The following is a 67,078-nucleotide window of genomic DNA, read 5'->3' as shown; positions in this document are numbered from 1 at the left end:
GTGTGTGTTTCAGTGTGTTTCAGTGTGTTTCAGTGTGTGTTTCAGTGTGTGTTTCAGTGTGTTTCAGTGTGTTTCAGTGTGTGTTTCAGTGTGTTTCAGTGTGTTTCAGTGTGTGTTTCAGTGTGTTTCAGTGTGTTTCAGTGTGTTTCAGTGTGTTTCAGTGTGTGTTTCAGTGTGTTTCAGTGTGTGTTTCAGTGTGTGTTTCAGTGTGTTTCAGTGTGTGTTTCAGTGTGTTTCAGTGTGTTTCAGTGTGTTTCAGTGTGTTTCAGTGTGTTTCAGTGTGTTTCAGTGTGTTTCAGTGTGTGTTTCAGTGTGTTTCAGTGTGTGTTTCAGTGTGTTTCAGTGTGTGTTTCAGTGTGTTTCAGTGTGTTTCAGTGTGTGTTTCAGTGTGTTTCAGTGTGTTTCAGTGTGTGTTTCAGTGTGTTTCAGTGTGTTTCAGTGTGTGTTTCAGTGTGTTTCAGTGTGTGTTTCAGTGTGTTTCAGTGTGTTTCAGTGTGTTTCAGTGTGTGTTTCAGTGTGTTTCAGTGTGTGTTTCAGTGTCTTTCAGTGTGTTTCAGTGTGTGTTTCAGTGTGTTTCAGTGTGTTTCAGTGTGTGTTTCAGTGTGTTTCAGTGTGTTTCAGTGTGTTTCAGTGTGTGTTTCAGTGTGTGTTTCAGTGTGTTTCAGTGTGTGTTTCAGTGTGTTTCAGTGTGTTTCAGTGTGTGTTTCAGTGTGTTTCAGTGTGTTTCAGTGTGTGTTTCAGTGTGTTTCAGTGTGTTTCAGTGTGTGTTTCAGTGTGTTTCAGTGTGTTTCAGTGTGTTTCAGTGTGTGTTTCAGTGTGTTTCAGTGTGTTTCAGTGTGTTTCAGTGTGTTTCAGTGTGTTTCAGTGTGTGTTTCAGTGTGTTTCAGTGTGTTTCAGTGTGTGTTTCAGTGTGTTTCAGTGTGTTTCAGTGTGTTTCAGTGTGTTTCAGTGTGTTTCAGTGTGTTTCAGTGTGTGTTTCAGTGTGTGTTTCAGTGTGTGTTTCAGTGTGTGTTTCAGTGTGTTTCAGTGTGTGTTTCAGTGTGTTTCAGTGTGTGTTTCAGTGTGTTTCAGTGTGTTTCAGTGTGTTTCAGTGTGTTTCAGTGTGTGTGTTTGCGTGTGTGTGTGTGTGTGTGTCGGTGTGTGTGTTTCAGTGTGTTTCAGTGTGTTTCAGTGTGTTTCTGTGTGTGTTTCAGTGTGTGTTTCAGTGTGTGTTTCAGTGTGTTTCAGTGTGTTTCAGTGTGTGTTTCAGTGTGTGTTTCAGTGTGTGTTTCAGTGTGTTTCAGTGTGTGTTTCAGTGTGTGTTTCAGTGTGTGTTTCAGTGTGTTTCAGTGTGTTTCAGTGTGTTTCTGTGTGTTTCCTCCTCCAGTCTCTCTCAGCCCGTTCACCAGTTGCTCCCATCAGAACCAGAGCTCCGCTGAGCGTTGGAGGGTTTCGTCCGCCAGCACGCCGGACATCACGCAGAGGCAGCGGCGACGCAACTCCACGCCGGTGAGCCAGGGGTCAGAGGTCATTTCTGAAATGTTGAAAGTGCCTGTTGCTGCTGCTTGAATAATTAGAGGCTGCAACTTTCTGAGCGATTAACTCAAAACATGTTGAATCAGCTGTTGCTATGGCAACACACACATTGCCATTAGACCGGCGCATATTTACATCTAACTTGTCCCAATAAGATATTAATCAATTAATCACATGATAGATTGAAATCAATAATTTCTATTCTGATTATTAGTTTTTGAAGTCATTTTTGCTAACAGAGATTTAATAATCTATTTTATTTATGTTTGATTTTTATTTCCGTTTAATTTATTAGTTTTGCTTGTTCTATTTTGGATACATTTCAAATTTTTCAGTGTTAAGAGTTTATTTCAAAGTTAAAGTTTATTATTCATATTTTACTAGAGACGTTGAACCTGCATTATTATATCATTATCAATATATCAATAAAAATGGTCTCAAAAATCCAAATTATTGTTAATCACAATGATTACTGGGTCAATTGATCGGTCCTCTGTGCACGCTGCTGCCCCCTGCAGGTGGACAAGAAGAAGAAGGAGAAGAAGGACAAGGAGAGAGAGAACGAGAAGGAGAAGAACGCGCTCGCCAAGGAAAGAGTGCAGAAGAAGAGACAGATGACATCATCAGCGAGCGCCAGCGTCTCCAGGTACCGACCGGATCCGGAACGTCTTCCTTCATCCTCCTCTCTGCTCCGTAGCGCCCCCCGGGCCAGGAACCGGCCCCCGTCTCCGGCCCCCAGGAGCCGCCCGCTGTCCCCTCTGGTGCCGGCCTCCAAGCCGCCCCCGGGCAAGAAGATGCCCTCGGCCGCCACCAAGCCCCGCCCCAAACGGGCCCAGACGCCTGCCAGAGTGCAGCCACAGGCCGTGACCGCTGTTACCGTGGAAACCAGGGAGGAGACTCAGCTCACCGATGGCTCAGAGGAGAAAAACAGTAGGTTACCACAGCGATATACACTGTAAACACAGATAAGTTAGCAGAACTCAAACTCAGAGTTTATAAACTTAAAATCATAAGTTTATTTAAATTACATTTTTTATAAAACTTTTACGTTTTTATTCCATTTTAAAAATTTTAGATCTGCAAGACTTCATTGTTTTCAACAGAACTCAAAAAACTAATAATGATAAAATGTTTCTATTGTAATTGTTTTAAGTGCAGAAAAATCCAACATTCTGACTTTCATCAAAGCACAAAACGTAACGTAAAGTAAAGATTATAAAGACTGAGAAGCCAATCAGGGAGCTGGATGTTTTTGCAGCTTTCAGACAGACCCAATCAAACGCTCACAGAGGAGGAGTTTTCCTCTGACATCATTTCCTGTGTTTCTCCTCAGGCTGCAGCGTCGTTCCCGCCATCGTAGTTTCCTCTGTCCCGCTCACGCCTCCGTCCCTCAGCCCGCCCGTCGTAGCGTCGCAGCCCGCTGCTGCCACCGCTCCCGTCGGCGCCGTGTCCGCCCCGGCTGCGCCGCCGCCGCCCAGCAAGCCGTCGGCCGGCACCAACGACCCGGAGGAGGCGGCGCGCGTTCTGGCGGAGAAACGGCGTCAGGCCCGGGAGCAGCGGGAGCGGGAGGAGCGGGAACGGCTGGAGCAGGAGCGCCGCAACAGGTGAGGATGACATCATCACAGAGAGGATGACATCAGCAGGTCCGGACTGACCTGGGTGGCGTTTATGTCTGTCTTCAGGAGACTTTGACTAGGACAGGGAAGGAAAACCATGTTAATGTTAAACGTACTGTTTAACATAATATGACACACTTCAACAACACTCTGCGGTTCAAATCCAAATATTTTTTAAAGTTTGCTGTTCCTGTGAGGTTAAAATTATAACAGCTGATATGATGTAAGCTAATTCCAAATGCTGCTAATGCTAGACATGCTATGCTACACATTCAGTAGCTCAGTAACGATGAAGCATCTGGTGTTGACTTGCAGTGATGGGGCCCAGATGAAAATCTGCCCAGGGCCCCGGAGCGATTTGGGCCGGCCCTGTGTTACATGCTCACACTTTGCTTCTTCCTCCTGATTGTTTATTTTTGTTTTATTGTTGGCACCTTTGACGGTCCACCGGTGGGGGCGGGGCTCAGCCAGCCCAGGTGGTTTTAGTGCGGGAAGGATCAGGATGAACAAGAGTACCTTCACCTCGGGACGGATCCACCCAGAGGGCAGCGTCGGACGTTTCGGCCGGGAGGAAGTTTGTCTTCGTTTGTTTTGATTTGATTTTGGAAAACCGGCTGGACGCTAGGAATCTTAGCACTGGGGGGTTACAGGCCTGCCAAGACCAACCACCAACGAAATCACCAGAGGTGGGGGTTTTAAGGAAAAGAGAAAACTATATATATATATTTAAAGACAAAGAAAACATAAAAACTATTAAACGAAGCGCCTGATGCATGAGGGCTCACCATTCTCCATGGATGCCATCTGGTCGAGGAACATGACCTACTGATGGGACGGCTAAGGGAAGCCCCCACCACACTGTGTGCTCCGTCAGGTGCCCGTTTTGTTTCCTTTACTCTGTTTGCTTTTGTTTAAATCATTACGCACTTAATGTTGCGGCCCCTCTCTCCCGTAATCGGTATAAAAGACATAAGAACGAGCCAGGGGGAGGGGAGCGGGACGTAACACCCGTCAGAGCGGAGATCAGGTTTTATCCCAGCGTTGGCCTGAAGCCGCTCTCTGCTCCTCAGGCTCCTGCGGGAGGAAGCGGCGGCCCGTGACGCCGAGGAGAGGAGGCGGCGCGAAGAGGAGGCGCGCTTTATGGAGGAGCAGCAGCGCCTCCGGGACGAAGCTCAGCGCGCCGAGGAAGAGGAGGAGGAGCAGAGGAAGGCCAAGGCCGAGCAGGAGGAGAACGAGAAGCTGCAGAGGCAGGTGGGTTCCTGCCGAGATGCTGCCCCCTGCTGGCTGTGGAAGCTAATGGAGACTTTAGGATGTTTTCCACCAAGAACCTCTGAAGACACTGAGAGCAACTTCCTTCTTCACCAGATGGAATCAAGATGGAGACAAGATTTTAGTGTTGGAGCATTTCTCTTTTGTCTTAAAGACCACAAGACATTTCTGCTGCCAGCGCAGGAGGTGGGCAATCCAGGTCCGCAAGGGCCGGTTTCCTGCAACTCTTGGATGTGTCCCAGGTTGAACCCGCTGGAGTCAAACAGCTGAATCTCCTCCTAAGAGCCGCCAGGTTCTCCAGGTCGTTCTAATGACCTCATTATTTGACTCAGGTGTGTTGAAGCAGGTCACATCGAACGGTTGCAAGATTCGAAACTGGGAGTTGCTCACCCCTAAACAAGCGTTGGGCTAGCATGTTGGTTTAGCTAGCATGTTGGCATTCTGACATATTTACCCAGAATGCCGAGGTTTGGAGGACCAGAGTTTGATTTCTCCATTTTAACCTGACTCCAGTCCGTTTGCCCAGAAAGTCCAGTTCGGTTGGTGAGGTCTGAATGCTAGTCAACCTCTGACCTCTGACCTCTGACCTCTGGTCCTCTAAACCTTGGTCTGGGTTCGGTTTGAATGTGAACACCAAGAGAACCGGAGACCCCTCCAAAAGCAGGAAGTGGACTACAGCGCAGGGCATTCTGGGTAAAAACAACCAAAGCTATGGTGCTAGCCTAGCGCTAGCAGCAGAAATGTCTCCTGGTCTTTAGAAATCCTCCAACATTAAATCTGCCTCCGGTGCATCAGGCGTCGATTGAAGATTTAATCTCAGCAGGTTTTTTTTGGAAACTTTTCAGAGTTTATGTTTCTGACTTTTGTGGCCAGTTGGGAGGTTTGTAAATTATTTTTTGACCACATTTTAGAGCTTCAAACATCAAATTGAGATAAATTTTTGTTTTTGACTAAGTTGCAAGACATTTTTAGTAATTATTTTGTCTCTACTTTTGCAAGAAATAAATCATGTATATTTTTACAAAACGATCAAGTCGACTTTGTTGAAAAGGTTTGTTGGAATAGAAGGCCGAGACGCTGACCTTCAGCTCAGAGCTGCGGCGTCTGCTGCCCCCTGCTGGCTGCAGGTTGAGCTGTTCAGAGCGTCTCCTCTGGTTTGTGTCTCTGTCCGGCAGAGAGACGAGGCCGAGGCCAAGGCCCGCGAGGAGGCGGAGCGTCAGCGCGAGGAGAGGGAGAAGCACTTCCTGAAGGAGGAGCGGGAGCGGCTGGAGAGGAAGAAGGTGAGGGAAAGTTCATGTCGTCACGGCGCGGTGCTGTGAGCGGTGAGCTGATGTGATCTGGTGTTGGCAGCGCCTGGAGGAGATCATGAAGCGGACCCGCAGGAGCGACGCCGGAGAAAAGGTTGGTGTGATCCGCCCCGAGTCACCGCTTGTTGAGGCGTAAAAACACAACGCTGCTGTTGTTCCGTCCTCAGAAGGACGTCAGAGCGCCGCCGCAGGTCAACGGCTCCGAGCCCAACCAAGGTCACGGTAAGGTCACCGCATGACACCACGTTACAGGATGACTCCTCCTCGTTTGGTTTCCGAAACAAAAAAACCAAAACTGAACTCAGAAAATCAAAATTAACCTGGTAAAGATCAGCAGCTGGATGCAACAGAGCTGAAAACAAACAGTATCTTACCTCCAACTGCAACAAAACGACACTGAGGCACAGAAACTGGTAAAAACGTCTCTGGATTCGATTAAATCCACAATAGAAACATTAAAAATGATTATTAAAATGAAACAGTCAACCACAATATGATAGTTTGACTGAAAACTAAAAGTCTTAGATTTCCTGGATTTTAAAAAATTCACTAAAATAAACCAAAAACACAACATGCAGTAAATAGAGAGAAATACTTTATTTAGTAAAAGTAATGGGAGCAAAATAAGATATTACTAACATGATCATAAAGGAGCCAACAGTTACATTATGGCAAGAAAAAATCGATATATCAGTGTGACGTTTGGCAAGACGAGTTTATTTTTATATCGCAGAAAACATCAGAAACACAAAAAGAAAAACATGAGAACAATTTTACAGTTGAAACTTTAAATAAGAAATCTTCAATCTGACATCATAAAACATGTTTATTTAATATTACACCTTATTTTAGGCTTTTCATATCAAATAGGAAATTTATTAAAAATCAGTAAAAATAAAAAGCTGCATTTATTTCTGCCATCTGTGTTTCGGTTTAAAAACACAAACTGCAGCTTTTCTCCACGTTGTTGATAAAAATACATAAAATTCATAGTTTCTATAAATATATTGTTTTTAAACATATGAACTTTATGTGCATCACTGTCATTTGCTTTCTTTTATGTTATAAAATTCAATAAAAATATTTCTTCAAACTTTATGTTACAACTTTTATAAAGTTGACCTTGAACTAAAGAGAATTTATAATATTTTTTTTATTTTAGTATCTCAATTAGAGTTAATAATAATAAATGATAAAAAATAATGTGTAAATAATAGTATGAAATTATTTTATTAATGATAAAAGTATAATTATGAATCATTAATAGTAACAATAATAAATGATGTCTCTGCAGCTGCTGCCCTCCTGCTGGGCCCCGGGCCCCCGGCCCCTGGCGCCCCTCTGACCGGCCCTGTGGCCGTGAACGGCGTCCAGCCCACCTCGCATCAGAACGGCGTCTCAGCCAATGGCGAGCTGGAGCGCCGTGCCTTTGAGGGGGCGGAGCCTTACCTGAGGAAGGCGGGCGCCATGAAGCCGCAGCATGTGGCAGGTAGCCAATCAGAGTGCAGCTTTCACCAGGTATAAGAAAAAGTGAACAAACTCATCATCCTCTCTGATGTCTACCTGCAGAGGTTCTGTGAATCGCCATGGAGACCGCCGGGAGGCCACGCCCCCCTGACGCCTCGCCCCCCCCGAGGCCACAACCCTCAGACCAGCAGAGGGCCAAACACGGAGAAACTGAAACTTTAAAACTTTGTTTCACTTCCTGTTCCAGCACCAGAGAGGTTTTCCTTCCTGCTGCAGCCGTTCGGTCTCGTGTGCAGCTGATTGGCCGAAACCCGACCAAATGACTGCAGCTGATTGGCCGGATTGCCCCTCCTTATCTGACCCTGGGGCAGCAGCAGTGGCTCCTATTATTATTCTGCAGTTGTTCCTGTCTTCTTCAGTTCTACCGTGTGTGTGTGTGTGTGTGTGTGTGTGTGTGTGTGTGTGCGTGCGTGCGTGCGTGCGTGCGTGCGTGCGTGCGTGCGTGCGTGTGCGTGTGTGTGTGTGTGTGTGTGTGTGTGTGCGTGTTTCTGTTGTTATTTAAGCCGCTCATGTAAATGTCAAACCGGCGGCTGCTTCCTGCTTCCTGTTCAGGACTAATAAAGCTTTGAGGAAACGGAGCCAAGCTGCCTGCTTCTGTTCTCACCCTGATGATGTCATCACGGTGACATCATAAGGTTCCAGGTGGTTCTGGACAGAGCCGCCCGTTATTCAGCAGGAACCCCGGCTGGTGGAGTTGCTGCAGATCATGCACGGGGCGACAGTGGAGAGGAGAACAGGAAGGAACCTCCAGCAGAACCAGAACCAGCATCAGAGTTTAGAGCGAACAGAACCAGAACCACAAAACCAGGTGCAGCTTCATCAACTGATGTGTTAAATATAGATATAATAATAAATAGTAACTGATGCTGATGAGCGAAGCAGGAAGAATCAGAAATATCATTTCATATTTTTATCGGGTTCATGAAGTTGGGTGACATCAGCGGTTCTGGTCTTTTTTATTCAGCCAGACGGGAGTTTCAGAATCCCGGACCACAGGGAGAACCTGAAGGCAGCAGCAGATCAGCTGATTGGCTCCTCCGCGATGACGTCACACTCTGAAAAGCTCATTTTACATTCACGCTATTTAACTGTAGTGTGACAAAAACTCCAGCAGGTGGCAGCACCAGCCTGTTGACAAGTTTTTTCTACAGAGAAATCGTCCAGAACTATTTTAGAACGCAGATTGTCTTCAGTCAGAAGCGTCTTCAGAATCGCTGTGATACAGACTGCTACAGGAGAGATCCTTCTGTTGTGCAGCAAAACCTCTTCACATAAAATAATATGAATTACAGCAATATTTAAATTAATCTCTCTTTGGGATCAATTAAATAAAAAAAAAAATAGAAATGTGTTTATTGCCCCACTGTGGGGTATTTCAGGGCAATAAGTGTTCATCAGTGCTTTGACATAAAAAGCAAAGTTTGAGGATCTTTAAGTTTGAAAGTTTTGTAATTCATTTATTATAAATACAGTAAAGATTTTAGTTTTTGTTGCTGAAATCGTAATTTTGTTTGTAGACCAACAGAACCAAAAACATTCAACCCGAAAAGTCCAGAACCTGAAAACGATTCTTTATTGAAGCTAACAACCGAGACTCTTCAGCACCAACGTTAACTTATTTTACCACCATTAATTTACAAAAATTAAACATTGAAACATACGAGTCAATAAATCCTCAGAGACCGTTCAGTCCAGACCAGCTGATAAACCGGCTGGAAGAGAACAATTGACCATAAATAAATTCAGTTTATCATAAATAAATTCAGGTTGTTATGAATAACAAAGCAGTTTTAGTCGCTGTTCTGACGCATCACTGGATGCGGTTTGTGATGTTTTCTCCTTTCAGGTTCTTAGTTGTGTTTCGTGAAGCTGCAGGATTCACTCCTCTTCCTCCTCCAGGTGAGGTCATGGTGACCTCTGACCTCATTCAGAACGCAGCCGCTGATGCTGCAGACAATTTAATGCTTGGAGGCAAACAGCTAAAAGTCCCAGAGCTTCATTCAACTCGTTGCTCAGTGTGCTGAGGCTGTGGCTGCAGACTGCCGCTCAGCTGCCACAGACAAACATTCCTGTCATGTTAGCATTCATTCAGAAATGTTGCCGTTTTGAACTAAAAATTTGGTTGGCATGAAAAATCTTTAAGAATCTTTAATTTAAAGCTGTGTATGCTCTATGATCATCAGTGTCTTTATTTCCACCGGTTGGAGCTGCGCTGCATTAACGCCTCATAAGATCCGCATTGTGCTGGAAGGAGGATCTGCTGCAGTTAATTTTAACCTCGGCATGAACAACTGGCTGCAGAGGACAGCGGGAGGAGTTAAATGTTTCAGCAGAAGGTCAAAGGGGAGCTGGGGGCCGAGGCGGGACGATCCGGCAACAAATGTTCCTCTATAGCTACCACCATGTGGGGAGAGTTAAAGGAACAAGATTATGTGTCTGCCAGGCACACAGAGACATTTTATATTGTAATCCAGTAACTATGTTACCTTCAGTTGTTACAAAATGCTATTTATATTCAATTGGACCTGAAAGAAATTTAACTTCCTGATTTAACTCCTTGAAATTGAAGCTCCGTCTCCAGGAAGTCGTTCTAACATGGCTCAGCTATGAAACTTATTATCAACAGCTTTTTGCTAATTGCTGCAGGCTAGACTGAAGGAGCTGAGGGGGGAGGGGCTATGCCTCGAAGGCGGGGCTAGGTCCATCCAGGTGAATAGTTGCCATGGAAATCAAAGGATTTCTCAAGCATGAAAGAATCAAACCAACGCTCCAGGAAAAACATATGATTAAAAACCAGTTTATTTTACATAATAATGTAAAATAAATTCATTCAACAAAAAAATCATTTGGAGGATTTCATCCATAATCAGCTGAGATTTTCAAAGCAGATCCAGTTTGCCATGAAAAGCTTCATCAAAAATGATTCAAAAGAAAGTTCTTCCTGACATGCAGGAAGAACTTAATAAAGCTGATTTAAAAAATAAAAAAATTAGTTAAATGTGAAATAGAAATCGCGGTGTTTCTGTTTTTTTGTTTCATTAATTTTAAGAGAATAAGAATGAATATTAAACTTTTAAATTAAATTTATGATTATATGAGGATAAGACAGAGTTTAAATGGTAGACCTGCAGGAAAATGATGCAGACTGTTTCAGGTGTTTCCATGGAGATGCAGGTCAATAACCTTTACGGTCTGCTTGAACAGAATCAACAATTACACTTTTATAGTTAATTATTGTACCAAGAGTATCAGTTTCAGAGATAAACTCTAATCAATATTTTAAATGAAATAATCAGAAAGGATTTTGGGACGTAGATAGAAATTAATTTCTAAACGAACCAAACTGACTGACAAACATTCCCAGACTGGTGAATCCTCCGTGTGTCACAGGTTGTAGCTGATGGAGACTTTGCTGGTCGATTTCTCTGGCATCGTCCTGCAGGTCTGTCGTTGGTTTCAGGATCATTTAAGCCGAAACTCTGAGCTCTCTGCAGGTTTCTGTTAAAACAGAAACTTATAGTGAAACAGTAGAAAACAGCTTACCTGCAGTTTTTGAGTTTGTTATAAATGTGAAATAGTTACTCCTGCTGGTTTAAGCTTTTGTCTTTGGATCTGAGCTGTTGAAAATCAAAAAGTTTGTTCCGTTAATTAGGATGGAACTAAATTGATATTAAACGAGTGTCAGTTATTTTGAACTATTCCTTTAATAACAGACTGCTGCATCCCAGGCACACAAAAGAGATTTATAGGAGATCCTTCCTCCCTGCAGCTGTCAGACTAATCATCACAGCATTTTTACGACCCATTATTCTGTTTTTGCTATTTTTTAAAATAACATCTCTGCGCCTACTGAATATCTGTTTTTTTCTAATGATATATTGTACTGTAAATAGCCTGTTGTCTCCTTAATGGTCAATACACACATTAAGTATTTAAAAGTCACCCCATCAGGATATTTTTTCTGTTTCTGTTAACTTAAGGGTATTTTTAAATTTATTATCTTTTATAATATAATTATTATTATTACTGTTAATCTTAATATTTTTACCCTTTAATATTTTTGTCTATATAGTTTGATGCTGCTGTTAAAGCTGAATTTTCACATGTAGAACAATAAAGGTTATGTCTATTCTACTTTAGTTTCTGCTTCTTTTGACCTGGCGTTTTTCAGACTAATTTAGCTATGTGACCGCCTGGTGTTTGGCACTAAAATGTCTCCGGTCTCTTTCTTCCCGCTCTGGTCGTGTTTCAGGCTGCGCTCACACAAAGTCTCGCGTGAATTGGCCAGACCGCCTGTTATCGTCAGCTAGCGTCAGTTCGCTGGTTCGAAGCCGTTGAACTTCGCTGCGAACAGAACCGAGCTTTTTGCTCCAATTTTCCAGCAGAGACAACGTTTGGTTTATGTTTATGGGCCGGAACACAGCAGTGGACCTCCGAGTTTCCTGTTTTTACTTTCTGCTGTTTATCGGGGCTGCCAACGGCTAACCCGACAGCAGCTAGCCCATTAGCATCTTTAGCTTCGGCTGCAGAGGAACCAGGAAGGAGGCGGCGGAGCTGCAGGCGTTTGGGCCCGAACCTTCCGCGGCTCCCCAGAACTCTCATCCGGATCAACAGAACCAGAACATCTGCAGAAGGAGAAAGGTAGAGCGAGTCTATTTTCTAGCCGGGCGAGCAGCTGGTTAAATTCAGAACCTGGTTAACATTGATCGGTTTAACGGTTAAAGGTTCGGCCGCGGAGATGAACAGAACTCTCTGGGGTGGATTTGGTTAATTTAATCTGGATTTGCTGGAATTTCAGTTTTTATTGTGGCACATTTTCCAGACTTTACTTCCTGTTTCAATGTGAAAAACTGAAAGTTGTAACTGATTTCAGGTTCTAAATGATTAGACGTTTTAAAGCAAATTTCTGAGCCAGTTTAGGTTCCTGGATCAGAACCGAAAGTTCTGACCCAAAACGTCTTGCAAATGCTGGCCTGGGTTGATGAATATTATGACATGTTTATAGTTGAGAACAAAGTCAGTTAATCTGATAATCCTGTTGTTCTGCTTAAACTTATACATTAATGCGTTTTGCTTTTAGTGTATGAACCGTTTATATGAAGACTTTCTGCCTTTAGCCTCGCTGGCTTTCAAATATGATCCTCTTTGGTTAAAGCTAGTTGTAAATATTGACTTGCGGACTATCTGGTTCTGCTAAATGAAACAGTTTTGACCAAAAACCTAAGCAATGATCTTCATGTTTGTCAGGAATGAAGGAAATAATGTTGATCAGGATCGCCCAACATGATCACAGTTTTAGGATCCAGAACTGGATCAGAATATAAACAGATTGAAGGTGAGATTATATTTCTAATTCCTGTTCACCATTTGGTTGGATTATCTTAGTTTGATCTGGTTTAAAACTGATCAGACTATAAACATAGACTCTGAATCTGTTTGGAAAAGGAGGCAATTCAAGATGGCTTCCTGCCACAAATCACTGAGAGGCAGTTCTGTTGGGTCATAAAGCCGTTTTAGATCCAACATGGCATTTCTGACGATGAAATGGAAAAAATCTTGCAGTGCTGCCTCTAAAACTGTGCAGCACTAACAAAGTCATTAATTTGTAGTTATTTTGTATTTTTTTTAATCATAGAAGCTAAGTGTTATTAGCAGATGTTTAAATTAGCATCATGTGACCGTTTAAATTTCATGAAAATCATAAAATTTAAACGTCTTCCTTCCTTCTGTGTACTGTATGTAAATATATGGTCTGTACTGATGGACAGAAACCGTTATGGCCGCCTGCTTGGTACATAGCAACTGTTGCTAGGCAGACCTAAGACAGAGGAACAATGCAGGCTGGTTTATGGGTCTTAAGGAAGATGAAGCTGCTGCAGCAGTTTGGTGTCCCTCACAGGAGGAATGCTACTTCCTGCTATTTCCTGCTACTTTCTGCTACTTCCTGCTACTTTCTGCTACTTTCTGCTACTTCCTGCTACTTCCTGCTACTTCCTGCTACTTTCTGCTACTTCCTGCTACTTCCTGCTACTTTCTGCTACTTTCTGCTACTTCCTGCTACTTTCTGATACTTCCTGCTCCAGGTCGGATGTAGAGAAGTTTCCATTTGCTTTTTAAATATCACTAAAAATTGTTGAATGTGAAATGATGATTACATTGACTAGATAATTAATCTCATGAATCAATTATTGAAATAATTGTAAACAAATTAAGTCTTTTATTAATTGTTAACTGGAATACACAGTTATTTCTTTTACTTAGATTTAGTTGCATTTTTTAATCTGCATAATGCCACTTTTTTATCCTAATAGATTTCTAAATGAATCTTTAACTGCAGCCTGAGATGAAAATAATCCTCCTTACTAGGAAATAAAATCATGATTCAGCACGATTGGACCTGAGTCAAACTGCTGATAGGATCAGCGTGCAGCGCAGCGCAGCATGTAGTGCTGGTGCTTCTGATTCTCCATCAGCCTCAGATTTCTTTCCCTTCCAGCTCCATCTGAAGGTTCTGCTGTTGGACCGGGTTCTGGTTAAGGTCTACTCTTGTTCCTGCTCCTCTAGCCGAATTGGATTGGACCTGGCCCCCCCGGTGCTGGTACCGCCAGTGTCACTCTCACCCTAATGGCTGTTTGTGTTCCTCAGGACAGAATTGACCCGGTCTGACTGCAGACATGTCCAAGGTTCTGGATTCTCCGTCCCGACCCAGATCACGGTCCAGATCCAGATCCAGGTCCTACTCCAGGTCCAGGTCTCGAAGCCACTCCCGTTCCAGATCCAGGAAGCGTCACTACAGGTAGAACCTGTTAACCGACCCGGTCTGGATCTCAGGACGGATTCACTGAGGCTACACACTTTTCTGATAAACCGGATGGCTTTATATGTGGAGGAGTTCTGATGGGCTGGTTCTGATCCGGTGGTTCTGTCTGCCTCCACGTTGGCTCTAACGGGTTAAACAGATCTTCACCTCCTGCTGGTCAATGATTGGCCAAACTGCCTAGTTGCCCTTTGCCCTCTTATCTCCCCCGCTGTGGGGGAGGAGGGGTGATTGGGGCCTTCATTGATCTTGTGACCTCATGATTCTGGAGAGTTTAGCAGTTAAACTGTCTTGGTGCTGTCTGAATTGTTTGAAGACCTTTTTACACTGATTTAATGGAAATGACATAATAATTCATGTGATTTCCAACCAAAGATAGATACACTTTATTTTCAAAAGAACATTTAACACTGGAACTGATAAAATAAACATCCAAAAATAAAATGGATTCTCAGTCTCCATTAACAAAAATGAATAAAAACACCAAAGTGTAAATAAATACTGGATTCAACCAAAAGAGTTCAGATTATGAAGTCTGTAAACCATATTGTCCTTCAGTAATCATTAGATTTAAATAGAGAAGATGGAACATCGACTACCTGATGCAATAGTTCACACTACACGTTAGTTCACTCCTACATTTTCCCCTTAAGACAATCTGAGAACGTTGATGTTCTCAGATTGTCTCTTGTGGTTTCATAACCGATCATCCTGTAGTGTGTGGTGTGTTACGGTAGATCGTTGTGGCGCTCCGATCTAAATCAGGGGTTTTCCCCACTGGGAGCTTAACGCAGCCTGTTGAATGTGACAGGTAGCCAATCAGAAAGCCGGATTCTCCTCCTGCTGTCTGAGGGGAAATTACAGAGGGGAATCCCAAACAGCTGACACGGAGCAACCCGAAGTCCAGCGGACATTGGAGATGATATGTGGAAACAACATTAATGTTTATAAAACATTTGGTGTAAAGAATATAGAAATGATGAGGGGAGGAGTTGGAGCCAAATTGGTACCAGTTGATGAACCCGGTAACTTTTCAGCTGTTCTTCGTTAACGTGACATAAAAAGGTTCTAATGATTTTCATTCAGTCAGGACGTTACGCTGACACTAGAGACACATGCACTGCAGGTAGATTGTAGTAAAGCATTGATTAATACCTGGTTTTAAAATGAGTTCACTGGACTTGTAGCCATTATTTTGTGCCCATTGTTGGACAACACACAGCCCGATGGAACCCGGTGGAACCCGATGGAACCCGATGGAACCCGATGGAGCCGTTCTACCTAGGATTTCTGTCGGCTAATGTGTGATCTCTCAGGTTTTGAAAATGGGCCGACAATCGGCCGACAGCTCTAAGATGGTGTAGTGTGAACTGGACATTACACTGAGGAAATGAGGAAGGGAGGGTCAGTGGAGAGCAGCGGAGTTGATACTTTTTTCATTCAGTGTCATCAACAGAAAGAGAAAAAGGCTGGAAGAGACGATAATTAAAATGATGTTGATAGTTTTAATTTATGGTGCATTAATTGATTTATTGTTTATGGCGACAGGCCTATTTAAAATTAATTATTTTATTTTTGTGAGGTGACCTTATGTACCCTGAAAGCACCTTTTAAATAAAATATATAATTATTATTATTATAAATACCTATACTGCTACAAACAAGGCCGTTGCCATGGTTATTTATACTAATTTACTGTAAGATGTACAGGCGAACCAGCAGCTGTTCTGCTTCCTGTAAATTAGGATTTATAAAGGCTTTATACATTTGGATTTTTTTGTGTGCTGCACTTTTCTAAATTTGTCTGTTTTAGTGTGAAAACTGAGCAGTGTTTAATACATGAGGCCCATGATGTTTTACAGTGCACATTGCTGTGGTGGCGCCTCCAGCTGGTCAGAGTGCAGAACGCTCAGAGTGTTTCATGAGTTCTTACTGAGCAGGTTGATGAAGGAACAAAACTCACAGATTTATTTAGGAAGGAATTTAAAAATAAATCAGGTTCGATCTTCTGCTCAGAAAACGGCAGGAAGGTTTATTATCCTGACGGGACAAACGTTCCCGCCTCCGCTGGTTGCTTCCAGTTGTTTCTTTCACACTGAGCATTTTCCATCTTCCCTCCTGCTGGTCTGAGCTTGTGACTTGTAAACCAATATTTTAGTAATGGAGATCCTATGGATAATTCTTACGATTAATCGAATAATCAAGTAAAAAACTTTTGATAAAATAAAACATTAGTAAATCTAACATAGCAGCAGAGTTATTATGGGACATCATCACCAGTCCAGTTTTTCAAATTTGAGCTTCCCTGATGATAACTTTCCTGTAGCTTAGAAAAGTAACTTGTAACAATAAAAGCTCACGTTCTAAGTTAACCTGAGGAAAAGTTATACAAAAATCTGATATTGTAGTCAATTTAATGATAAAGATGCAGGCTTATAAAAAATGTCTGTACTCCAGCTTTTAGTCAATTTAAATTCAATTTAGTAGATGAACTCTGACCTTACCCAAACATTTATAGCCTTTGTTTCCATGGTAGCGACGGGATTTGACTCCTTTGTTCGTCACAGAAACTCATCTACCATCTGTACCGCCGCGAGGGCGCTCCGCCGCGAGGGCGCTCCGCCGCGAGGGCGCTCCGCCGAGGGGGCGGGCGCTCCGCCGCCCATTTTAATTTTCCGGTTCTTCCGTAAAGCCTCACCTGCAGTGTTCAGTCTGTCAACTCACCTGTATAAATACTGCCCTGCGGAGAAAAGCTGCCGTACTTCAGGCATCGCGCCAGTTATTTTAAGGATGATTATTGTTCCCCCAAAAAACAACAAAAACCAGGACATTATCATCAATCAGTAAAATCCTCCCAGGCTGAACTTCAAAATTGGACGTTATGCTGCTAACACTTAGCTTTTGTCAACAAGTCATAGGCGGAAGTGAGAGCGCTGCGCATCGCAAATGACGACGCAGCTGGAACACGTGTGCTAAAGAATAAAACATAATTTAACAAAGCTTCGAGGCAGGTAAATTTTCCTCGAGGTATTTTAACAATAGAGACACTTGAATCACTTGAGGAATCGTTACAGCTCTACATTTGACCTGCTGGAGGACTTTGATTGGTCCGATCAGCTGAAGCGTGTCTGGTTGGTTCTGACTGTCCGTGTCTCATCCCGTTTCCAGCTCCCGGTCCCGTTCCCGCTCCCACTCCCCGGGCTACAGGAACTACCCGTCCCGGGACTACCAGGGCAACAACAGAGGCTTCCGGGGTTACAACCGCGGCTACCGTCGGCCGTACTACTACCGCGGCCGCAACCGTGGCTACTACCCGCGCGGCCACTACCAGAACCGAGGAAGAGGAGGTTACGGCTACAAGTCCAACTGGCAGGGCGGTGGCGGCGGTGGAGGCTGGCATGACCGCCAGGAGCACCATAGCCCCAGGAGGCCCTACTCGCGCTCCCGCACGCCCAAGAAACGCTCAGCAAGCCGCAGCCGCTCCCGCTACTCCGACCGCTCATCCTCTGGCCGGTCCCGCCAGTCCCGCCACTCCAGCTACTCGTCCCGCTCCCGTTCCCGATCTTCATCCCGACGCCACGACAGCAAAAGCCGGAAGAAGTCCAAGGACTCTAAAGACAAGCAGCCGGAGAGTCAGCCAGAGAAATCGGCAACAGCCGCCGACGGCACCGTCATCGCCAAAACGTCTGGCGGGAAGTGGATCGACTATGATGCCAGCCCCAAGCGGCGCAGTCCGGACTCCAAAATGGAGGACACTTTGGACCTGGAGGCCAAAGGCAGCGGCGGTCAGATGTGGAAGACTGTCGGCTCCGTTTCGCCTCCAGGAAAGAGCCCCTCCAAGTCCGGACAGACGGCCTCTTTCAGCGGCTTCGGCTTCTTCTCCAAGGACGACACCAAGGGAGACAGCACTGCGATCTCCGCAGCTTTTAAGAAGTATGTCCATTTCCAACATATTTTCATCCAATCAACTTCCTCCTGACTGTTGACCTCACCTGAGTCTCTGTTCCAGGTTCCTGGCTGAGAAGCAGCTGAAGAAACAAGCAGCTGAGAAGGAGAGCAGCAGGGAGAAGGACGCAGACCCCGAAAAAAGCTCCAAGTCCTCCGACATATTCAGCATCTCTGCGTCTCCGTACGCTGATCCTAAAGACGACAAGACTCTGCCCTTCTTTGACCCGGGGGAGGAGGAGTTCCTGGAGTCGCAGGGCCTGAAGGACCGGATCATCAACGAAGACGCCGATGGCAAACCCGTCATTACAGAGCGCGACATCTTCGGCAAATGGGGCGACGAGCCGAACTACTCATCCTACCAGTCGGCCAAAGAGAAAGGCCGCAGAGATGCAGAAGAAGAGGCTGTGGATGAAGCAGAGGAAGAGCTGTACCGGAGCCGCAAACACTCATCTAAGAAAGAGGAGAAGTCCAAGAAGAAGGAGAAGAAGGAGAAGGAAAAATCCAAGAGGAGCCTGAGTCCTCCGATGACATCCAAGGAGAAGGAGCGGCCGCTGTTCCCCGGCGCGTTCCCCGCTCTGGAGCCGTCTCCTCCGCACCGCCTATCCGCCTCCAGGGAGGAGTTCGAGCTGAAGATGAGCTGCTTAGAGGAGACGGCCAGGTAACCTCTGCTGCCCCTGCAGGAGAACAGCAGCATTACAACACATTGAGACTAGACTCACATCTAGTTTCCTGTACAGTTGACACACTTTAGAGAAGAAACAAGGGAAAAATCACAGAATGCATCAGGTTTATGAAATATTTTATAAAGAGCTTTAAAGGACAATCCGAATTACAAATATGTTTGTTTTTTTTAAAAGAATATTACATAAAAGTACAATATTTCTCACCAGTCATCTCAGAAAGTGACAGGTCATTTTTATAGATTCAACACAGTAAAAGATTTCAATCTTTCATTTCTTGTAGTTTTAATGATTCCAGGTAAATTCATAATTCAGTGTCTCACATTGACTGCAATTAAAATTAAACTTAAATCAAAATCTACTTCCAAAGATGTTTGGTGCAAACCAGCATTTTCTGGTTTCCTTCTGTTGTCATGGTAACTTGGACCACATCTACTCACCTTGGAGCATCAAAATCTACTTTTAATTGCTTTTTCAGTTGGCTGGATACAGGAAGTGTTTTCAGATGAAGACTGAGCCACAACCTGTTTCTATTTCTAAGTTTAATGAGTCGGACCAGAATGATGAAAACTGGAAGCCTTTCATTAACACGGAAAACCTTTGAAAGTTTTGGATCCATGCTTCTGTTCCTACAGAATGAATCTGATGATTTGATTTAAATAGTTCATGCTTAGTTTATTGTTGAGTAGATTAAAATGTTTTTGGTGATTTTAGTTTTTGAACGTATTTTCTTGGTCCTTTCCTTGATTCTCCTGGTTAAAGCTCAGCAGCTGAGGTGAGTTTCTGTTAGAGACTCTGAATGTTGACTTTTATTTTCTGTCAACAACATGAAATAAATCACTGTGATGACTTTCACGCTCTGAGTATGAATATTGTGATGTTTTGTTGTTTCTCCTCAGCTCGTCCGTGTCGAAGGAGCGCCTGGCGCAGCGCGACCTGCTGCTCTCCTCCAAGAAGGATCCAGAGTTTCGCTCCATCTTCCAGCACATCCAGTCGGCCCAGCTGCGCCGCAGCCCGTCTGAGCTTTTCGCCCAGCACATCGTCTCCATCGTTCACTACATCAAAGGTAGCGCTGGCGGCGGCTCGGCGGGGCGCTGGCGGTGGGGCCCTCCGTCACTGTGTGTGTGTGTGTGTGTGTGTGTCACTAACTGCTGTGTGTTTGCAGCTCAACACTTCCCCTCCTCAGACATGACTTTAAGTGAGCGCTTTGCCATGTACCAAAGAAAAGCTGCAGAGGCAGAAATGATGAAGCCAAGGAAGAGCCCAGAAATCCACAGGTGAGGCTCCGCCCCCTCACCTTTGACCCCACCGCCGCCCCCTGCTGACCGCTGCTCTTCTTCCCACAGGAGAATCGATGTTTCCCCCAGTGCCTTTAAGAGGCACCCTCACCTGTTTGAGGAGGTGGACGAGTCGAGCTACAAGGTGACGAGCGTTTAGAAATTTGCCGTTGTTGGAATCTGAGGCAGTCCTGAGCAGCAGTGTTCAGCTTTGTGCTTTTCTTTCAAAGGATGCATATTTCTATATCAAAAGAGCCCAAATGTGTTTAATAAGTGCCAAGAAAGCCCCAGCCTATGAGATATGGTAATTGATTGGGTTTAAACGAACCGAGCAAAGGCTTAAAGGAATTATGAACCAGATCAACATCAGTGCCTTTACCTTGTAAGTATTTTTCCTGTCAGAAAAACCATCCAGCCTCAAACTGACAGTGTCACTTTGTTTCTGAGCTACTGCATGTTTCTGCCTGACAACGTTCAGATTTACTGCATTCATGTGATCATCAGTCCCACTGCGGCCGCCGCTAATGGCTAACGAATAGCCGCTAACCGCTCTCCTCCCTGCAGGACAAACGGTTCAAAGGAGACATCATGGACCTGCGGCTGGATATTGAAAGACGAAAGAGGTTTGCTGGGAAGGAGCGCGACTACAAACGGGACGGAGGCCGGAGCCCCGCAGGCTCCCGGGGGCCCAGCCACGAGCGCTCCTCCGACAAATCTGGGAAGCACCACAAAAAGTCCAAGTAGGTCCCGCTGCTTTGTTCTGCTGCTCCAGAACCAGAACCAGAGCAGGATCTGGGTTCAGCTCAGATGCAGCAACCAGGAACGTTTGATTTCAGATCTGAAGATTTTCCAAAGCTTTGAAGGTTCGGTCCGATCCTGGATCAGAACAATCATGAATATAAATGTCATGTTTGGAGGGGAGGAGGTGTCACTGTGTGTGTGTGTGTGTGTGTGTGTGGGTGTGTGAAAGAATCTGTTTCTGTGTTTTAATTAAGTGTTCATAGTTCAGATTTTATTGTTAGCAGCATAGTTAGCATTGTTATCATAGAACTGTTAGCATTGCAGCAGTTAGCATGAAACCGCAGCTTTTTATTCTTCTTTAAGGGAACCTTAATATATGATCAGAAGTCGACCAATCAGCTCAGAGTCTGTTTTTTTTCAGGACTTTTGTAGAAATGTTTTGCTCTTGGCGCCGACCCTAACCCACCTGGCTGCGAGTTCTCCATCCTCCATTTTCATTTAGTGAAGCGTTCTCTCGGTTTTCAGCCTCTGGATGGCGCCGTTTTCAGATATTTAATAATCTCTGTAGTTATTTAGGGTAAAGATTCCTCACGGCTCAGAAGAGTTCCTGTCTCAGAGCGAATCGCACTATTAGAGGAGAAACATTCTTGGATAGAACTGCAAGCTGACCAATCACACAACGTCAGTGTGAACCGCCATTACTGCTGCCTGTTTGGATCAGAGGAGACGTCACACTGTGTGAGATAGAGCTGGGATTTAATGGATACCATGTTGAACTGGCTTAGATTTTAACGCTAACAGCTAATGTTAGCATCATGAAACAGCAGGATGTTGATCCTTACTTTAACTGTTCCAAAGCGTTGCCAGTGTTCCCCGACAGCTGAAGGGAGACATGGAGGAGTGTAACCATGACGACAGCTGCTGGTTTGTTCTCACAGGAAGAGTAAGAAGAAGCGTGACCGCTCTCCGTCCTCCTCTTCCTCCTCCTCCTCTCCGTCGCCTTACCCCCCCCCCTACAGAGGGAAGGAGTACCTGGCGGAGGGGGCGGAGCATCTGGAGGAGGGCTATGGCCCCCCGCGCTACCCGCCGCGGGACTACGGCGGCCCCGCCGACCGGGGGCCGCGGGACTACGAGGGCCACTTCCCAGACAGAGGAAGAGGCCGAGGATTTGTAAGTTTCTCCGATGATGAAGATGAGAGTCAGGTTGAGCTGGAGGTGATGGTGATGATGATGATGATGATGACGATGATGATGATGATGACGATGATGATGATGTTCTTTCAGTTTCCCAGGATGAGAGGAAGAGGCTGGAACAGAGGGAATTATCCCGGGAACAGCAACGGAAACCCGGCCAACCTGAACGCTCCGGTGCGCCCCCCGGAGGAGGACTGGGACCCTGAGTACACCCCCAAGAGCAGGAAGTACTACCTGGTGCGTTTCCTGTTTTTACAGCATGCTTTCTGTGGTGGCCAGCAGAGGGCAGCAGAGAGCTTTAATCAGGAACCACAGAAACAGAAGAAACGTTTCTGTTTGTTTTTCTTCTTAAGGTTTAATTAAATGAATCAGAAATACAAACATTTATGAACTAAACAGATTTAAAACCAGGCAGCCTCAGAAAATATAACAATCTGCAGCGACACTCTTTACTCTGTTTATATGTGAGACGAAGCCACGCCCTCCACCTCAGAGACACCTGTCAGGGTCCAGGGTCAAAGGTCAGGGCTGCAGGAGGGGCTGAGTCGTTTGGGGGATTTTGCAACACTTTGTGTTATTTATAAGCATCACAGTTTGAAGCTAAAGCTGTTTGTTTATCTGCTTCTGACAGCAACAGTCAGGTTTGAGATCAACACGTAGCTCTGAGCTAGCTGAGTATTTCAGGGCAAACTAAATATTTAGCCTCATAATTAAATGCTTCGTTTGAAGCTAACATTTCTAATGAATGGTCAACATGGTTAAAATTTGACTGACAGGATAAATAACCCAAATTATTGCTGTTAAGTTTTTGTTTAATTTTTTTAATCCGGTGGTCTTCTTCACCTCCTCCTCCTCTTCCTCTTCCAGCACGACGATCGTGACGGAGAGAAGACCTGGGTGGAGAGCCGGGGCCGGGGGCGGGGCTCCTTCCCGGCGCGGCGCGGCCGCTTCGTGTACCGTAAGGGTGGCGGCGGCGGCAGCCCGAAGTGGGCCCACGACATGTTCCAGGGCGGCGAGGAGGGCGAGCTGCCGGACGACGCCATGGAGGCGGAGCACAAGGAGCCCAAGGCGTCCGGCGACGGGACCCCCAAGTAGAGGAGTCATCTTCTAGCTAACGGTTGACCTGTTTCTGTTTTTATGTCTTTTTAAGGGAGAACTTTAAGCTTCATGTTCTGCAGCAAATCAAAGCGTTTTTGTGCCTTAGAGGAGAATAAAAGCTGCTGACGAATGAAAACGCTGTTCATGATTCTGTTAGCACGGCGCCGCTCAGCGGGACCAATCAGCAGTGACCCGGGCGCCGCCGACACCCTCTGTGGTAAAATGACCCAGATCCACATAGGAATTTATCTGCTGTAGAGATTTAGCTTAAAGTTCTGGTGAGATCTTGTTTCAGACTGTTTGGACCCAACCTGCATGTTCTGAACCAACCGTCTGACATCTGCTTTAGCCTGAACCTTTTTTACTTTAAACTCATTTGTTTTATTTTCAATAAAGTCAGTCGGGACGTTTCTGGGTTTCCTGGTCATTTCTAGAACTTCAGCTGCAGGAGGAAAATCTGGATTCACACTGTCGGGTCAAATCACATTAAACCCAGAAAATGTTCCTGGAATAAAAAATCATCTTTATTTCTGTAAACCTGTTGATTCACGTAGAGGTTTGATTTCTGGAAAGTTTTTATTAGAGAAAAGTCAGAAAAACAAAATAAAACCTGGAAAATTCTGTTTCCTGAGCAATAATTGTTTTTTTTCCTGTTATGTGTGTGGTGCTCGTGCACGCTCACGCTCACGCTCCTGCAGCTTCCCATGACGGACAGGAAGCTGCAGGATGGTCTGAATGAGGAGCCGAGAGAACCGAGTTCAGAACCTTCTCGGTCTGGAAAACAAGTTCTGGTTCCAGACCGTCATCTGCTCCGTTCGGGTTCTGTCTTTATCCTGTTTACAAAAGTTAGAGTAAAGTAAAATTTGGAAAAGCTGAAGGAAACCGGAAAGCTGTTCTCTGAGGGGGCGTTTATGAAAACTGAACAGAAATAATCTGGATTATCAGCCTGTCAGAGAAAACTGGGGCTTAAATTCTTACCTAATATTTTCTGCTAGCCAATTAAATATTTAGTTTACAAATTAAGCTACAGAGTAAATATAGAGTTGGAAGCTAATTAATTAGCTTGATAGCAAAATATTATTTCTCCATGCTAAATATTTAGCTTGCTAATTAAATATTTAGTTGAAACTTATAAATGAATGAGAAAAGGTGAAAATATGACTGAAAAAATTATCCTCCATTTCCTGGATATTTGCTGTGAGACCCAGAGGGTCCTGAGAAACATCCGGCCCCGTCTGGGCCCCGGTGGGGGGGGGCCCCGGTGTTCGGCCCAGTCTGGGCCCCGGTGGGGGGGGGCCCCGGTGTTCGGCCCAGTCTGGGCCCCGGTGGGGGGGGGCCCCGGTGTCCGGCCCAGTCTGGGCCCCGGTGGGGGGGGGCCCCGGTGTTCGGCCCAGTCTGGGCCCCGGTGGGGGGGGGCCCCGGTGTTCGGCCCCGTCTGGGCCCCGGTGGGGGGGGGCCCCGGTGTTCGGCCCAGTCTGGGCCCCGGTGGGGGGAGGCCCCGGTGTTCGGCCCAGTCTGGGCCCCGGTGTTCGGAACACAGGAAGTGATGCTGTAAACAAGAAAAACAAACTGCAGTCCGAAAGTTGTTTACTCCAGGAAACAGTTTCAGTCTCACTGCAGCAACAACAGCAGAAGAAGAAAATCGTTCTGGACCCTGGGGGTTCTGGAGAACTTCATCTCCAGAACAGAACAGAATGGACGTGTCCAATTGTCCCGGTTAGCGTTAGCGGATCATTTTTGGCCCGCTTAGCATTAGCGGTAATGGACCCGGCCGATGGTTCCTGTCCCGGTCACCATGACGTCCGGCTGTCCGTTCCTCCAGATTTCGCGGACGATCCGCTCCCGCTCCTCCAAGCGTCGGGCCCTTTCCAGCTCCTCTGCGGATGTGAAGACGTCGAGGCTCCTCAGGGTCCCGTTGGACTGGCTGCTGCGGTCACTCAAGGGCCCCAGCGCCACCTTCCCCTCGGACTCCACCCCGTCTTCCTCAAACATGCTCTCTTCCTCGTCTTCCTCCTCTTCGTCGCTGGACTCTTTGAGGTGCCGCCTGTCGGGGGACGGAGGAGGCCTGCGGTGGCGCTGGGACCTGCAGGCGATGGCGGCCACCAGGAGGCAGAGCGCCATGAAGAGTCCGAACGAGACACCCATCATGAAGTAAAGAGCAAAACTCTCTGGATTGGCTGAAACCCAGAGGAGACGACAGGTAAACATTCGGATCAGAACCATGGTTTGTTCTCAGATACCGTCTCTTTAAGAACTGCTCTCTCTGCTCTGATTGGTCAGACATGTTGATGTCATAATGGTCAGGAAGTAACAATGAGAAGTTTCTACTCCAGAGAAAGTGATTCAGTCTTTTCAGAACCTGCACAACGTTTCTAGACTTTGGAGTTCTGTAGATGTTTCACATCTAGAAGCTGACAGTAATTCTGAACAAAAGAAAATTAAAACAGTAAAAACTTTAAAGGTTCATCTAGTAACAGAAACTTGAACTCCATTCTGGAGCAGAGAGTCCAGCTGCAACGCTGCAGCCAAAAACTGACTTACTGGAATCATTTAGTAGGAAAATGTGACATTTTCAGAGTCCTGGTTTTATGTTAATTATGTAATAATGTCACAGCTTCAAACTAATTATTTTAATAAGCTAAATATTTGGCCGCATGTTAAATACTTAGCTTATGTAGATGCTAACTACTGAGTTGGATTAAATAATGATGTTGCGAAATGAATATTTATTTTAAATATTGAAACTAAATATGTAGCTCAAACTGTTGGAAATGTTAGTTTAATTAAGCTCGTTTAAATGCTATTTAACTTTAGTGCATGTTGAAATGTTAGAAGGATTATGATTGTTTTGAGTTTAGGTTAGATTTACACTCATGGTTTAACCAAAACATAATTTAATCAGTAGAACATTTTTTCTAGATATAATGATCATGATTTGATTAAAATTAGTCTAATCAGAAGGTTGTTTGTTTTTGTTGGGTTTTTTTTTTTTACAGTAAATCACATTCCTAATTGTGTATAAATCACAAATTTATCTGAAATATTTTAGTTCAGGGGGCTGCACAGTGGTGCAGTGGGTAGAGCAGCTGCCTTGCAGCAAGAAGGTCCTGGGTTCGATTCCCGGCCCGGGGTCTTTCTGCATGGAGTTTGCATGTTCTCCCTGTGCATGGTGGGTTCTCTCTGGGTTCTCCGGCTTCCTCCCACAGTCCAAAAACATGACTGTCAGGTTAATTGGTCTCTCTAAATTCTGTGAGTGTGTGTGTGAATGGTTGTGTGTCTCTGTGTTGCCCTGCGACAGACTGGTGACCTGTCCAGGGTGACCCCTTGACCCCACCTCTGGAGAGGAACCAGCAACCCTCCTGACCTCATTAGGGACAAGGGTGGATGGATGGATGGATGGATGGATGGATGGATGGATGGATGGATGGATGGATGGATGGATGGGGTTAGGGTTAGGGTTAGAAATTAAAAAAATACTCAAGTTCACCTTCCCACTGAACCCACTGCATTATATACTGGGTTTGACCCCAGGAGACCATACTGGGAAAAAGGAAGTCCAGTTACTACAGATTCTGCTACTAGTAGCAAGAAAAATGAAAACTTTGTCTTGGCTCAAGCTTTTGCCTCCCACTCTTCAACAATGGCAAGAAAGATGGAAGAATGTGTAAATAATGGAAAAGATAACAGCAAAACTTCATTTAAAAATGGACATTTTTCTGAGTGTTTGGACCCAGTTATTTCCCACTTTGGATGGTCACTCTGATAAAGATGCTAAGTGTTATAAAAAGCTGCTGGTCCCCTTGATATGTCTCTCTCTTTTAATGAAAGACACTGGATTTGTACATCTCTCTTTCATGTGAGCCCATGAAAACCTCTCAAAGAAATGTCAATTTCCAAAATGGACTTAAATGTTTGCTGAGTCCCCCCCCTTTTTTTTGTTTGTTTGTTTGGTTGGTTTTTGTTTTTCTTTATGTAAGAGGATGCATAAATATACATATGTATGTGTGTTGGATTCATAATAATCTTAAATAAAGAATGTTAAAAAAAAAAAGAAAATATTGAGTGTAACAGATGTTTTGGAATTGAAATATGCTCATGCCTGAAGATATTATATGAAACATGCTAATTTTTATAATCAAATCTGTTGTTTGATGCCCTGGATCAGAGGTCAGAGGTCAGGAGAGCTCTTTGGGGTCAGGAACCAGTTTGAGGCGGTTTGAAATGAAAAACACAGATAGCTGATGAACTTTGGTCTCGTTTTCTTGAGTAAAATGTTTCTGTATGAAATGAACATCTGTTGTTGGTGAGAGCAGCTCTGGGTTCATCTCTGCCTCAGAAACACCTGCAGGGTCTCTGGCTGCAAACAGCAACATCACAGCTGGTTGAGCCTAAACTACGTTAGACCATCAGACAGTAGAAACTGTCTGAGGCCATTACTTGATATAAAAGTAATGGAGCTGAAACAGCCAATCAGATCACTGGTGGATCCGTGAACTGACACTCTCTGTCTCTGTATTTTGCTTTTTTTTCACAGGTATTAATGTTGAGCTGTCAGTGTGATTTTATCCACTTGATTGTGTGAATAAATTCTGGTTGATTGTGAAGTTGAACAGTGACTGCAGTCTTTGGGTTCAGGGTTCAGGGTTCAGGTTCAGGGTTAGGGTTCAGGGTTCAGGGTTCAGGGTTCAGGGTTCAGGTTCAGGGTTAGGGTTCAGGGTTCAGGTTAACCCTGGCATTAACACACCTGGGGAGACGAGAGAACGACGAGCAGCAGGTAGAAAATGTCTCGTTTCTCAACACAAACCAAAATTTGCCGGCATGCTAAATGGAGCTAACATTTAAACGTTTAGCTTATTTAGCATGCTAACCATCTGGACTGAGTGAATATTCAGCTTCTCTCTGACCTTTGATGTGAGCGTAGGCGGCCATGCTGTTGCTCAGCAGCTCCATGTCTGCCCTCACCGGATCCATCCGGGTTCCCAGCCGGTCCAGAACCAGAACCTGGAGGAGTGCAGAGATCAGTGCATGTAGGTCCAGAACCTGCTGCTGGTTCTGATGGGTACCATCCAGACCCAGTCCAATTTGGACTTCCAAACCTTTCAGAACCGAATCCAACAGGGTCACAGGAAGCTGGACCCGACCTGGTCATCATTCTGATCCCTTTTCCAGTTTTTCCACAATCCTAGTTTAACTTCCTGGTTTCTGACCAATCAGAGAGCAGAGCTCATCTCACCTCTGATTGTTTCTGGAAAAACTGGACCTTAAGATCCACTGAGATGGTTCTGATGTTCCCTGATTAGCAACATGTTTACTCTGTGACTGCAGCTGAAGTTCTGGATCAGAACCGGATCGAAGCTGAGCTCTTTGTTTGGGCCAACCGGGCCTTCAGGTTCTGATGGTCCCACGGTTAAAGCCGCTCCCTGGAAACATGATGACGTTGTTTCCCACGTTGGTTCTGTTCGGGTTCTGGTTTCAGCAGTGGGGAGCGTGGGAGCTGAATGTTTTCCTTTCTGATGCCGTCTCCCTGGAGACGACCCCCGACCCCCGCTGCCCTTCCCACCCTTATCGCCCTCAGACCCTCAGCGCTTTAAAAACTTTGGTTTGTTTGTTTTTGTCGATAAGGCTGTGGGAGCCGCCATGATGGGAACCAGTCAGCCCAGCGGAACCAGTCTGCACGGCCCATTAACACGGCCCAGACCCAACATCATCAGTGAGTTCAGACGGCTGCTTCAATCTATTAGCGGCTGAAAGCTTCAAGCAAGTTCTGCTGGGAACCAGAACCATCAGAACCAGGTTCTGGACCAGATAAACTTCTGGATCAATGACATCACCTGCAGCCTGGATGTTCTGGGCGGATTCACCTGATACCATCTGGAGACCCGGCTAAAACCTGGCGATCCGAAGGGGCTAAATCTGCTAATGTGTTAATAGTTTAGCGCTTCGGTGTTTTTGCTAACTTTTTATATGTTTAGCGTACTTAGCTTCCCATAAATAAAATGTTCTGGATAAATTCTGAAGCTCTAATTTACTTGCCGCTTTTGTAAACTTTCAGTTGAATAAAATTAAACTTCTGCATTGAAGTTTTGGTCAAGAATCCTTAAAGCTGATGGAGTTTATATTCATGCTTTTATTTTGAAGTATTTGAATACTGTTTCCGCAGCAATTATACTTTTTTTCTTCAAAAATATTTCAAACCCGAAACATAAAGGAACAAAAAAAAGTGGACAGTAGAGAACAAAACATTACTGAACAAATGATATTTATTCTGAAGTTACTGTCCACTATGAAATCATTAGCCTTTTAGCTAGCTGAACTAATTGTCATAATTAGCGCGCTCGGGTTAGCATAGTGAACTACATAGAACCAGCGCTGTTATAATTAAATTTGAAAATGTAACAAAAAAGCCCAATTATTAAATGTTCCTCTAATGATAAATTTAAATAATTATAATTTAATTTAAAGTAAACCTGGCCCAGTCCAGCCGTGAACCAGCGGTCTCAAACGGACCCGATTCAAACAGAACATCAGAAATTAGACTTTAAATTACCATAAAACCAGGTTCTGTTAACGGACCGGACCGACCGGACCGGACCGGCTGGGAAATCAACAGGAGACAGACGGCCGAATGGGAAACATTTCTGCTGATATCTGGGAAGATGTTTAAAATGTCCAGAGGTTAGAAACCGGGCCAGACGGTACCGGGCCGAACGGAAGCCAGTTTTAGAACAAATTACAGAGTAGAAGTAGACAGAACCAGAATCCGAAGCTGGTCAGTTAAAGCTGCAACGCATGCCTCATCTGAACTCTCCACAGGTTCGGTTCATTTTTATCATCTGATCATGTTCTGACCCAGTTAGGTTCTGTTTAAACCAGTTGGTTCCTGTGGGTCTCCAATGAGTTGACTGGAGCTCCAGTAGAACCCAACCGGACCTCTTCTCAGTTCTGGAGAACCAAAGAACCGGAGAGGTCCAGTTGTGTTCTGGTGACTGAGCCGGTTCCTCTAAGGTTCTGGAGAGATCTGGAGTTCTTCAGGTTCGGATTAAAGCGCAGGATGTTCCCAGAACCGCATGAGCCCAGTCAGGGTAGAACCAACCCAAATCGCTCCTTCTCACTCACCTGGTTTTGATGGAGGTCCAGTCCGGTTCTGACCTGTCCACTTAGAGAAAAGAACCGGGTCCAGAGCTGCAGAGAAAAGTTTCTCCTAGTTGTCAAATTGAGCGGACCCTTCAAAATAAAAGCTTCAAACTGCAGTCTGTTCCCAGTCTGTTCCCAGTCTGCTCCCAGTCTGTTCCCAGTCTGTTCCCAGTCTGCTCCCAGTCTGCTCCCAGTGCTGCTGCTCTGCTTGGGTTGATGGGTGGGACAGGAAATAACTGGGCGGCTGCTGGATTTTCTCTCCTGTTTTATTTAGACAGAAGTAAAAGGTTAGCAGTGGCGTCTGACACGGATTTATGATCCTTACACTGAGGATCATAAATCAGTCATTAATGTAACACAGATTAAAATCATTTTAAAAATTACCATATGCACACACATATATATTCATTTATGTGTTTTTTTTATTGTTGTTCCAAATTAAAACACCACAGGCGACGGATGGATGGGAATTCATTTAGAAAACTAAAAAATGTTTTGACAGTAACTGATTATTCCTAAATGTTGGTAAAATAAATATTATGATTTTTTTGTAGCAATAAAAAAGTCCTGAAAAGAGATAATAAAAATACATTTTGGGGAGTTCTTACCAATGAACATTTGTTGTATATAGAAGAGATAAAGTGTCCTAAAGTTTGAAATACAGTAAAAAGTTCTGCATGTTCAGTTTAACTCACTGTGTTGCTTAAAACCTTTAGAAAAATTTGAAATGTTTTCGAGCTTTTAGTTATTGATGGGAGCAGATCACACAAATATGAATCTATTTGTTATTAAACGTACACACAGAAAAAGGAACCGAGATATCAGATATAAGTTTATTCTTCTTTCTAATTATTCATATAAAAGTAAATATTTTGTGTTCTGGTTCTGCAGAACCTTTTCACGTCCAGCAGCTCAGGAACCGTTAGAGGATCAGCTGATGCTCATCAGGAAGCTGCGCCTGCACTTCCTGCTTTTGGAACGTTCTCTGGTCCGCTTGGCGTTCACTTCAACCAAACCCAGACCGAGGTTTGGAGGACCAGAGGTCAGAGGTCGATTAGCATTCACACCTCACCAACCGGACTTTGACTAGACAAATGGACCAGAGTTAGGTTCTTGAAAATCTGGATTTTTGGAGAGTTTTATTATCAATAACAGTAAAAAAAAAAAACAGGCAGTTTTTAATCAGAACCTGGTTGTGAATCCTTCCAGAAGTTCTGGTTTCGGTCCAATGAGAACCAGGGATGAATAGTCTTCAAGTCCGAACAAGGTCACCTGGTAGAACCGGGTCTATAGTGGAACCGGGTTAATTGGTATTCTTGCAGAACTCTCTCCTCCCGCCGCCTTGGCTGCCAAAGTTCCGGACCCTGTGGATCCGGGCCAGCTGGTTCTGGACGGTCTGCAGGATGTCCACGCGGTCGGGTACGTGCACATAGCGCACATTGCGCCCGGTGACAAAGAGCTGCTGCAGACGCAGGGCGCGGCCCCGCCGGTCCCGGAAGACGACGTCCTCCAGCCGGACGTTCATGAAGGCGTCCACGCTGAGGACGCGTCCGCGCGCCGTCGACTCGTCCCGCAGCTCCACCGTGGTCACATGACCCTGCAGGCCCTGCAGCAGAACCACCAGGCTGTTCTCCGCAATGGTCCGCTCCCGGATGGAGCCCGCCGCATCGCCACACGGGCCAGGGTCACCGGGGTCCATGGAAGGACACGGAGGTCAGAGTTCAGGAGGATGACCCGGTTCTGAATGGAAATCCTTCGACCTTTCAGGATCAAAACCAGAAACATCTGAACAAGTTTGGTGCCAGATTTTACTTTGACATTCCAGCTGCAGTGTTTAACTTTGATAAAATGTTTTTACATGTTAATCTAGTCTTATGAGACAAATAATCTGAACAGATCAACCTCCTCCCTGAGCTGCTGTTGCAGGCAGAGCCTCACCTGTCATCATTTATTTATTTTAGTTTATTTTAGTCATTTTGTACCGGAGAGGCTGGTGCATCAAACAGCAGCTGTCATGATCCCAGACATTGAGACTCCACTGCAGAGAAAGAGACGGTAACAGCGAGCTAGCCATCGAGCTAACCATGGAGCTAGCTGTGGAGTTAACCCTGGAGCTAGCCATCGAGCTAACCATGGAGCTAGCCATCGAGCTAACCATGGAGCTAGCCATCGAGCTAACCATGGAGCTAGCCATCGAGCTAACCATGGAGTTAACCATCGAGCTAACCATGGAGTTAACCCTGGAGCTAGCCGTGGAGCTAGTCGTGGACGTCATTCAGAGGTAATACATTAACTTGACATTAACAAAAACAAAGCGGGACGGATCATCCGGGAAATAATGGACAGAGAGAGACTGAGTAAAACTACCTTAATGACGGACAAATTCTGGGATTTATTATGAGTCTCTGATTATTTCCAAGCCCAAATGAGGAACTTCATGTTCAAAAACGAGCCCAAAAAGGCGCAACCCGCCACTCATTAAATTTGCAAGCGACTTTAAAAAAAAAAAGAAGAAGCTCAAAGCCGCTTATAATAATCGGACTTGGCGACAGAAACTCAAAATAGTTCCAGTTTTTCCACCAACAAAATGCGCATCTCCCTCCATTGTTTACATTTCTGTTGCATAGAGACGTCGGTCACTCGACAAGACGAGTAGAGGAAATACAATTAAATAACAAAAGAAGATAGTAACGCACAGTGATTTTGATAAGTAACTGTAATCTGACTACTGGATTTGAAATAGCAACGCGTTATATTACTGGTTACTGAAAAAAGTGGACCAACGTCAGTAACACGTTACTGACATCACTGCCTAAAACCAAACTACTGCACCATCATACTACTGAATGTCCTGCTCTCTGTGTGGGAAATTTTTGAGTAGTGTTGTTGTTGTTGTTGTTTTTTTGTCGCGTTTTCAGTTGCTATGGCAACGAGTCTGCGCTGCGCTGATACACAGGGCGAGAGAGAAGTGGTGTCGAATTGTACTTTAAAAGATTTTCCCTTTTCTGTGGAGCATAGCACGAAATTAATAATATCTACATGTCCACGTTTGAATAAAGTAACGGAGTTATTGTACGGCGGCAGCGCGGCTAAGGATGACATGTTGAAGAATAATCTTTTTGCCCTCCATGTTGTCCGCATGCGCGAATTTTCCTTATGTAAACAATAACATGCAGGGGGTCTATATTTGTAAATCTGATTATGATTAAATCAGAGCCTCACCAGCTATGAACCTCACCGCACGTCACTGATATATATATTATTTTTTGAATTTTTTTGCAAAAACGTGAAAAAGTAAAAGAACTTCGCCGAAACACGTTGTTTGAGCTTTCACGGCGTCCGTAGTTCTCTGGATAAGCGCTGAAAAAGCGCGTGCTTGTTATGCGCTGATAACGAAGGGGAACCGTATCTGATGGGGAAACGGGAACCGACGTAACACCGGAACCTCTCCGGTACCGGAGAGGCTGGTTCTGTACAGCAGCTCTGGGCTCATCCTCAGAACCCGGAACCGGATCGCTGAAGGTTCTAGTTCTTCTGGACCTTGTTCAGAAACTGATTCCTGTTCCAGAACCAGGACCTCAGCGGTTTCGACAAGATTCAGTTCTGACTGCAGTTTTTACATTTGGATCAGAACCAAGCAGAACTTTTAGTGATCCTGGTTTCTGCTGAGACGGGTTTTCTGCATGTCTCGGTTTTGATCCAGATCAGAACTGAAACCAGTTCGAACTCCTACCTGAACTGATGGTTCTTCTTCTGGTTCTACTGGACCTTCTTCTCTTCAGTCACTTTGTATCAGATTTAAATTCCTCACATCGGTCCTGTGCCGCCGCAAATAACAAATGACGCACAGCGTGATGACGTAAGATCCTGTTATTTATCCGGTTCTTGTGGCGTACTACCGCCACCGCGTGGTGTAATAGCAAACTGCAGTCTCTATTTTAGTTTAAAAGGCTGAAATGGTTCGGCCGAACACATCCAACAATAATCTCCAGCTCTCCCCGCGTTTTCTACATCCCATAATAATAATGATGATCCTCCTCTCTGATTCCAGAACCTTCAGGATGGAGTGATTACAGATTATTCAACTGTGGTGGTTTTTTAATTCTATTTTCAGATTAACTCTACCTGATCACGTGATCAACTGGATTTCACTGAATGACTAGAATTAAATATAAATCTATAATTAATCGGATTTAATTTCTCTCACTCTGCTTTTTTCCTCTGCTTCCTTTTTTCCCATCTTTGCCCTGCTCGCTCTGCTATGCCTTCTGTTTTTGTGCTGCTGTTTTGGAGCTTCTCTCTGCACTTCCCCCAAATCTACAAATTATGGCTCTGGTTAACTGATTCCTAAGTCATGCTATTAATCAAATTTTCCCAACAAGATGGCACAGGAGAGTCCACTTGCCCGCTGGGACCCACCCGGTGGGATACACTTTGAAATGCCTTGCTGCTGAAATGTGCTATACAAATAAAGTTTGATTTGATTTGATTTGATACATCCTGGATTTATTTGGATTAGTGAAAACAAGATTTCTGCTGTTTGGAGCTTGCAGATACCTGCCAGACTGACATGGTGTGGGACAGAGGCGTAGGTTGGATGCAAATTTTTGCAGGAAAACTTTGGATGCTAAAACACACTAGCAGGATGGAATCCATCTTGGAGAAGTTGCTAGTTTTGGCCCGGTGGAACCGACCATGCTAATTTGGATGATTGGAATTAACAGAGATGCACCGGTTGAGACTCTAGGGCAGATGGAAAGTTTAAGTCCGCACGATGTAAACAAAATTTGTTAATTCTGAATCTGGCACCTCTGACGGTGTCTATCAAATTTCCTGGAGTTTAGGTAAACAGCCGCTCCCTCCCTGGACTCACCCATGCAACCATATGGCTGAACTCTCCAAGGATTTTCTCTTAGATAAAGCCATCTTCACGAGACAATCATGCATGGTTACTGAGTGGTAAGGTCCTGTCATGGACCTTACTAAGCTCCGCCCACAACCGACCCATGTGACCACGAGTCTCACGTTGTTTCTATGGAAACATGACTCCATTAGTGCTTCATTTCTAGCGGATTTTCACAACATATCAGCTACTAGAATGGACAGAGGAAATAACAAGTTCATGTCATCAACTGGGAGGAGGTTACTGGTTTTTCAGTCACAAACTGGTTGAAAACCTGAGGCCAGCAGGTGTCAGTCGGTTATGGTAGATCTGACCTTTGACCTCAATAGGAGGAACCAAAGAGCTCTGGAAAGGTAAAGGCAAATCTTCTGAAGCTGGGATATAATTCATTTAATTTCACATAATTAGAAGCCATTTGTTTGTTAACCTTTAATGAAATCTATTTGTTCTACTTGATGTTTGTTATGAATGACATATAATCACAAAGGAACGAGGTAATTAGTCCAACGTTTAGAAACTACAGCGGCTGTAATGAGCCACAGCAAAGGTAAACAAAGGTAAAATAACCCGAACAGGTGATCAACGCAGAACCACTCCTACCTTTTTACTTACTCTCTCTCTTTGTAGTTTAAACACACCTGTTACCATGGCAACCGCCTGCGCCCCACAAGACAAGCAAAGATTACGTCAAAAACAAAACATTCAGTCCGTTATGAGATCAAGTTTATTTCTGGATTATTAATCGTTGGTTCCCTGAACACAGTGATGTTGACTGACCAGCTGTACTTGGTGCTAGAGAGGCTAACAGGAGGAACAGTTTAGTCCAAAACCTTTTCTGTTAAAATAAAATCTTCAGTGTGAGTCAGATACACGTTGCATATTGATCTGTTTAGCTAACGTAAGACTGTAGCAGACAGGCTACAAGGTGTAGAAGTTGTATCAGTGCTGCTTTATGCTGTACTTAGCTAACAGGAAGCTGTTTGTGAGACGGCCAATCACGTGACCACGTAGAATGGGCATCAGCCAATGAAAAGCGGCCCTGTGGTAAGGTCCATTAGCTCATGTCTTTGTAATATCTGAAATTTGCTACATGTGTATAATTTATCTTGATATGTCATTTCTGCACTGTCTGCCTCTTAGCCTTATTTAAATTTATAACTTTCAGAAATTGTAGAGTACTCACTATTTGACCAATATTATACCTTTTAGATTATTATGCAGAGAAACTTCTATTAGTTTTTTTTTTATACATCCATCCATTTTCTTCCTCTTATCCTGGTCGGGTCGTGGGGTCAGCAGTTTCAGAAGGGAGGCCCAGTCTTCCCTCTCCAGTCTCTTCTTCCAGCTTCTCCAGGAATCTCAAGGCGTTCCCAGGCCAGCAGAGAGACATCGTCCCTCCAGTGTGTCCTGGGTTTCCCCTCCTCCCGGTGGGACATGAACTCCTCACCAGGGAGGCGTCCAGGAGGCATTCTGACCAGATGCTCCTCAACTGGCCCCTCTCGATGTGAAGGAGCAGCAGCTCTACTCTGAGTCCCTCCTGGATGACTGAGCTTCTCTCTCTAAGGGAGAGCCCAGACACCCTGCGGAAAAAAACAATTTCGGCCGCTTGTATCCGTGATCTCGTTCTTTCGGTCATGACCCAAAGCTCATGACCATAGATGAGGGTGGGAACGTAGATCGACCGGTAAATCGAGAGCTTCGCTTTTTGGCTCAGCTCTCTCTTCACGACGGACCGGTACAGCGCCCGCTTGACGGCAGACGCTGCGCCAATCCTCCTGTCGATCTCCCGCTCCCTTCTTCCTTCATTTGTGAAAAAGATCCCGAGATACTTGAACTCCTCCACTTGGGGCAGGACACCCCCCCTGACCCGGAGAAGGCACTCTACCCTTTTCCAGCTCAAGATCATGGCCTCGGATTTGGAGGCACTGATCACCATCCCAGCCGCTTCACACTCAGCTGCGAACCGCTCCAGCAAGAGCTGCAGATCACGTCCTGATGAAGCCAAAAGAACCACATCATCCGCAAAAAGCAGAGATTCAATCCAAAGGCCACCAAAACGGATCCCCTCAACACCTTGGCTGGTCCAGAGATTCTGTCCATAAAAGTAATGAACAGAATCTGTGACAAAGGGCAGCCCTGCTGGAGTCCAACTCTCACCGGAAACGAGCCCGACTTACTGCCGGCAATGTGGACCAGACTCTGACACCGGTCCTACAGGGACCTGACAGCCCGTATCAAGGAGCCCAGTACCCCATACTCCCGGAGAACCCCCCACAGGGTTCCCCGAGGGACACGGTCGAACGCCTTCTCCAAGTCCACAAAACACATGTAGACTGGTTGGGCGAACTCCCAGAACCCTCCAGGACCTGCTGAGGGTGTAGATCTGGTCCAGTGTTCCACGACCAGAACCAGAACCAGACTGCTGTTCCTGAATCTGAGGTTCAACAATCCGACGGACCCTCCTCTCCAGAACCCCCGAATAGACCTTGCCAGGGAGGTTTAAGAGTGTGACCCCCCTGTAATTGGAGCACACCCTCCGGTCCCCCTTTTTGAACAGGGGGACCACCACCCCGGTCTGCCAATCCAGGGGAACTGCCCCCGATGTCCATGTGATATTGCAGAGTTGAGTTAGCCAACACAACCCTACAACATCCAGAGCCTTGAGGAACTCCAGGCGGATCTCATCCCCCCCCCGGGGCCCTGCCACCGAGGAGCTTTTTAACCACCTCGGCGACCTCGACCCCAGAGATTGGAGAGCCCAACCCAGAGTCCCCAGGCTCAGCTTCCACAATAGAAGGCATGTTGGTGGGATTGAGGAGGTCTTCAAAGTATTCTGCCCACCGGCCCACAATGTACCGAGTTGAGGTCAGCAGGAGACCATCCCCACTGTAAACAGTGTTGGTGCTGTACATCTAGCTTATAAATGCTAAATTATGGAGTACTTATAATTATCTTGCAAGTCATAAAAGGAATTAGAATAAACTTAGAATCCAGAGGAACTCGCCTTACTACCTTGGATCAACATGATCAGAACAAGAATCCAGAGAAACCCCATAGTTTATAAATCATGCATTACTTATTCTTAACCATGAGGAACTAATACTTTAGATTTTTTCTTCTTTGGCTCTTTCCTTTGATTTGTTTTTTTATTTCCTTCTAATTTATGTAGAGTACTTTGAATTGCCTTGTTGCTGAAAATGTGCTTTATAAATAAAATGACCTCAATATGATCTGGTTCTGTTTATTAGTTCCCGTCTGTATTCATATTCCATTTATTCTAGACTGGCTCTAGTTTAAACTAACTTGCATTTTCACTTTATATTTTATTGGTTTTTCGGGTTTTAGAGGAGTTAATATGTTCTGAGGTCAGAGGTCATCCATCATGGCCAGCAGGTCGTCTCCTTTACTGCCGCTGGGATTTTCCAGCTCCGCCTCTTCATCAGTAAACTGTCCGGCGATCCGGGCCAGCGCCGACGCCGCCTCTTCATCCTGGACCAAACAGAACCCGGGCCAGTCGGATCAGAACACCGGGACGTCTGACCCAGACCGGATTCATCCCAGAACTCAGACACAGCGTTAGTTTCTATTTGTGTGAATGGCTCCACAGATTTACACAAATAACTGGTGAAACTTTTCCAGCTGATTTTCTGAAGCCAAACGTTCCTCAGTCTCTGTTTAACGCAGAAACATTAAAAAATCTTTAAATGTTTTCTGTTGTGGTTCTGGTTCCGAAATGATCCAGCCCACTGAACATTTTTAAATACTGTAATATATTAAAATGATATTTAGAGGAAAAGTCCACCAAGCTGAGCGGAGAGCAGCCAGCAGGGGGCGATAAATCCAATCACAGCCAGTAAATGTTCTGGTCCAAACGGGCCTCAGTGGAGCAGAAGCAGCCAATCAGAGCTCAGCTGTTGACCCACCTGCACAGCCTGGATGTTGATCACCTGGAAGATGGCCGCCTGCTCTGCTGGAGCGCCGCTGGGCAACAGACACAACGCCAGTCAGCGGGAACAACTCCGGATTTACCAGGAACTGAAGAGGAAGAACTCACCTCTCCTCATCCTCCTCCGGGTCCGAGGGGAACAAGCTGATCCGGAACCGCGGCGCTGCGGTGGGAACGGACCTGGACTTCATGCAGCCCATGAGCCGGGCCAGCAGGTTCAGCTCCTCCTTGGCCAGCGGGTTGGTTCTGTCCGGCTGCAGGACGGAGAACGGACCGCAGGGTTCAACCAGAACCAAACGGAACCAGAACCGCCTGGTCTGGACCAGCTCAGACCAGTTACCTGGGCTCTAGGTGTTCTGGACTTCTGGGTCTCCTCCGGATGCTCGGCTTGGTACCTGGAACAGGAAGTGGGATCAGGCGGAGCAGGGTGCGGCCGCAGTATGTTACCGGCTCAGGGTTCTTACAGGTTCTGGCCCAGCTTGAGGACTCTGTCTCCGCTCAGCTCAAACGATCCTTCACCAACAGAACCGCTGTAGGTTCCTCCAGGCGGGAACTCGCTCCGACCCACTTCCTTCCCTCTGGGGTCAAAGGTCCTGGAACGACGACAGCTCATCTGATGGATCATATTTTACTCAGGCATTCAAATGTCACAGTTTCATACTTAATATTTAATTTGCCAGCAAAAATATTTACCTTGAAGTTCATTTTCAGTGAACAAACTAATTTAGATCCAATTTAGCTCTGAGCTAGCTAAATATTTAGGTCACAAACTACATATTTAGTTAGCTCAAGCTAAATGTTTAGCTGATGTACAAATCCATTTATCAATAAGCGGAAGTGGACTATCAAAATAAAAGCTTGGTAAACTGTGAATCCGTTTAGGCTTTAAACGTTAATCGTTTGTTTTAAGCTGAAATGTTCAAGAAAAGAAACGAAGATGAAGAGACGAGATGAAATGGAAGAGCCAACTTTTATTTTGATAGTCCACTTCCACTTATAGTTATAGTTATACCTCTGAGCTAATTACTTGACTTCAAACAAATATTTTGCTTGTTAACTAAATATATGACTTTCTAGATTTTTTTATTATCTGTATGATTAATATTTAGTTTAAATGTGTCTTTAGTTAATGTTTATCTTGCTACTTAATATTTAATAAGGTTTAGTTTCTCTTATAACCGACTAAATAACTCAGATTATTGCTGTTGATTTTTGACATTTTTGACAGATTGTTATTCTGACGGGTCAAACAGAACCTGCAGGTCCAGTTTCTCCTGATCCAATCAGATCTACTGGGAGAGAGTGGGCGTGTCTCTCTGCTCTCTGATTGGACAGAAATCAGGAAGTCCTCCAGCAGTGGGAGTTAGAGACAGACCCCACATGCACAGTCAGAAAGTTCTGGGTTCTAACCGGTCCTGCTGCAGAACCAAAGACCAACATTTGAGGAACAAACCAGTCCCAGCAGACCTTCAGAACCGAGACGTGTTGCTCCAAATAGTTCTTTAAGGCCGGTTCACCTGCAGGTCAGGAATAATATTCATAACTTATGAAGACAGAACCAGTACCAGCCTCACCTGATCAGTCCCGGTACATCTACTCCGGTCGGAACCGGACCGGACGTCATCAGGACAAACCGGCCGCTGGGGTTCTGGATCTGGTTCTTCAGGAAAACAGAAACCTGAAAACAAACGTTGGTCAGGAGCCGGGTGGTTCCGACCCGGGTGGTTCTGACCCGGTTCTGACCCGGTACTGACCCGGGTGTGCATGTCCTGCAGGAAGGTGAGCAGCGTCTGTCTGAGCAGCTGGAATTCTCCGTCTGATAATCTGGAGTAAACCTGCAGGAGGAGACAGCAGGAATCACTCAGGGTTCACCGGGTCAGACAGAACCAGAACCAGAATCAGCTGCGCACCTCGATGATCTTCCTGTGCGTCTCGTCCACCTGGTTGAGGACGGCCGGCGTGTCTCTGACGAAGGCCCTGGCGGCGTCCAGGTGGTTGTAGGAGACGAGCAGCAGGTCTCTGGGCCGCGGGCTGAGCAGAACCTGGTACTTGAAGGCCATGATCATCAGCTCATACAGCTGCAGGCCAGCAGGAGAAACAGTTTCTGGGTCAGAACCACGGACCAATGGGCACAGAGAAACCTGCAGACTTTATTAAAAATGAAGCTGATAACAGATCCGGTCTTAACTTGAATATGAAACCAGAACTGTAAAGACAGCAGGAAAATTAAAAAAAAACTTCTCCTCACTGGCCCGTCACTTTGTCTGCTACTGTAGAAACTGTGCTGCCTCCTGGTGGCCAGATTGAGGAAATGTTTTAATCGTCAGGCACCGCTAATTAAAAAGTTAGCTGGACTAGCTCCATAAACATTAGTTCTGCGAAAGCTAAAGAGCTTTACCAAAATGGCATTCAGCATAAGCTAAAGCTAAATGCTATATGCTACAGCCATGTTGACACCCGCCATGTGTCAAGGTGAGGCTCTCAGAACATTTCAGGTAAGTGGATTTTTTAAATGTGTTTGTTTTGTTAACACTCCTGGTTCTTTTTTTTATGTTTTCTTACAGTCATATTAATACTAATTAATAATTTTTTTTTGAAGAAAACAAAGCAGAATGTGAGGAGAGGAAACGGAACTGCTGTGTATACATACTTCAAAATAAGAGCATGAATATAACAACTCACTATTTGAATAAATCTTAACAGTTAATAACCAAAACTGCAACACTAACATCAAACTTTATTTAACTAAAAGTTTACAAAACAGCCAAACTCCAGAATAATTCATTTAGCTAAACGATTTGAAAGTTAAAAAATTAGCTCAGCTGTTAGCGCATTAGCTGAAGTGTGCCTACCACTGTAATACCTTTCTTTTTTAAATTTAATAGAAAAAAGTTTTATTGATTTACTTTTTATTTACAGCTGCTGTTTTTGTCCTACCCTGTCCATGCTGGCCGGGTTGAGCCTCATGATGGAGGAGTGGGCCAACCGGGTCAGAACCGTCTTCATGGTCCGGTGGGAATACAGCTGCTGAGGCTTCAGGAGTTCATCCATGAAGGACTTACTGAACATGGTGCCGACCACGTCATTCAGAACTGAGCCACCCGGAAACACAGGAAGTCCAGTAGCAACATTAGAAGAGCTAAACAGGAAGTTATGTTCTAGGCTGAACTGATGACTTCCTCTAGGAGGCGGGAGCTAAACAGGAAGTTCTGGTACCTCGTTTCCTGTCTCGTTGTGACCAAACTCCTGCGGAGCACCAACGGTTCCCATGAAACAGAGAAAGACAGAGCTGTTATTAAAGAGGCTGTGGCCCCTGCGTGCTGCGGTGGCGTAGAGGTTAGCGCGCCCCACGCTTGGAGGCCTTCAGTCCTCGACGTGGCCGTCGCAGGTTCGATTCCCGGACCCGGCGACATTTGCCACATGTCTTCCCCCCTCTCCTTCCCCCTTTCCTGTCAGCCTGCTATCATATAAGGGACACTAGAGCCCACAAAAGACCCCCTGGAGGGGAAAAATAAATAAATATACCACCATACCTGCCAGGTACGCCCACCTGTCTCTGATTGGTCCTCAGACGTGTTTAGCGCACGCAGGCGTTGGTCCAGGATGTAGAGCATTTCTCCTCCCAGGTTAATGAAGACTAGCGGCAACGTCCTCGCCGACATCCTGCTGGTCCCGACCCACTTCCCGGAGCAGGAGTCAGAGGTCACAGGCAGCTGGGAGCTGCTGGCTGTACCTGCTGGGAATCGCCACCATGTCTGTGTCTGAACTGATCCAGATCCTGCAGCTTCCCTCTAAGAGGCGACAGCTGGTGAGCAAGAGGATCAGAGGAGCAGCTCAATCCGATTGGACGGGTTAAAGACGCCAGAGTGACGCAGCAGGCTGAGCACGGAGATGGAGCCGAACTGGGACTGAACTGGGGTCAAACTGGGACTGAACTGGGGCAAAACTGGAGCCGAACTGGGACTGAACTGGGGTCAAAAACATATAGAAACACACCACCATGACATCAAGAGAAAAAATAAAATTAAAATGTGTTTTATTTAGCATTTATATCATAAGAATGGTCAAAAAAAGCCCCACTTTGGTCAAAGTTTTTGTAAATAATTGTTTTTAATTTTATTAAATTGAGTTTTTTGTGTGTATGGAATCCAAAACATACCAAAATGTTTTTGTTCCCCAAATATCCATCCACATCATATCTGATATTCAGTTGTTCCTCCTATTCCTGTTTCTGCTTATCTTAAAGGAAACTCGAACCGTCCCAAAGGAATCCTTCGTTAGCGTCTCTGCTTGACCTGAAACCAAAACATGACAAATTTTGCTACTGATGCTACAATCTGATCCTATAATTCATCTCAAACAATGTTTTTAAACATTCATCAACTTATAACTTTAGGAACTCAGACTCTGCAGAACACAAGTAGCAGGTTAAAGGTTAAAGGTCGTGACCCTGAATCAGTATGGCTGCTTGGAAGGGTTGAAAGAAAAAGAGTCTTCTCTCCAAAAACAAGATGGCCGTTCATCAACGTTTAGCAGAGCTGCATCTGATGGAGGACGAGACTACTGGGACAATGTCCTCTGGACATGTTGGACCAGGATGGAGGAAATCTAACACAACAGACCAGAAATATCCAATGCCAATGGGTCTGGAAAGCTTTTAGTCACTGAGTGGACCAGGTTGTCCTCTGTAGACCAAGGTATTCTAGAGTCAGATCTGAGTCCAACTGTCTCCTCCCCCTGGCTGCTGAGACATTTTACTATCCAAACGCAGCCGTCCCTTTGGGACCTCCGTCTCTGTCCTCCACGCTTAGAAGACTAGATTAGAGTAAATCATGCAAATGTTCGTTTATCTCCCGGAGCGGCTCCCGGCTCAGCAGACAATTACCTTTGTGATACAGTTCAGTGACTAGTGACTGCTGCCAACACAATGTGAGAACATAGAGAAGACGAACCCGGACAAATCCTGACTAACGGTTTAACCACAGAAACCAGCATGGAGATCCAGCTCTACCTCTGGCTCTTCTCCCTGTAAGTTTTCATCTTCATTTTACCTTCCAGATCCAGCAGGAACTCAGCAGCCACAGGGGAATTTTACTGTCAAAAGTCTAGAGCTTACATTTTGAATTTGAAAGGAGTATTTTATGTTCCTAGCACAGTTGCCTGGTGACAATAGTCCTAGATATGAGAGAAAGTGAAAAGAATTGAAAAGCAACAAAGAGAGGTTTGCAAAGGTTTGTGCAAGAGGAGAAAAAATCTGCAAGAAACAAAAGTTGAGTGTAAAAACTAAGATGTGATGGAAAGCAGAGAGTCTCTGAATGAGAACTCAGCAGCTATAGGGAAATTTTGCTGCCAAAAATTAAGAGTTTATATGTTCAGTTTCAGAGTAGGATTTTATATCTTTGTCCTCAAAACTTGCAATGCTTGAACTCAAAATTTTGCTCTGGCAAATATTTTCTGTTCCCTTTTACATCTTACATTCAGATTTGGGTGCATGCATGACAAGTTTTGAGAGCAATGAGTTGAAATCCCGCTTTTAAATAGAAAATTTAAGCTCTTGACTTGTGGCAGTAAAATTCCCTCAGTCAAGAATTTATGTTTTCAATTTGAGAGCAGGATTTAATATTTGCTGTCAGAACTTCTGCTCTCTTTCAAGTATTCTCTGTTCTATATTCTTTAATTCAGTTTTGAGTTCCCTACTCTCACATAGGAAATGTAAGCACTTGACTTGTGGCAGTAACCATCTTCCGACTGTTGCCTCCTCCAGATTGCCCTCCTGTGTTTACACAGGGGTCGGTTTCAACGACAAGTCGGACCTGGATTCTGGTCTCCTCAACAGGAAGTGGATGGCGTCCATCCCCGATGCGACTCCTGTCTCCGCCATCACGGTTCCTGGAACCCATGAGAGCCTGACGCTGAGAGGCGGGCCGCTCGCGGTGACTCAGGTATGGACTCTGGAAAAACAGCTGGACGTCGGGATCCGCTGTCTGGACATCCACGCTGGAATCTGGTTTCCCACTGACAAGGAGGTCGGCATCCGAGACGCCAACTGGCTCTTCTCCCAGGGCGTCACCTTTACTGCGGTGGTAGAGAAGGTTCTGGCGTTCCTGGACGAGAACGGGGGCGAGGCGGTGCTGATGAAGGTTACGCTACACGGCCTATACCAAGACCGAGCGACGCGGATGGTGGAGCAACAGCTAAAGAGGTTTGAGGGCAAAATCTGGAGGAAGGTGTCAGTACCAGAACTGGGCCAGGTCCGAGGGAAGATTGTCTTTCTGCAGAACAGGAAGTTCCCCCTGGGAACGGAGAACCACCGTTCCTACCTCTTTGAGTCCAACCAGCTGAAAGACGTAGAGGAGAAACTCAGACACGTCCAGTGGCATCTCTGTGGCCATTACATCCTGCTGACCCAAACCGCCGCCACCGCGATGCAGAGGCCCAAGGCGCTGGCCCGATCCGTCAACCGCCAGCTCAGCGACCTGGTCCGCCGCCGCAGGGGCGTCGCCGGCTGCCTGGGCGTCATCAGCATGGACTTCCCCAGCGCCGAGCTGATCCGCAACATCATCCAGCTGGGAACCTGCGGCTGCGGGCCGACTGCGGGCCGACCGGCAGGTCCGGAAGGTCTGGGACCAACAGAACCAGGAGAACCAACAGAACCTGGAGAAACAACAGAAACAGGAGAACCATCAGAACCTGGAGAAACAGAACCAGAACCAGGAGAACCAACAGAACATGGAGAACCAGAAAGAGAAACAGGAGAACCAACAGAACCTGGAGAACCTGGAGAAACAGAACCAAAAACAGGAGAACCAACAGAACCTGGAGAAGCAACAGAACCTGAAGAACCAACAGAACCTGGAGATCCTGGAGAAACAGAACCAAAAACAGGAGAACCAACAGAACCTGGAGAACCAACAGAACCTGGAGAACCAACAGAACCTGGAGAACCAACAGAACCTGGAGAAACAACAGAAACAGGAGAACCATCAGAACCTGGAGAAACAGAACCAGAACCAGGAGAACCAACAGAACATGGAGAACCTGGAGAAACAGAAACAGAACCAGGAGAACCAACAGAACCTGGAGAACCTGGAGAAACAGAAACAGAACCAGGAGAACCAACAGAACCTGGAGAAGCAACAGAACCTGGAGAAGCAACAGAACCTGGAGAACCAGAAACAGAAACAGGAGAACCAACAGAACCTGGAGAACCATCAGAACCTGGAGAACCAGAAAGAGAAACAGGAGAACCAACAGAACCTGGAGAACCTGGAGAAACAGAACCAAAAACAGGAGAACCAACAGAACCTGGAGAAGCAACAGAACCTGAAGAACCAACAGAACCTGGAGATCCTGGAGAAACAGAACCAAAAACAGGAGAACCAACAGAACCTGGAGAACCAACAGAACCTGGAGAACCAACAGAACCTGGAGAAACAACAGAAACAGGAGAACCATCAGAACCTGGAGAAACAGAACCAGAACCAGGAGAACCAACAGAACATGGAGAACCTGGAGAAACAGAAACAGAACCAGGAGAACCAACAGAACCTGGAGAAGCAACAGAACCTGGAGAAGCAACAGAACCTGGAGAACCAGAAACAGAAACAGGAGAACCAACAGAACCTGGAGAACCATCAGAACCTGGAGAACCAACAGAACCTGGAGAAGCAACAGAACCTGGAGAACCAAGAGAACCTGGAGAAGCAACAGAACCTGGAGAAGCAACAGAACCTGGAGAAACAGAAACAGAACCAGGAGAACCAACAGAACCAGGCGAACCAACAGAACCTGGAGAACCAACAGAACCTGGAGAACCAACAGAACCTGGAGAACCAGAAACAGAAACAGGAGAACCAACAGAACCTGGAGAACAATCAGAACCTGGAGAACCAACAGAACCTGGAGAAGCAACAGAACCTGGAGAAACAGAAACAGAACCAGGAGAACCAACAGAACCAGGCGAACCAACAGAACCTGGAGAACCAACAGAACCTGGAGAACCAACAGAACCTGGAGAACCAACAGAACCTGGAGAACCAACAGAAACAGGAGAACCATCAGAACCTGGAGAAACAGAACCAGAACCAGGAGAACCAACAGAACATGGAGAACCTGGAGAAACAGAAACAGAACCAGGAGAAGCAACAGAACCTGGAGAAGCAACAGAACCTGGAGAAACAGAAACAGAACCAGGAGAAGCAACAGAACCTGGAGAAGCAACAGAACCTGGAGAACCAACAGAACCTGGAGAACCAGAAAGAGAAACAGGAGAAGCAACAGAACCTGAAGAACCAACAGAACCTGGAGATCCTGGAGAAACAGAACCAAAAACAGGAGAAGCAACAGAACCTGAAGAACCAACAGAACCTGGAGATCCTGGAGAAACAGAACCAAAAACAGGAGAACCAACAGAACCTGGAGAACCAACAGAACCTGGAGAAACAACAGAAACAGGAGAACCATCAGAACCTGGAGAAACAGAACCAGAACCAGGAGAACCAACAGAACATGGAGAACCTGGAGAAACAGAAACAGAACCAGGAGAACCAAGAGAACCTGGAGAACCAGAAAGAGAAACAGGAGAACCAGAAAGAGAAACAGGAGAACCAACAGAACCTGGAGAACCTGGAGAAACAGAACCAAAAACAGGAGAACCAACAGAACCTGGAGAACCATCAGAACCTGGAGAACCAACAGAACATGGAGAACCTAGAGAAACAGAAACAGAACCAGGAGAACCAACAGAACATGGAGAAGCAACAGAACCTGGAGATCCTAGAGAAACAGAACCAAAAACAGGAGAACCAACAGAACCTGGAGAACCATCAGAACCTGGAGAACCAACAGAACCTGGAGAACCAACAGAACCTGGAGAAACAACAGAAACAGGAGAACCAACAGAACATGGAGAAACAGAACCAGAACCAGGAGAACCAACAGAACATGGAGAAACAGAACCAAAAACAGGAGAACCAACAGAACCTGGAGAACCATCAGAACCTGGAGAACCAACAGAACCTGGAGAAACAACAGAAACAGGAGACCCAACAGAACCAGGAGAACAATCAGAACCTGGAGAAACAGAAACAGGAGAAGCAACAGAACCTGAAGAACCAACAGAACCTGGAGATCCTGGAGAAACAGAACCAAAAACAGGAGAACCAACAGAACCTGGAGAACCTGGAGAAACAGAAACAGAACCAGGAGAACCAACAGAACCAGGAGAACCAACAGAACCTGGAGAAACAACAGAAACAGGAGACCCAACAGAACATGGAGAAACAGAACCAGAACCAGGAGAACCAACAGAACCAGGAGAACCATCAGAACCTGGAGAAACAGAAACAGGAGAAGCAACAGAACCTGAAGAACCAACAGAACCTGGAGATCCTGGAGAAACAGAACCAAAAACAGGAGAACCAACAGAACCTGGGGAACCTGGAGAAACAGAAACAGAACCAGGAGAACCAACAGAACCAGGAGAACCAACAGAACCTGGAGAACCTGGAGAAACAGAACCAAAAACAGGAGAACCAACAGAACCTGGAGAACCATCAGAACCTGGAGAACCAACAGAACCAGGAGAACCAACAGAACCTGGAGAACCAACAGAACCTGGAGAAACAGCAGAAACAGGAGAACCAACAGAACATGGAGAAACAACAGAACCCGGAGAAACAGAACCAAAAACAGGAGAACCAACAGAACCTGGAGAACCATCAGAACCTGGAGAACCAACAGAACCTGGAGAACCAACAGAACATGGAGAACCTGGAGAAACAGAAACAGAACCAGGAGAACCAACAGAACCTGGAGAAGCAACAGAACCTGAAGAACCAACAGAACCTGGAGATCCTGGAGAAACAGAACCAAAAACAGTAGAACCAACAGAACCTGGAGAACCATCAGAACCTGGAGAACCAACAGAACCTGGAGAACCAACAGAACCTGGAGAACCAACAGAACCTGGAGAAACAATAGAAACAGGAGAACCATCAGAACCTGGAGAAACAGAACCAGAACCAGGAGAACCAACAGAACATGGAGATCCTGGAGAAACAGAACCAAAAACAGGAGAACCAACAGAACCTGGAGAACCTGGAGAAACAGGGACAGAACCAGGAGAACCAACAGAACCAGGAGAACCAACAGAACCTGGAGAACCAGAAAGAGAAACAGGAGAACCAGAAAGAGAAACAGGAGAACCAACAGAACCTGGAGAACCTGGAGAAACAGAACCAAAAACAGGAGAACCAACAGAACCTGGAGAACCATCAGAACCTGGAGAACCAACAGAACCTGGAGAACCAACAGAACCTGGAGAACCAACAGAACCTGGAGAAACAACAGAAACAGGAGAACCAACAGAACATGGAGAAACAGAACCAAAAACAGGAGAACCAACAGAACCTGGAGAACCATCAGAACCTGGAGAACCAACAGAACCTGGAGAACCAACAGAACATGGAGAACCTGGAGAAACAGAAACAGAACCAGGAGAACCAACAGAACCTGGAGAAGCAACAGAACCTGAAGAACCAACAGAACCTGGAGATCCTGGAGAAACAGAACCAAAAACAGGAGAACCAACAGAACCTGGAGAACCATCAGAACCTGGAGATCCTGGAGAAACAGAACCAAAAACAGGAGAACCAACAGAACCTGGAGAACCATCAGAACCTGGAGAACCAACAGAACCTGGAGAACCAACAGAACCTGGAGAAACAACAGAAACAGGAGAACCAACAGAACATGGAGAAACAGAACCAAAAACAGGAGAACCAACAGAACCTGGAGAACCATCAGAACCTGGAGAACCAACAGAACCTGGAGAACCAACAGAACATGGAGAACCTGGAGAAACAGAAACAGAACCAGGAGAACCAACAGAACCTGGAGAAGCAACAGAACCTGAAGAACCAACAGAACCTGGAGATCCTGGAGAAACAGAACCAAAAACAGGAGAACCAACAGAACCTGGAGAACCATCAGAACCTGGAGAACCAACAGAACCTGGAGAACCAACAGAACCTGGAGAAACAACAAAAACAGGAGAACCAACAGAACATGGAGAACCTGGAGAAACAGAAACAGAACCAGGAGAACCAACAGAACCAGGAGAACCATCAGAACCTGGAGAACCAACAGAACCTGGAGAACCAACAGTACCTGGAGATCCTGGAGAAACAGAACCAAAAACAGGAGAACCAACAGAACCTGGAGAAGCAACAGAACCTGGAGAAACAACAGAAACAGGAGAACCATCAGAACCAGGAGAACCAACAGAACCAGGAGAACCATCAGAACCTGGAGAACCAACAGAACCTGGCAGATCAGGACCTGGACCTGTCGTTCTGGGCCCCCACCCGATGGTTCTCCCTGGAATCCCTTTCAAAATAAAACACAAGCAGGAACCAGCATGGAGAGTGCGGAACTGCCACCGGGGGCGCTGAAGCCTCCTGTCAGCAGCAGAGCCGCCATCTTTGATCTACAGAATGAGAATTAATAAAAGATTAAAATCTGTGTTGTTTTCATTTAATATGTGATCTGAATCAAATTAGGATTATTTTAATCTCAAATTCCTAATCAGAGATCTGTCATATGATTAACATTTATCTCTAATTCTGTTTTAATCTGGAAATATTTTAATAACTCTTAAAAAGGCACCACTGCCACAGGCTTCTGGGAGACAAAACGGCTCAGATTATTGTTCTCGTTAACTTAACAATTGCCATTTGTGACACATAGAAAGTTATGATTACTTGAAAAAAATCTCTTGTTATATTTCTCACCTGTGAGGGTTGCCATTTTTTCATATGCATGGAGCCCTCTGGACAGAGTAGGCTTCCTTTGCCACAGTTATTATTTTATTATATGGTGTCTGACTGATGTCCATTTAGACAAAGTTACTCTGCGTCACTGTTGGCTGTAATTTAGAAGCAACAGCAAAACAGTCTGTATCGCATCCCACAGGAAAAAAAGAGTGCAATGGGGGAGAGCTGTTGGAAGAGCACAGCTTCTGAAGGACCCACGTCTGTGTTCACAACATTTCTCTCCAGAAGACTTTGAGTCATTTGTAGGAGCAGATTGATGAAGGCGCTAACTGGTGGTTGTTACCATCGCAAGCTAAAACTAAATGCCTGCCAAAAATGTATCTAAAAAAGCCTAAACCTGGCACCAGACCGGACACAGAGCCACAGAACTACTTACCGGATCACACAGTCCACACAGAGGTAGGTGTCATTCATTGTTCCATTTATGAAGCTAGCAGCCGCACAAGTAGCTTCGGCTAACTCTGTCCTCTTCCTCAGTTTGCTCCTCATCTTCATTGTGATTTCTACATTCCCATTGATTATTCTTGGGTTTTTTTATGGCGGTAGGCAAACAACTTTTAGGTGCATTACCGCCACCTTCTAGACTGGAGTATGGATCAGATGTTAATCCACTATAACCTTCCCATAATACCTGTTCTCCTTAGAAAACTAAAAATACTATTAAAAACTACATCCCCAGATGATCTTTGAAGCAAAATCCTAATATCTAATTAATTTTTATTCCTACTTAAATCTCTAATTAACACCTCCCTTTCCTAAACTTACTACATTCTAAAAAAATATGTTGTGTTGTTTCTAATTTCCCACAATAACTACAAAAACCTTTTCTATGTTTATTAATTACTTTAAGAGTTCTGTTTAAACCTGTAAGTCCAAACCTTAATCTAGATATAATATCCTCTTCTTTTTTATTCCTGCTACGTTTCCTAAATTCTCCAATATTTTTTTGGATGCTATAATAAAATCTTACACTGCTTCCTTTATCCCACTGTTCCTGCCATTTTTCCTTAATATACATTTTACTAATATTTTTAGCCTCATTTTTGCTTATTTTAATATTTAAATCAACAATGCACTTTTTTGCTGCATTCTTAGCAAAACTATCTGCCAGCTCATTTCCTGTTACTCCAATGTGGGCAGGAATCCAAACTAATCTAACCTAAGACCCATAATTCTAATCCTAAAAATTGAATGATTAATATCAAATATAATATCTTGCCTTGATTCTGAATTTTGTTCTAAAATACTTATTAATGCACTACTTGAATCTGAACAAATTATAACCTCCCTCTCTCTTGTTTCCTCAGTCCATTCATTCGCATTGATTTCAACGAGCTCCGGTTTAAATGGCAACGGCTTAATGACGTCACTCATCTACTTTACCGTATTTGGCTGCGATGAATGACGTGATCAGACAGGCATATGTCATTTACCCAGAATGCATTGCATCGTAAACAACACTGTGACAATATTTTGTTTAAATTTATAAAAACTACTCAGCCGCCACTATTTTTACTGTATTGTTATTTTTAATCTAATAAATATTTATGAGTTAAAGTTTGCTGCCTCTAATCACGGATCCTTTCTGAAGGATTAAAACCAGAAATGATGGAGTATCCAGCCAGTGGTAATAATAATAATAATAATAATAATAATAATAATAATAATAATAATAATAATAATAATAATAATAATAATAATAATAATAATAATAATAATAACAGTTTATTCATGAAGCCCTTTATGTCTCCATTTAAAGGGCTTTATAAATAAAGGTTGGTTACAAAGAGATTGATCAGTGTTTATAACAGAGGTGGAACTCGAGTCATTAAAATAAAAACTTGACTTGAATAAATGCTCAAAGACTCGGACTTGACTTTGACTTTCACACCATTGACTTGGGACTTGACTCGAAGCTCTTTACTTGAAAGGACTTGATATTTTACTCAAAGTTGGAACATTTAAAACACATTATTTATAAAGTGGCCTCATTAATTCATTTCACTCATTCCGTATCAACAGTATAACCGTCCCTGTTTTCCACACTCCGTAAGTTTGTGTGCGTAGCTGCAGCACAACCAATCAAATGAACAGGATTTAAAAATAACAGCGGGGGAAAAACCGAGAGACGAAAAACGCTCGAAGCAGAGCAGATGTGCTCCTGTGAGTAATTTCTTTTGGGGACACCAGTCATGAAATATCCAACTAAACACGGAGTGAAACATGAAAAACCTGCAAGACCAGGATCTCAGATGGAGATACAACAACTTCCAACTGTTGAGCGTTTGAGGTTGCATAAAGAGGTGAGCGGAACTTTTCTTTTACTATGAGAGACTGACTAGCTAACATCGTGTTAGCACCTCTGGGTTCCGTTGGTGACGCCGCTTGTCTTTCTCTTGTCTGCCATGTTTAGTCCTGCTGTATAAACCCGGTACTTGAATCCACATCAATGTGAACCGTGTTACATCAGGAAGCCGGTTCTGGACCTGAACTCAGGGAAGAGAGTTTCTCTCTGTCCCGTCATAATGATGAACCAGGTCCAGCTGTGATGGATGTGTGTTCATAAGGGAAACTGCGGTTTCTCACGTCGCATTTCCCTCCCGGCTCCCGTATTAGTATTTTCCCATGAATCTCCTTCCTCCACCTCCTCTGACAGTATCGGACAGACATTTATCTCATATTCTCAAATCCAAAATTTGACAGGTGTGGGTGTATTTGCAGACATCTATGTTGGTAAATTATATTGACAATACATAGATCGTTTACTGCAGTCAGTGCATTACGTTTGCTGTTCTTTCAGTTAAACTCTTCAAATGGCGCCATGATGGCCGTCACACTGAACCCTTCTCCAATGCCACAATTTACAAGTGGTGTAATTTTGCTGGAAAAACAAATCAAAATCCAGTAATTTAGCTATTCTTCAGAAATTGCTGTAAAAGTAAAAAATTGTACAACTGTAAGGATCCTGAACGTAACCCTGTGGGTGTTTCTGGATGATAATGCAGCACATTATTTTGTCTGGGTTTCTGGCAAGTTTGATTCACGCAACATGTTTTTATCAATACTGATATGTGAAATTGCCTGTAGATTTAACCCCACTTGGACTGACAGATATTTATTTTACCATCACATCCAAATTCAAAACCACTGGGCTTTATTTACAATGAGTTAATTGTGTGTTTGATTTTAAAAAGAACACATAGTCCATTATTTACATTTAGCATAATTGGAACATTGTTGTTTTCTTAAAAAACAAACAAACAAACAAACAAACAAAAAAAAAACGACTCAAAAGGACTTGAAATTCCAAACTCCTGACTTGAGATTGACTCGGACTTGAGGACAAAGACTTGAGAAAACAGTGACTCGGTCCGATCTCTGGTTTCTAAATGTTGATGTGAGAGAATACTGCAGAGTTCAGGTTGGACCCGTCTGAAGACTTTAGAAAGAAGTGTTCAAGATTTCTCAGAGACTAAAGCAATATCAATCAATCAATCAATCAATCAATCAATCAATCAATCAATCAATCAATCAGTCAAATAAAATTGTGTTTGTGTGGCACATTTCAGCAAGAAAGCAGTTCAAAGTGCTTTACATCATAGAAATATAAAGTCATAAAACACACAGCTACATTAAATGTTTCATTTATTATCTTTCAAAAGCAGCTCTAACCAGCTGGATTTAAACTAACTCAGTGTTTCAGCTGTTTTTCAATTTTCTGGAGGTTTATTCTTTTCTGCATCAGAACCAGCAGGTTGATCCAGCTGCAGCAGCAGCAGATCTTTAATCCTTTCAGTAATTTATAAACTACCAGCAGTTTAAAGTCTCTCAGCAAAGAACCGGGTGGTGTCTCCATCCTCCTGGTTCTAGTCAGAACTCCAGCAGCAGCGTTCTGGACCGTTGGGTTGTCAATCAGACCTGTGAAGACGCTGCTGCAGGACCCAAACGCCTGGATGAGTTTCTCTGGTCGGAGACTTTAGTCTCTGGTTCTGGAAAAGTTCTGCAGCTGCTAGAAGGCCCACTGTGGAACCGGCTTTATGTGGCTCTGGAAGCTCAGGTCAGAGGTCATCACAATAGTTGCATCTTGAGTCAGAGAGGAACTTTCAGTCACCTGCAGTAGAAAACCTGCTGAGAATCATCAGGGCCGTCAGATTATTTCACGTAGAAACTCTTGGCCAGTTCCTCCATCCTCCTGTTGCTGTGAAACGGCTCGTTGGAATCAGGCTCAAGGTATTTAAAATATTCACTGAAACCGGGCAACAGATAGAAGAGATAGAAGATGATTTTCATAGAGAAGATGGGTTGTTTCTGTTTCTTCACACGCGTCCACTTATCTGACTGGACGTGTGTGAAGAAACACATCTTCTCCTTCTCCTTCTTGTTTTCTTCCAGCTTCTTTTCCTCCACATCTGGATGGAGACCATAAAAATAAATCCCCTTCCAAAACAACCCAATGACATAAAAAGCGGGCACACTTCCAGCAAAGACTGCAATGTGCAAAGATGAGATCTCTAAGTGAAGTGGATTCGAGCTAATTCCACAGTACCACAGCCCACAGAGGACCCAGATGTCCACCAGCATGTAGAGGTGGTAGAACAGCATCAGTTTGCTGGTCCTCGTCTTCACCACACCACTGAACCAGCTGAAGTACCAGATGAGAGCCACAGTGCCTCGGAACAGCCACTTCTCACCGGTAGACTTCCTGAAGACTGAGTCTTCTTGTTTTGTCTCGATGTAAGAGGCAACAAAGAACAGGAGCAGCCAGGAGCAGACGAAGTGGGTGAAGATGTAGCAGGGCTCCACGGAGGCGAAGAGGGCGAGGGCAACAAGGCGACTCAACACCAAGAGCAGCTTCCAGAGGAAGAAGAGCACCAACCGCATCACTGTCGTACAAGAGCAGTACCAGCATTGGTCGGTCTCACTGAGGCAGGAGATGATTGACTTGTAGTACTTGGCCTCAGAGAAGATGATGCTCACAAATGAGACCAGGATCTTACGCACTGAGGAGAAACACAGACGACAACATTCAGAAAGGAGATGAAGCTCATGGTAAAAACCCAACAGTCAAGAATCTGTTGGCATCAGAACACGAAGGTCTGATAGCCACTGAAAAAATTTAAGACTGACAAAAGTAATAACATTTACTGAAAATTATTCAATAAAAGTCAGATATTGCTTTTGAACCATGAGGAGGATCTGTACCTGTGAGGACAGTCGGTGTCCAGCCATCGTCACTCAGGGCGATGCTGAGCATGAGGACGACCTGAGGAGCGCTCTCCGAGTACGCCTCAAACATCCCCAGAAGTCTCTGATCATGTTTACGGTACTTTATTATTTTCTTCAGCTCCTCGGACTGAAAGCGGACGTTTTCCATTGAAGCCGTTGCGACGGCTGCATGCCTGAAACAGAAACAGCGACACTGAGGTAAGAACATGGCGATGTTTAGGTCAGAACAGGAAGAGACCTGGTTTAATGTCCTCAGACCAGGAAACTTTAAACGTTTCTGTCTAAAAGATTTACAGTTAGAATGAATGAAGGCGACTTAAACCCAGTCCTGCTCGCATTGGACCCACCTGGTGTAGATTCCTAAATGGAAGATGTGCAGAAATCCAAGGTTGGGATACAGGATCCTCTCCAGGTTGGTCATCATGGCAAAGTTATCATCCTTGTACCAGAGCCAGCTGAAAGTGTGTGTGAGCACGGCCGATCCTACGAGCAGAACCAGCAGAACAGCAAGGTACCCATACTCCCTATTCATGCCAAACATCACCAGAGTCTTGAAGTCCAAAACAATGTCGAGAACAAACAATGCAAGACCCAGCACATCGAGGAAAAATGAGCAAATGCTCTTGGGCTTTCCCGTGCAACTCTTAATAAAACTGCATCCAATAGCAGAGGAAGACTTTTCGTCTTCATCTGGACTCTCCTCACTATGGGAAGGAGGCTTGTCGTCTGAAAGCTCCTCAATCGACAAAGAAGGCCTGGCCTCCGCCATTGCAGCAGCTGAAATGCCAGAACAACTGACAGTAAAAGGTGAGGTTTCTGGAGAAACTCCACCCACTCCTGGTCCAACCTGTCAGACTGGAGGCCGGCTCCTTTCAGGCCTGCGGGAGGTTTAACACGAGTTGAACACATGAGTATCTGAACCATCTGCAGCAAATGTTCTGCTTCTGGTCTCTTCCTGTCTCTACCGACCTGCTTAACCAACCAATCCCATAAATGGGGATGAAACCTGAGAAGGAGATCCGTTTTTTCTAAAGGAGCGGTGGAATCCAGCTCGATTCGTCGTGTCTGAACTTGAGTAAACCATGACAAAAACTAAGCCAACTTCCTTCAGCGTTGTGTAAATGCTGTGGGCAGGAAGAGTCTCCTGTAGAGGTCAGTGTTACAGTGAGTATTAGGAAGCCTCTGTCTGAACAATGAAGAGCATTCTCACAGTTGTCTGTATTATTCTTCAATATCTGAAGAATCCTTCTTTGATCAGCTTTTGCATCAGTGGTTCTGATGCTGCAGAAGAGATTCGTCTCCACAACAGACTGATAGAAGATCTGGAACTTCACATCCAGCTGCTTTCATAAAACTCCGGTTTGGTTCTGGCAACGCTTGAAGCTCAACTATTTAGCTTGCTAGAGATCTCAGGTTATGATCGATGGAGAAGGTTTAACTTCCTTCTCTCTGCTCTGCATGAACGTCTCAACTCTTCTGGTATTATCATAGCCGATGATACCGGGAGTAAAAACACCTCGTTTCTATGTTTGCACATCATAACTGTCTAAAAGTAGAAAACAAAAATCCTCTCAGCTGCATGGCATCCAGTACCAGGTGAGGTGATCACCTGAAAAACGATCTTTAAAGGAGACGGTTTTATGTATTTTAGTTCCATTTTATAGCACAATGTTACTGCTAACTGTTTTAACTTTGATTTGTATTTTAACGACTGTATTGCGTTTTATATATTGTTCAGTTCCTAGTGCTCCCTGTAAAAGCTGCTGCTGGGTGATGTCATCAGGAGACGGCATAGGACGCCCTCTGGTGGTTGTTTTGAGTCAATGTTTGGTTGAGCTGAAAGAACTAAACTAGAAAATGATTAAAATATTTAATCTCCAGCTGGATGGACAAATCCTTCAGAGTCTCTGGGTCAGCAGGGTTCAGAACCGGGAATTCTGTGTTCTGGAGCGCAGGCGTCCGACCCATCAGAACCATCAGCTGGACTCAGTAGAACCTCAAGGAACCGTTCTGATTCAGGCCGATTGGTTTTGATGAAAAATATTCAGTTTGAGGAAAGTTTGCTGCGTTCAGGAACTGTGGGAATTGTTACATTTTCTTGACTTTTCATTGATTCTCCAGGAACTTCCTAGATTAACTCAGACTTCAGTTCTCTGCATGTTGGCTCCAGATTTTTCCTCCATTATTGTTTTTTTCTAGAGCTTCAGCGTTTTGCTCCAGAATGAACCAATAGAACAATCTGGACGGTTTTTTATTGACATCAGTCGTGAACCTGGACATGAACTGAATGTGTAAGAAATCAGAAACTTGAGCCAGAAAAGGTTTAAAATGTATTTACAGTCCCGGAGCGGTCCGAGTTTCCAGAACCACATTCCGGTTCTGCTCGGCTCCAAAGTGAGATGAACAGAAAAAAAAACGCTGAGGAGAAAACGGACCAGCGGGTCCATCAGAACTGATGCACAACTCAAACCGAGCTGGATCAGAACCAGGACGGGCCTGAGGTCCGACTGGTTTCCATGGATTTCAGGTGGTTTCCTGTCAACCTGCAGGTTCTGACCAAAATGTCTCAAAGTTCTCCAGAACCAGAGGTTCTGTCGCGATTTCCTGCTGAGTCGAGCCGCAGTTTTCCAGCAGTAACCTGACCTGTGATTGTCGCAGCAACTGAGCGACGCTCCTGGAGCGTCTGGTGAGATGAACAGAAACACGGAGAGACTTTATCCAAGCCGTGTTCGGGTCGGCGCCGGACGGAGAGGCTCCGGGTCTCAGTGCAGGCAGAACAGGAAATGAAGAAGCGTCTGAATGGAAAAATAACACTTTGATACGAAGAAGCTGCAGATACACGAGCGACGCTTAAAGGCACAGGATATAAATACGCTGAGTCACCAAACACATTCCTCACAGTCCAATCAGAACATCTGCTCCGCTTCCTGTTCGTCTCTGAAGGACAAATCTGTCTGGTTCGGTCCGCTCTGCAGCAGCTGGAGCTCAGTTACCGGTTCTGGTTGCCATGGTGAAGTTCTGATAAAGTTCTGCTGCGCTGAGGGAAAGCGGACGTTTGAATCTGGACCAGGGATTTTAGGAGTCGTTCTGGTTCTTTGGGATTAAAGACGACCTGAGTGTTCATCGTCTCGGTTCGGATCGGGTCAAGTTGGAGCATGCAGGACCGGTTCGCAGAGCACAGCGATCCAGAACCAGAACTTTCTGGGTCCAGACTTAAACACAGTGAACCAAACGGACGTCTCCAGGCCTGGAAGTCCAGATGGAGACGGGGAAGTGAAGCGTGAGTCAGTCTGAGCGGCGGTGAGTTTAGCTGCCATAGAGGGGGGGGGGACTCAGACTCCGCCCCCAAACATGGCCGCCAGGCGCAGGGCATCTACAGGAAGTCCAGCTCCAACGCCTGGTGGAGGGAGACGAGGTCGCCGTGGGTGGAGATCCTCCAGAAAGGCATGTTGTGCTGCAGGAGGAGACGCCATGTTAGCTCAGAGACTAGCTTGCCCTGCCTGCCCCTTTTGCCTGTTTTCCCTGTCAAAGCTGAATAATCCATTTGAATTATGGCTGTTTTGTTTGTTTATTCGGGATATTTAAAATGTAACATTTTATAATCTCATATATACAGTACAGTATATACATAAACTTCCATTATTATTATTATTATTATATTGGCTATTATTGTTTACTGCAGTAATATCGGGGACTACGGCGCCCCCTAGGGGACATGGGGAATTTTTTTTATTTTGCGTTCCCTCGCAAAACTGTACTGATCAGTTATGCGGCATAATTGAATACTGTAGACTTTGTTACGGTGGCCGCCGTACTTTCTGATTTAATATAAGGTTATGTAAGGTTTTTCCATGAATGTTAATATCTCGTTGTGAAATATCTGAAGTTTTATATCTTTCTTTAGGATACAAAGGCACCACAAACCTGTTATATAAACAGAAACCTTATAGGAAAGAAATATAAATACTGTACATCCAAACTATATTTCTGAGTTATTATCACGGCGTAATAAGTCATCTGACAGTTTTTATTGTGTCTCTGTTGTGTTGGTTGCCTGAATGGTTTAAAGAGCTGCTTTTATGTTCAGTTCCATCTCAACCTTAACAGACATAAATATGCAGTAAATGAATTGATTTTCAGTTTTTTGCACCAAAGACTTCATTATAATAAACACGTTTTATTATTAAAAACACAACAAACTAATTATGGTAAAGGGCCGTATTAGGTTAACTCGGGGAATCTCATCTGTCCGTATCAATTAGCTCCAAACCACTTCTTTGTTCTGTCACATTTATCGATTTATTCCATTTTGATTATTATGCTCCAAACTTTGGAAGGACTGACCAACCCGCTCACCGTTTCCTCATACACACAAACCAGCAGGCCAGTAAGCTTCCCATTCATACTTGATGACGTCACTCCCACGCCCACCACCTAAGTGTCAAAGTCGCGTGCTCCTATCATATCAATAATTACTTATTTCATTCATATGGCTCTTACAGAGCCTAAGTGAAAACATGTTTATTATTATGAAGTCTTTGGTGCAAAAAACTGATTGAAAATCGATTAATTTACTGCATGTTTATGTCTGTTAAGGTTGAGATGGAACTGAACATAAAAGCAGCTCTTTAAACATTCAGGCAACCAACACAACAGAGACACAATCAAAACTGTCAGATTATTACGCCGCGATAATAACTCAGAAATATAGTTTGGATGTACAGTATTTATATTTCTTTCCTACTTACGGAAGGTTTCTGTTTATATAACAGGTTTGTGGAGCCTTTGTATTCTAAAGAAAGATATAAAACTTAATATATTTCACAACGAGATATTAACATTCATGGAAAAACCTTACATAACCTTATATTAAATCAGAAAGTACGGCGGCCACCGTAAGAAAGTCTACAGTATTCAGTTATGCCGCACAACTGATCAGTACAGTTTTGCAGTACAGCTCTGTTGGGGACAATTGATCCTCCAGCAAAGTTTATTATGACAGGATTCCAGTTTAAGCTGTGAAACTGCGCCGCCTGCTGACAAAACCAGTAACTGCACTGTAACCTGGAGCCATTAAAAGGAACATTTCATACAAAATCCACTTTTTTAGTCCATAAATATTTTTTTTGTACTTTGAGTGTCTAAGTGTGAACATTGTCTTTATATTCTTTTAGATTTTTCAGTCTGTGAATTTTTCTCCGTTGCCTGTAACCTTTTCATTCGGCGACGTCCTTGGTTTAATGCTTTCATACTGTGGTAGCATTAACATGTGAAGAGTTATCTGACATGCATGGGCTGTTAAACTACGCTCCCTATTGTAGGTAGTTGGTGTGGCTGCAGAGGGAGTCAATCCAGAAACACCATCACTGCCATGCGTTCATGTGAATGCTCGGTTCTGCTGCTGTTTTTTATGGATTTACTGGAGGTCAAAGGTTAAATAAAGCAGCTGGAGGGAGACGAACAGTTAATGAAACGTAGAGAAAAACAATCGGTTCCTTTTCCATCACTATCTGGACCTGGAAACTCTCCAGAACATCTACAGAACCTCGTACCTGCTTTGCTGCGAACTCCTCATCTCGGCCGTCTCCGATCACCACGTAGGTCACCTTCTTCCCAAAGCGAGAGACGATCCTCTCAAAGCAGCTCTCCTTCCCTGGGAGGACAGGAGACCGTGAGGCTGGGCGGGTCTGGACCGGGTCTGGACCAGGTCTGGACCGGGTCATACCCACCGATCTTTGTGGCGCTGTAGATGTTCTCGATGGGGAAGACGTCTCCCAGGCCGTACAGCAGAACCTTGGCCAGCGCTGGGACCAGCTGGGTCGTGGTCACCAACACGTTCATGCACTTCCCTCTGCAGAACAGAGAAACAACGTGAGCGGGGACAGGAAGACCCGACCGGGTCTGGGTCGAGCGGATCCGGGTCGGACCTGGACTGGATGAGCAGCAGGGACTTGAGAGCGGTGGTGAGCCACGAGTCCGTGACGTTCTCGATCTCAGACTGCAGCCGCAGCAGCAGCTCCCTCTTTATGGGGTTCAGGAGGCCTGCAGCGAGACGACAGCACAGGGTCCAGATTCTGGCTCCAGATTCTGGCTCCAGGTCCGGGTTCACAAACCAGCCTGAAGCAGCTCTTACTGACGCCAATTCATGAAAAATCTCTGAATATTTCCCTCGATAAGATTAAAGTTATTCACTCAGCAGCTCAGGCCTGCAGAGAGCCGCTAACACGGCTAAACGTTCAGATCCTGAACAGTCAAGCTAGCAACGGGGTCAACCACACCTAGCAACGGGGTCAACCACACCTAGCAACGGGGTCAACCACACCTAGCAACGGGGTCAACAACAGTTTGTCGTCTCCTCTCTGAAGCTGAGTAACTTCCTGTCAGGACGTTTTGTCTCCAGCGTTCCCGTGAACTCTGGAACGGCTCTGCGGTCCAAACTCACCCCCCACGTTCCCCTTGTAGCTGCTGTAGATCTCTTTTAGGCGCCGGTACCGGAAGGCCAGCTTCCGCATCCACTCCACCCCTCCCTGCACCCCCGTGGTGGCCCCCGCCGCTCCACCGCCGCCACCTGAACCGTTGAAGCCGTCGGCCATGAAGTTGTAGTTACTGAGGAGGAAAAACGCGGAGAGACTTCAGACGAGAAAAACCGGGCCGACGGTTCTGGGTGAGTGACTGAACCGACCTCAGGTCCTGGCCGTTATCATCAGACGCCACGTCCTCGATATGGACCTGATCACATTCCTAGAAGAAACCAGGAGAAACATCCTTTACAAAAACAACTAATCTGGTGGGCTATCTGAGGTTCTGATTGGTCCGGACCTCCAGGTCGTTGAAGAACAGGTGAGTGTCGGCCAGCTCGAAGATCAGCTCCTCCATCTGCAGGCCGAGGTTCAGCATGGTCGCCGGGTCCTAAGCAACCAGAACCGTTTCAAAATATTGGTTCTGGTAGGAAACCGGAGCTTCGGGTCAGAACCTCACCTTGCCGAACTTCTGTGCGTATGTTCCGGTGAGCAGAGAGTGGAAGATGATGATGGTCTCATCCAGATCCCACAGGAAGACGCGCTGGAAGCAGCAGAGGTGAACAATGAGGCTCCGCCCCTTCCTGCAGGCTCGGCGGGCGAGCGAGGTGGGCGGGCGAGCGAGGTGGGCGGGCTTACCTCCAGGTCGCTGCTGGCCGGCGGCGAGCTGTCGGACTTCTTGGCCTTGGCTTTGGACTTTCCTACCGAGTTCCTGCGGCTGACCTCGTCCTGATCTCTGGCGCCCCCCGCTGGCGGGTTCTCAGGCGGCAACGCATCTGCAGCAAAACACGTAAACAGATCGATGATACTGACCGGGCCCGGTCCAGACAGCCAGGGTTCTGAGTGCAACATCTGGGTCAGGAAGTTCTGCAGAACCTCCAGATGAACAGAACCAGCACCTGTGGGCGGTCCGGCTGGGGCGGCCTCTTCGGACTTCACCGCTGAATACCCGACTGCTCCGGCTCCGGCACCAGTACCGGTACCGGTACCGGTGCCGTGCTCGTCAGCGCTGGGTGGCGCGGCGGGCGTGTAATTGGGAGGAAGGTGGTAGTACTGGGAGAACTGGTTCTGTCCCAGTGAGCTGTAGCTGCTGAACTCCTGGAGGAAGGAAGGAGGAAGAGATTGACTGGAGAGATTGGACCGGGTCAGACACCAGAACCTGGTACCAGGTTACTAAATACATGAAAAAGAAACCACCATAATACTGATCACATGATCAATAAGCTGTTCCCTAAGTGGTGGATGAAACCTGGAATGAACTGATGATTGACCTTTGACCCAGAGGCAAGTTTAATTTAACTCTCATGATGAAATGTAATCTGGACAACAGGAACATTTTCTCTGGCATTCAGGATCAATAATTAATTCTTTATTTTATTCTTGACTCACTTTGTGACAGATATGCTAACTGGAAGTAGCATTTTCTAATGGGAAGTCTGGTTCTAGTCCCACAGCGACCCAGAACCTGCAGGGATTCTGGTTCTGGACAGACATGACAGGTGCAGATCCTTGTTTTGGCCTCACCTGCGGTCCGGCGGCGGCGGCGGCGCTGCTGACGGCGGTTGATGAGGGGATGTTGGAGTAAACGCTGGACGTGGTGAAGCTGGAGGCTGAAGGCAGAAACAGCATCATTACAGCTTAGAGAGAGAGAGGGAGGGTGTGTGTGTGTGGGTGTGTGTGTGTGTGTGGGGGTGTGTGTGTGTGGGTGTGTGTGGGGGTGTGTGTGTGGGTGTGTGCGCGCGCGCAGCTCGCCTTGGCTGGGGTAGGAGTAGTGCAGCTGGCCCGGCTGGGTGGAGGTGTAGGCTGTGCTGAAGCTGAGGAACCCCGTCTGGCCACCGGGGGGCGCCTCAGGCAGCCCTGTCTCAGTCTTCACACCTGGCCACAGTGCACCTGCAGGGGGCGCAGCGGGGCAGGGTCAGAGCACAGCGGAGGTATACAGAGGCATGATGCTGCGGGAGGAAGGGGCGGGGCTAACCGAAGGGCGGGAGGCCGTAGGTCTGACCGCTCTGAGGGAAGGAGGAGTAGACGGCGGACTGGAACGCCACCTGGCTGCTGAAGGACGTCACTGCAGGGCTGGAGCAGCATCGCCATGGCAACACAGAGGACAGAACAGTGAGATCAGTCTGAGGGAGACAAACTGGACCCCAGAGAGGTCTCCATGGCAACCAGCCGCAGGCACCGCCCCCTGCTGGACAGGAGCTCTGAAACCAAACTACATATTTCTCCCTAAGGGGGCGACCTCGAGTGACGCTCTGGCCCAGCTGCGACCAGAACCCGACCAGAACCACCTGAGCAGAGATAAACTGTGAATGATTAAAATTATTTAGTTAAAAATCTAAATTCTCCCATCAAGCATAAAACAGGAGCTTCACTTTTACTTTATTGCTGTATTTATTTCAGTCCTCTGCAGCCATATCAAGATGAACTGATCAATATGATTGATAACCCATAAATTGACCTCTACTGTTTCGGTTAAACATCCCACAATCCTTTGCTGCATTACTGTCACATGGCCACACAAACAGCAGCAGCTTCATTCATCCTGATGAAGGTGTGAGTGCTAAACATTAGCATGAACTCCCAGGACCGTCGTGAGCCTCCAGAACCGGGCCGGTTCTGTCAGAAACTCACCTGGCCTCCTGGTAGACCTGCTGGCTGTAGTCGGACTGGGCCGAATCACCATCTGGAAGACAGAACAGGTTCTGAGTGAGTCCAGTCCAGACACACAAGCTCCCTCAGCGCCGGCGCCGGACCTGGATGGGAGTACGAGTCGACGGCGTCGCCGATCGGCCGGTCCGATTCTCCTCTAGCGCCGCTCGCCTGATCCTGCTCACCTGCAGGGAAAACAAAAACATGCAGGCGTCTTTACACGCTGCAGCAACATGCTAACTACAGGAGGCGCAGAAAAAACATCTGGAGAACAGGAAGGAAAGAGGTTCTGGTTCTCCTCACCTGGGTCCAGCCGGGCCGCAGACAGAGAGGAGAAGGAGCCGTCCTCCTCTGATGAAGCCAGAGCAACAGCTGGAGTCCCGTCTGAGCTTAGACTCCTGAGAGTAGAGAAACTTCATCTGAGTTACAGATTAATGCTAATCTGCTAATCTGAGGAGAAATGATGATAATCCAACCTGAGCTCCGACTCCTGCTCCCCGTCGGCCTCCAGCTTCGCCTTCTTCACCTGAACAAACCGAACAAGCCGAGTCTCAGCGTTGGAAACAAAATGTTTATTTTTATGATCGTTCAGATTAACTGGAGATTACAGATTATTTACTGTTTTCCAACTACTTTAAACCAGTTCTACATGTTCAGATGGAAAATCGTCTCATCACATCTCCAGAATAAAAGCATGAATGAATCTTTGTGTCACCGGCTGCATTTCAAGCTGAACACCAAACGGTCAAACCAGATTTAGTCAGATTACAGCTACGTGTGAAGGCTAACGCTGCCACTCACCGGCAGCTCCTGCGGGTCGTCCATCTTTGCGGCGCGGCGCCACGTCTCCAGGCTCAGCTACGCTCTGCAGTCGGACCGCCGCTCTGGACCCTGCTTCACACAAACACCGGCGCTGTGAGGTGGCTCCGCTCCTCCCGCCCCATAAATACCCATCAGCGCCCCCGCCCCGCCCGGCGCCACAGGAAGCACGGCGCCTCGCTCTGATCCGCAGCACGAGACCTGCAGGTGAGGCACGTGTGGACCTGGCGTTGACCAGCGTCTCCATCACGGCGGTGATCTGTGGATTAGGGGAGCGGGCCGCCTTACATGAGGCCTAACCTACATTCAGGGAAAACATCTCCGCCCAGCATTATGAGCCCAGGTGCAGCGACACTCGCCTGGCTGGATAAGATCTAACCTGGATTTGTCCATCGGCCACAGCTGGAGGCGCCCAGCCGTTATCTCCCTGACATAATGCCGAGAAGGCCCAAAGTGGGTCAGACGGCTAATTTAAAACCGCCAGACGTGTCGGCCGGCTCCTCGCCGAACACGTTCTGGGAGAGAAACGTGCCGCGTGAATCCGTCCGCTCAGCTGCAATAACTACTTACACAAGCTTTAGATAACGGCTCCACTAAACTGTCACAACAGCAAGGAAAGGAGGCCAGAGCGGAAAAAACAACTAAAAAAAGATTCACAAAGTTCAGCAGGGTTCAAGACAGCGAAGCAACCAGTTCAACAGAACCAGAACTGGACCAGGACCGGGTGACTGGGAAGAACTGGGCTGGTGCTTCCAGGTTTTAGAACCTCCTGGAACCAGGAAAAAAACCTGGCAGAACGTCTCCGACTTCCAAACCCCAACGCAGGAAGGAAAGACATCAGCAATGACCTCAGAGAAAACTACTTCCTGTTTGAGATCAGGAATCAGATCAGGACTGATGGAGACAGACTGATGCATCCATCCAGTCTAAATGTAACCCATCAGCAGTCAGACAGACGGATTGGGTCGCTCTGTGCCAGCCCAGGTTCTGGTGTGGAAATGTTCTCCTCCAGTAACGTTGGTTTTTAGGGTGACAGTGTCTCTGAATCGCTGTAATAAAA

General features: G+C 45.6%; 9 protein-coding genes across 16 annotated transcripts in view; 3 read left to right on the top strand and 6 right to left on the bottom strand.

Moving 5' to 3' along the window:
- The window catches only part of LOC122844230 (MAP7 domain-containing protein 1-like), a 28,588-nt gene extending 20,775 nt beyond the window's left edge, over positions 1–7,813 (top strand). For all 5 annotated transcript variants that reach the window (XM_044139485.1, XM_044139486.1, XM_044139484.1 and 2 more), the window contains 9 exons: positions 1,367–1,488; positions 2,034–2,445; positions 2,849–3,119; positions 4,202–4,382; positions 5,576–5,680; positions 5,751–5,801; positions 5,875–5,929; positions 7,002–7,196; positions 7,277–7,813. In XM_044139485.1, coding sequence (XP_043995420.1) covers positions 1,367–1,488; positions 2,034–2,445; positions 2,849–3,119; positions 4,202–4,382; positions 5,576–5,680; positions 5,751–5,801; positions 5,875–5,929; positions 7,002–7,196; positions 7,277–7,287 — 1,403 coding nt within the window. In that variant the 3' untranslated portion in view covers positions 7,288–7,813. The remainder of the gene's footprint in view (positions 1–1,366; positions 1,489–2,033; positions 2,446–2,848; positions 3,120–4,201; positions 4,383–5,575; positions 5,681–5,750; positions 5,802–5,874; positions 5,930–7,001; positions 7,197–7,276) is intronic.
- A 3,660-nt stretch (positions 7,814–11,473) lies between these two features.
- On the top strand, positions 11,474–23,610 carry thrap3b (thyroid hormone receptor associated protein 3b). Of its 2 annotated transcripts, none has more exons than XM_044137731.1 (11): positions 11,474–11,875; positions 13,880–14,030; positions 17,220–17,984; positions 18,061–18,657; positions 19,579–19,745; positions 19,845–19,956; positions 20,026–20,101; positions 20,521–20,696; positions 21,636–21,867; positions 21,982–22,128; positions 22,759–23,610. In XM_044137731.1, exons 2-11 carry the CDS (start codon positions 13,909–13,911, stop codon positions 22,984–22,986), a joined length of 2,622 nt encoding a protein of 873 aa, XP_043993666.1. In that variant the 5' UTR covers positions 11,474–11,875; positions 13,880–13,908; the 3' UTR covers positions 22,987–23,610. The 2 variants fall into 2 exon arrangements, with proteins under 2 accessions (XP_043993666.1, XP_043993667.1); XM_044137732.1 differs by having other exon boundaries at positions 11,484–11,875; positions 13,885–14,030.
- eva1bb (eva-1 homolog Bb (C. elegans)) lies at positions 22,227–30,319 on the bottom strand. 2 transcript variants are annotated; one of them, XM_044137733.1, is made up of 3 exons: positions 30,106–30,319; positions 27,894–27,990; positions 22,227–25,166 (listed from the first exon to the last, which is right to left on the bottom strand). In XM_044137733.1, the coding sequence occupies exons 2-3, from the start codon at positions 27,958–27,960 to the stop codon at positions 24,742–24,744; spliced, it is 492 nt and encodes a 163-aa protein (XP_043993668.1). In that variant the 5' UTR covers positions 27,961–27,990; positions 30,106–30,319; the 3' UTR covers positions 22,227–24,741. The 2 variants fall into 2 exon arrangements, with proteins under 2 accessions (XP_043993668.1, XP_043993669.1); XM_044137734.1 differs by lacking the exon at positions 30,106–30,319 and adding an exon at positions 28,086–28,616 and having other exon boundaries at positions 23,552–25,166.
- Positions 30,320–31,243: 924 nt separating this feature from the next.
- lsm10 (LSM10, U7 small nuclear RNA associated) lies at positions 31,244–33,986 on the bottom strand. The gene is made up of 2 exons (XM_044138301.1): positions 33,857–33,986; positions 31,244–31,883 (listed from the first exon to the last, which is right to left on the bottom strand). Exon 2 carries the CDS (start codon positions 31,820–31,822, stop codon positions 31,427–31,429), a length of 396 nt encoding a protein of 131 aa, XP_043994236.1. The 5' UTR covers positions 31,823–31,883; positions 33,857–33,986; the 3' UTR covers positions 31,244–31,426.
- A 4,271-nt stretch (positions 33,987–38,257) lies between these two features.
- LOC122843313 (protein OSCP1-like) lies at positions 38,258–43,172 on the bottom strand. Its single transcript, XM_044137974.1, has 12 exons — positions 43,132–43,172; positions 42,523–42,885; positions 42,189–42,218; positions 41,910–42,064; positions 40,883–41,050; positions 40,727–40,807; positions 40,547–40,650; positions 39,437–39,565; positions 39,313–39,367; positions 39,081–39,226; positions 38,950–39,007; positions 38,258–38,515 (listed from the first exon to the last, which is right to left on the bottom strand). The coding sequence occupies exons 2-12, from the start codon at positions 42,632–42,634 to the stop codon at positions 38,393–38,395; spliced, it is 1,161 nt and encodes a 386-aa protein (XP_043993909.1). The 5' UTR covers positions 42,635–42,885; positions 43,132–43,172; the 3' UTR covers positions 38,258–38,392.
- A 1,031-nt stretch (positions 43,173–44,203) lies between these two features.
- On the top strand, positions 44,204–45,810 carry LOC122844024 (1-phosphatidylinositol phosphodiesterase-like). Its single transcript, XM_044139227.1, has 3 exons — positions 44,204–44,241; positions 44,737–45,621; positions 45,786–45,810. Exons 2-3 carry the CDS (start codon positions 44,816–44,818, stop codon positions 45,808–45,810), a joined length of 831 nt encoding a protein of 276 aa, XP_043995162.1. The 5' UTR covers positions 44,204–44,241; positions 44,737–44,815.
- A 1,971-nt stretch (positions 45,811–47,781) lies between these two features.
- On the bottom strand, positions 47,782–51,220 carry LOC122844023 (cuticle collagen 2C-like; the record flags this gene model as incomplete). Its single annotated transcript, XM_044139225.1, has 6 exons — positions 51,183–51,220; positions 50,388–50,460; positions 50,142–50,150; positions 49,063–49,131; positions 48,439–48,486; positions 47,782–47,829 (listed from the first exon to the last, which is right to left on the bottom strand). Coding segments are annotated over exons 1-6 (285 nt in total), but the record flags the coding sequence as incomplete, so codon positions are not given.
- Positions 51,221–53,948: 2,728 nt separating this feature from the next.
- On the bottom strand, positions 53,949–58,205 carry LOC122843311 (XK-related protein 8-like). The gene is made up of 3 exons (XM_044137972.1): positions 56,380–58,205; positions 56,009–56,205; positions 53,949–55,806 (listed from the first exon to the last, which is right to left on the bottom strand). Exons 1-3 carry the CDS (start codon positions 56,799–56,801, stop codon positions 54,959–54,961), a joined length of 1,467 nt encoding a protein of 488 aa, XP_043993907.1. The 5' UTR covers positions 56,802–58,205; the 3' UTR covers positions 53,949–54,958.
- A 144-nt stretch (positions 58,206–58,349) lies between these two features.
- The window catches only part of eya3 (EYA transcriptional coactivator and phosphatase 3), a 9,942-nt gene continuing 1,213 nt past the window's right edge, over positions 58,350–67,078 (bottom strand). Inside the window, exons 2-19 of one of the 2 annotated variants that reach the window (XM_044137971.1) lie at positions 66,001–66,093; positions 65,676–65,725; positions 65,503–65,597; positions 65,304–65,384; positions 65,182–65,233; positions 64,526–64,623; positions 64,303–64,440; positions 64,075–64,160; positions 63,450–63,648; positions 63,190–63,326; positions 63,011–63,094; positions 62,852–62,941; positions 62,715–62,773; positions 62,475–62,638; positions 61,960–62,074; positions 61,762–61,883; positions 61,585–61,685; positions 58,350–59,486 (exon numbers count right to left, since the gene is read on the bottom strand). In XM_044137971.1, the coding sequence (XP_043993906.1) occupies positions 59,406–59,486; positions 61,585–61,685; positions 61,762–61,883; positions 61,960–62,074; positions 62,475–62,638; positions 62,715–62,773; positions 62,852–62,941; positions 63,011–63,094; positions 63,190–63,326; positions 63,450–63,648; positions 64,075–64,160; positions 64,303–64,440; positions 64,526–64,623; positions 65,182–65,233; positions 65,304–65,384; positions 65,503–65,597; positions 65,676–65,725; positions 66,001–66,024 (1,776 nt within the window). In that variant the 5' untranslated portion in view covers positions 66,025–66,093 and the 3' untranslated portion in view covers positions 58,350–59,405. The remainder of the gene's footprint in view (positions 59,487–61,584; positions 61,686–61,761; positions 61,884–61,959; positions 62,075–62,474; positions 62,639–62,714; positions 62,774–62,851; positions 62,942–63,010; positions 63,095–63,189; positions 63,327–63,449; positions 63,649–64,074; positions 64,161–64,302; positions 64,441–64,525; positions 64,624–65,181; positions 65,234–65,303; positions 65,385–65,502; positions 65,598–65,675; positions 65,726–66,000; positions 66,094–67,078) is intronic. The other variant, XM_044137969.1, reaches the window with a different exon arrangement.

The sequence above is a fragment of the Gambusia affinis genome, linkage group LG14 (genome assembly GCF_019740435.1).
Source record: "Gambusia affinis linkage group LG14, SWU_Gaff_1.0, whole genome shotgun sequence".
NCBI lineage: Eukaryota > Metazoa > Chordata > Actinopteri > Cyprinodontiformes > Poeciliidae > Gambusia > Gambusia affinis.
Note: the sequence above shows the minus strand (reverse complement) of the source record. Positions and strands in the feature narration are given on the sequence as shown.

What these genes read in the sequence shown, in the direction of transcription:
- LOC122843313 (XM_044137974.1), bottom strand. Translation starts at nt 42,634, where the DNA reads ATGTCGGCGAGGACGTTGCCGCTAGTCTTCATTAACCTGGGAGGAGAA. An exon ending in GATGTACCGGGACTGATCAG is followed by an intron (nt 39,566 to 40,546) that starts GTGAGGCTGGTA and finishes TCGTCGTTCCAG; the next exon opens with GACCTTTGACCCCAGAGGGA. An exon ending in TCAACATCCAGGCTGTGCAG is followed by an intron (nt 38,516 to 38,949) that starts GTGGGTCAACAG and finishes TGTTTGGTCCAG; the next exon opens with GATGAAGAGGCGGCGTCGGC.
- LOC122843311 (XM_044137972.1), bottom strand. Translation starts at nt 56,801, where the DNA reads ATGGCGGAGGCCAGGCCTTCTTTGTCGATTGAGGAGCTTTCAGACGAC. An exon ending in CATTTAGGAATCTACACCAG is followed by an intron (nt 56,206 to 56,379) that starts GTGGGTCCAATG and finishes TTTCTGTTTCAG; the next exon opens with GCATGCAGCCGTCGCAACGG. An exon ending in GACACCGACTGTCCTCACAG is followed by an intron (nt 55,807 to 56,008) that starts GTACAGATCCTC and finishes GTTTCTCCTCAG; the next exon opens with TGCGTAAGATCCTGGTCTCA.
- thrap3b (XM_044137731.1), top strand. Translation starts at nt 13,909, where the DNA reads ATGTCCAAGGTTCTGGATTCTCCGTCCCGACCCAGATCACGGTCCAGA. An exon ending in ATCTCCGCAGCTTTTAAGAA is followed by an intron (nt 17,985 to 18,060) that starts GTATGTCCATTT and finishes TCTCTGTTCCAG; the next exon opens with GTTCCTGGCTGAGAAGCAGC. An exon ending in AGAGCAGGAAGTACTACCTG is followed by an intron (nt 22,129 to 22,758) that starts GTGCGTTTCCTG and finishes TTCCTCTTCCAG; the next exon opens with CACGACGATCGTGACGGAGA.
- LOC122844024 (XM_044139227.1), top strand. Translation starts at nt 44,816, where the DNA reads ATGGCGTCCATCCCCGATGCGACTCCTGTCTCCGCCATCACGGTTCCT. An exon ending in ACAGAACCAGGAGAACCAAC is followed by an intron (nt 45,622 to 45,785) that starts AGAACCTGGAGA and finishes GAGAACCAACAG; the next exon opens with AACCTGGAGAAGCAACAGAA.
- lsm10 (XM_044138301.1), bottom strand. Translation starts at nt 31,822, where the DNA reads ATGGACCCCGGTGACCCTGGCCCGTGTGGCGATGCGGCGGGCTCCATC.
- eva1bb (XM_044137733.1), bottom strand. Translation starts at nt 27,960, where the DNA reads ATGGATCCGGTGAGGGCAGACATGGAGCTGCTGAGCAACAGCATGGCC. An exon ending in CGCCTACGCTCACATCAAAG is followed by an intron (nt 25,167 to 27,893) that starts GTCAGAGAGAAG and finishes TCTGGGTTTCAG; the next exon opens with CCAATCCAGAGAGTTTTGCT.